Raw genomic sequence first — 72089 nt, 5'->3', positions numbered from 1 at the left:
ATCCATTTGCTAAAGGTTAAATTCTTTGTGAGATGCATTGGCTAATAACATTCTTATGGCTTCCATTCTTGCTACGGGAGCAAAAGTCTCATCATAGTCTATTCCTTTTGCTTGATTATATCCTTGAGCTACAAGTCTTGCCTTATTTCTTACTACAATACCATTTTCATTTCTAAATACCCAACTAGTTCCAATTATTGAATGATTATCGGGTCTAGGAACTAGTTTCCATACTCTATTTCTTTCAAACTGATTTAATTCTTCTTGCATTACTATTATCCATGAATCATCACTTAATGCTTCTTCAGTGTTCTTAGGTTCTTCTTGAGATAGAAATGCATAATGATTACATAGGTTTTTCAATTTGGATCTAGTTGATACTCCTCGTGATGGTTCTCCTATGATTTGATCTTTTGGATGATTTCTTACAAATTTATATTCTTTATGTAATATCTAAAACCAAAAATAGAACAAAAAAAATGATACCAAATAGACCCATAACTTTTCCTAAAGCATGCTAAAGAATGTTCGAGAATTGCGTGTTTCTTATGCTTATTTCCCAACAAATGCTTATGTGAAGCAATATATTTACTAATAAGGACACAAAATACACCTTTATAGGAAAGCCAAAATGTTAGGGGATAATTAAAGGTACCCTAAGACCCTTTATTAAGAGCCATAAAGGGAAGTTTGAGAGACTTAAAGCAATTATAAGTAAGCATTTGAAAATTGATCAAATTGATTAACTCAGCTAGTTAGACCAAGAACCAGGTGGCTTTCTGGTCCTAATTGAAGACTAAATATAAAATATTTTTGGTCCAGTGAGAACCAGCTAGAACTACTAGGCCAGTTTACCTAATTGACTCATATTGAATTGAAGTCAACATTCCTTGCCCAATTTTGAGTTTGTGTGTCTTATATCACCATTTAGGACCTTTATTTCCTTCAAGAATTGAGTGACACTATATAGGAGACAAAAGCGTTGTCACTAATGGCCATAAGGATACCTATAGGCCCAAACAACATTGCCTCTAATAAACTAAGAAGTTGTTGTTGTGACACTATCATTGCTAGTAGGTGCGAAATGGATAGATAATATTTCTTCTTCTTCCTCATGAACTGATAGCCCAATATGACTTTATTGTAGAAGAGATGGGGGCAGTTGGAATGGAGAAGATGGGGTAGTAACCCTACAAAATATCTATAACACAACTACAAAAATGCCTTGGTGTGTAAAAGGCAAAAAAAGAAAAAAAAAAAAAAGTGGTTATAAATAGTGGCAAGTTTTGAACCCATAGCTTGGAAGAAGAAACATTAAAGCCCAATAATTCAAGCCCAACATCACTAATCCACTAGATTGTTTATAAAAAATATTAATTCAAATATTATAAAAATTATTTCTTATATTTTAAAAATAAATTAAACCTAGTTTGACTAGTGGTCCAAATGATTCGACTAGAAGAACTTAAAATTGGATAGCCTTTTGGTTCAATCTAATTTTATATACATTAATTATAAGTTATAACTATAAAGGAATTCCTCCGAGAGGTCTTGTTTGAAAAAGGGAAGAAGAAACTTAGCCAAGTATGCAGACAATTCTTCACCACTTTACTATTGCTAATTTAAGATGCCTTCTATCATTTGAGTTAGGCATAAGAGTGTCACCCCAACCATGTCCTATAAGAATTTATTTTTTTTTTCTTTATAGGTTTTTGATCATGAAGTTCTTCAGTTTTTTTTATTGGCACCCATTATGAGGCAGATAAGATATTCTTTTAATTGAGAACACATATACTTCACATAGTAACCCAAACATTGTTGTTGTGACTTTTACACTTTACAGATGGTATTACAAAATCTTGATTATTAAGGAAAAAAAGGAGGAAAAGCATGAATCACACCTAAATTTATTCAAATAAAGATTTGAGAGAGTACTCTTTTAGGATTTGAGGACTATAGCAAGACTAGTTATGGTATTACAACTTTACAACACACGGTAGCAGTGATCTTACAAAATATTTTTATCTTGCAAATGTTATCATATGGTCATCGTATATACTATAAAATGTTCATAAAAACATATCACTAGATTGTATGCATTTTTGTGATGTTAGGTTTCATTGGTTTCAACACATTGATTTTGCACTAAAGAAAAAAAAAGTTCAAGATAATGGAAATGTAAATGAATTTTCAGCCCTATGTCTAAATAATGAATGATGAATGATACAACTATATTGGTTTTTTATACTTTGAAAACTCCCTATGTACATATTTTGTAGTTATGGATATGAACACCTATGATCCTCAAAATATCAATACACTTATTGGACTTTCTAATTGAATGGAAAGTACTGCTGGTATAGGACACGTAGTAGAATTCATATGTAGGGAGAGAATTAATAGAACTTGAGGAGAGAGCCAGAAGAAAAGTGTTGGAATTGGTGTATTCCCAAGAGGGGAGGTGAATTGGGGATTTAAAAAATTATCTCCTAGGTTCAACTAAACCAGCAACAGTAATACACAACCTAGCGTCTTTCTAAGAATATACCAATTGCACAGATAAAATTAATATGCGGAAATTAAATCATGCACATCATTCACAATATATCCAATATAACATACATGTGCAGGAATATAAAGTGCTGGAAATTAAAAGTAGACACACGATATGTTATCAGGGTTCGGCCAATATTGCCAACATCTCCGCCTCAAGCTCACAAGCAAGAGGATTCCACTATGATTGCTCACTTGCAGGTGGAGTAGCACCTAATACAACACCTTACAGGATGGTGCACCTAGTTCTCTTAACCAGGTCTAAACTAGTTTGGTGCTCTCCTAACCGGGTCTGAGCAAGTTCGAAACTATTCACAAGGTTGGTCTCACTCTTCCGAGCACACATCGAGAATACAAAAGATATTCAAATAAAATATTTTTGTACAACTAGAAAGCTTCTCAAAAAGAAGATGTGTTCAACACTATGCTCGAAATGCACTTATGTATGATAGGATTTTAAGCTCAAGTGAGATCTTGATAATACAGTATATCAACTCGCAATAGAATGTGTATCTATATGTTTATGTGTGAGTAAGTGAGATTTCTAATTCAAGATAATATATTCAAAATATGAACAATCAGAGAATCTTAATAACCCTAATCAAATGCCTCAACAATATTTGTCAAAAGTAAAGCACAATAGATATTGTTAGAATTGGGGTATTCCCAAGAGAGGGGGTGAATTGAAATTTTAAACTTTTCTCCTAGGTTGAACTAGATGTTGGCAAGATATTAAAACCTAGGGTCTTTCTATGTAGTTCCAAATATGCTGATAAATATAATATATGGAAATTTAAATCAAGCGCATCATCCACATAATAGCATACACATGCGGTAAATATATAGTGCAGAAATATAAATAAACACACGATATGTTATCGGGGTTCGGCCAACTGTGCCTACATCCCCGCCTCTAGCTCGCAAGCCCGAGGATTCCACTAATAACTCACTTACGGGTAGAGTGAAACCGATTACAACCAGGTCAATTAGCACAGGGCTGATCTCAACCTTAACTAGGTCAATTAGCGGGGCTAACCTCAACCTACACGCCTTAATAGGATGGCACACCTAGCTTCCCTAATCGGGTCTAAGCCAATCCGGGACTATTCCAGGGCTAGTCTCCCTCTTCAGGTCCTTGCCTAGAAATACAACAGATATGTATTACAATCAAATGGTACAATGATTGTGCTTTCATGTAAAGGAGATATGTACCCAAATACGCGCAATTACATACACCACAAATGACATAATATGTAAGCTCAGTGTGGTCCAATATTTTAACTCTCAGATATATATATATTTACTATCAGTGTAATAAGTGCGTGAGAGAATCAATTAGGCAATCTTTGTATCACAAGATGTTTAGCCAATAAGTTCACACAAAGATGTCAAGTTTCAAATATATCAATTAGCAAGATGTCTCAAGCATGTAAATATCAAATAATGTATATGCTTGGTTTACAAAAGATGTAATCTTTGTATTTAGTAGATAATATATAAGTGAATGAATATTGCAACATCACTATCTCATAAACAAATATCTTTTCAAGTATATTTTTCAATATAAAGCACAATAGATATTTTGAAAGTGATTATGAAAAGATTCTGCAACCAAAATACTATACGATCTTCTCAAGATATTGCAATGAATATACAACGTCAGAAGATCAAATAAAAGTCTTCTTAGGAGAAACTTATTAACAAAGTCCTCTAAGAATACTTAAGTTTAACTCTCAATAAAATCGAATCAACCAAGCGGAACAAGGAGAGTAAACCTTTCTAATCAAGCACTCAATCAACTTACAGAGAGTTTGAGCAATAGGAGAAGGTAAGCTTGAGTGGTTGGGGCTTAGGAATGAGTATTATAGGATTTGGAAATTTCAGAGAATTTCTCCTAATTAAAGTGGCTAATCTGCTCTAATTTGCACAAATGATCTCATATATATAGACATGGGAAGAGATATGACCGTTAGGGACCTATTGGGTATTATTAGGGAAGTTTAATGACATTTCAAATATTTTAACCCTGTTTAAAAAATGTTTAACTGCGGTAAAAATTAGGGCAACTCGAGAGGTCCGGTCGACCAGAACAAGTTCAGTCAACCAAAACTCATATGGTTTGGTCGATTAGGGGGTCAAATGTTTGAACATCTGGTCGACCGTGAAAAAAATGAGCTCAAACTACCTAGTTAACCAAGGGTCTATGGGAAAAATCTCAACGATCTGGTCGACTGAACTAGCCAGTTCAAAATGGCCCGGTCGACCGAACCTCGTAAAAATGGGAAATCGCCCACTTTCAATCGACTGACCACTCAGTTCAAAAATTCAGTCAACTGGAAGTTTTGAACTGCAATGGTTCGGTCGACCGGGACCTAGGTCAACTATTGGCCCAAGCCTGTTTCGGTCGACCAGGGCAAAATGAATTGCCTTGGCCGGTTAACAGAAAGTACACAATGTGTGCATTTTGGTCCTATTATGCATCACATAAACCCTAATCAAGTGCCTATCAAACATAGGTGCAAATGTGTGTGTCGTAGGGTCATTTATGTCCAATGTTGAAGAAACCAAAAAAGTTCGATGTCGGTCGACCGAAGGTTGATCGAAGGGTAAACCCTAAGGTCATTCCAAGGTCATTTTGCATTATGTTTGGTTTGAGCTTACGTATTATCATGCATGTGATGTGTATGAGCTTATTACAAACCAAAAATCCTAATTAACTATTATAGACCAATTCTACAAATGAATGTATTACAATTGAAAACAATAATTGGTCTTCAGGCTTTACTTGCTTTGTGCCCATCTTGATCTTATCAATCTTAGTTCCTACACAAAACCTCAAACACCCATTAGATACAATGAGTATTTGTCATAATCAAAACCGGGCGTGACCTATAAGGTCAACAGATATTTAGGGTTTTGTTTACCAAAAAATATTTTTCAAATAATGCACAATACAAGCCTTGGAATCTTGCAATTGAGTGTGCAAGATTCACAAGCTAAGAAGAGTTTCCCAACAAATATATATCGAAGAAATAATATGGGAATAATTCAAGAAATACTCTCCAAAATGATTTTCAATAAATAATGCTTAAATGAGAGTGAAAATACTTTGAATATTAAAATATATATGCCCAAACAGATGATACTTTAAACAATCCTCAATAGCAATGGATTTGCTAATGAAGAGAGTAAAAGAACAAATCAAAACTCTCAAAACAAATTTTCAAATGAATAAGGTAAGAGAGTATAAAGCCTTTTGTTTGATTTTGGAAATAAAGCTCAAAAATATTTTTGAGGATTTTCAATCTAATCTCATTGCTTAAAATAGAGTAATGGAGGGGTATATATAGAATTTGAGGGAAAATTGACTGTTAGGGACAAATTAGGGATTTTTAGATTTGTTTAATTAGAAATTTACCCTAATTACTACTATGAAAATATGGCAACCCAAGAGATTCGATAGCCCGGTACTTAGGGTCGGTCGCCCGAATAGACATATAGGGAAAAGGTATTTTTCAAGTTTGGGTGCCCGAGGAAAGGTTTGGGTGGCTGAGCCAAGGAGATTTTTTGAATGTTCGAGGTTTGGTCTCCTGGTGAATGGTTCGGTCTGCCAAACCTCACAATTCGGTTGCCCGAGCCTATTTTGAACTAAAAATTTGGGCTGTCGGGGACAATAAAAAGGTCAGCATTCATGGTTCGGTCGACCATGAACAGTGCATTCATTTTGGGCTGGTCACCCAAGCCAAGTCAACCTTTTTGACTTTTTACCTATTCGGTCGACCAAGGTGTTTTTAACACACTAGGTTCGATCACCAGAAGCCCTTTCCAACTTAAACATAGGTCCTATTTTTTAGTATAGTTTTCTCCTCTTTGCATAATTATGATTTGTAAGATTAAGGGGGTTTATCCAAGTGATGTGCAAGGACCTAGGGTTGATCTATGGCCTAGGCTTTTTAATTAGTCCCAAAAATCCAGCGTCAGTCGACCAAAGGGTGATCCCTAAGGTCCTGTGGTTCCCTATGGTCAAACTATGGTCATTTGAGCATTACAATCCTATCATGCATATGATGCAGTTATTATATACCATATAATATTACAAGCCCAAATAAATTGAATGCAAATACAATTTGAAAGATTTGTATTCATTCCTTTTGCACTTCGTATAGCCATGTCATGTGTCAGGTGATATTGAATTTCAGCTCCTGATGACTTCTATGAGATCCTTACCATCCGTTCATGCAAAGAGATAATCCTGCTCACGTACTCAATGCACAGGTAGGATACTTTGTATTTGTCATAATCAAAACGAGATAGGACTCAAAAAGTCAAAATCCCCCTTTTTTTTATGATGAAAGATACAAAATGCAAAAATGGGTAAAGCCAAAGAAGGCTCCCCCTAAGAATATATATAATTTTAAAATTTCAATGCAGATCAAGTATATCTAGAAAGGAAGACATTTCAAATGCAAAATGCATTCAAGTTTGTCATTTAAGCTCAAGTATCAAGAGTACCCAATTTTGAAAGTGTATTTCTCCCCCTTTCAACATCAGTTAAAAGAGTTAAGCCAAGTAAAAAAAATTGAGCATTTTGAAAAAAAAAAAAAATATTAGCTTAAGAGAACAACCCCTATTTAAAAGAATTTTGGGCATACAAAAAAAAATATAACTATTTTTTGAAAAGTATGGCAATTGATTATACAAAACAGTATAACTGGTCATTTGAATTTAAAATGTCATAACAAACCAGGTCAAACTAGAAGTATTCACAAATCATTGCAGTTGAACAATACATAAGACCCGCAAAGAGAATTGAGTACAGAACATGTGACATATGATAGCAAAGAGTAGATTTGCGAATAAATTTAGTCTAACAGATTTGTATATATTTTCATGTGAAATCACCAAACCAGTTATGCAGTTTAAAAACATATATGTATATAATAATAATAAGGCAAGAGATAAAGAGTTTTAGTTTTGAAATTAGTTCTTACCATAAAGTATTAAAATAAATTTCCCTTTTTGATATTATCAATGAAGTATTGATGGTGATGTTTGCCAAAAAAAATGTTAAAGATCATGCAAGCAAGCAAACTTTATTCTGGTTCAGCATTTAAGTACATTCCTTATATAACAAGAATAAAAAATGATATGGATCTAAAATATATCAGAAGACTAAAACAGGATCATATGGCAAAGTAAATGATTGTGCCTAATCAACATGTTTCAAAATTTGATTTTCAATCAAGTTAATACATTTTAAACTATATGCCACAAACAAACAAAAAAACTTGAAAACACAAATCTAAGTAAAAGGAATATTGGGTAGCATGCTATGATAGAAATTTTAATTTTGTACGCTCCCCCTTATCGTTTAGAATCCAAGCTTAGATTTTTTTAAGTGCTTATACCTATCAATTCTTTCTATGCCAAACAGTATAAGTCTTTTTCCAAAAGCACAACTATACTGAGTATGGATAGATGTTGTTTTTATCATCTGCCTAGTATAGTCTCCCTATAGACTATAGATGCATCAAAAAATGTATATTAAGGCATGCAATAATTGATGCTCCATGGTTTTCGGAAGAGCCTCAATATTCAAAAAGTGAAGTGATGCATATGGGTCCTTTATGTTCTTTCTATAGGGAAGGTGCTTACCTCTCTAAATACCTAATGATTATGCCAAGATGAAGTTTAATTTTCATTTAGTTTTCACTCATTCTTTAGAAAACATTTTAACATTTATTCCATCATAATAATCTTTGTAGAAGGTTTTATTTTGGGAAAATTCCTATCGAAATTTTGGCAGCATGCCGTCTGTAAATCGGATATTTTCCCAAAAAACATGTACTTGATAATTTGTTGTTTTCAACAAGATATTCATATAAATCATGCAACAACCTAAAATCCATTTCCAGCATGCAATTCACATCCACTGCATCCACCATGCAGAAGGCTTTCAATACAAGCATGCAATTCAATAGTTCCATCAACAAATGATATATAAAATAAACTATCCATTAGAAAATATAATCATTTAATCCATAATGAATAGTAGGAATTCAGTGCTTTTCTTATGAAAGCATATGGGCATATAAGATAAAATCATGAGAACACTTTATATAAATAGTCATGAAAGAGTAATGCTTCCCCTGAGTTATGCGCTAAACCATTTTATGCCTTTTCATAACTTTCTAATACCATTAGCCAATAATTTTAAGATTTTCGATGGTATAAGCTTGGCTTTGATCACTTTAGGCTTATCAGACCAAAAAGTTGCAATGAATATTTGTTAAGGTGATAAGCCTATGTCTAGCTCTTTTCTTATAAAACTCAATATGTGAGAGGCTCATGGTTGGATGACTTTAACTTTAATTGCATGTGAGGTCTCAGTTATTATAATTTCATATATGTTGAAACCTCTAACCATCATATTAGCCATTTCACTTAACTAAAAGAATATAAAGTTCTAAAGATTTTACTTGAAGGACTGAGAGCTTGTGAATCAAATTTAGATAAATACTCTTATCAATTTAAATTTTTGTTAGTTTCAGAAGAGTATTCATAAAGAAGCGGGACATTATTTATGATAAATAAGTAAAAGTTTATGTCCTGACAGTTTTTGCAAAGAGCATTTAGAAGTATGAATTCCTGGGACTATGCTATTTGGAGGATGGCAAGTACCCTTTGGATATGATCACAATATTGAGCAAGGATACGAACCAAGGAACAGGTAAAATCTTTACTGAATGTGATCAAGGTATGGTAAGGAGTTCTATAGATGGGATGGTGAACCAAAATAGAGGATTTACTAAATTTTCTTAAAGGGAATATTTTGAGAAGCTTGAATTCCTTAGTGGATGCCCTTTAATCTAATTATGATGGATGTCTTCTTAATAAGCACTTAGTGGAATGGACATTTATTATCATTAGTGCTTTAGGCTAGAGTGATGACTCAGTTTTGATTAATGAGTTTAGGGGGAAAAATGTGTAGGAATGGATTCCCTAAAGCTCAAGCTTGTTCAAAGGACAAAAATATGCTTAACTTTAGATTTTCATTTTTAAGCACGGATTAAGCATTAAGAATTATTTACTAGGTAAAATTACCTTTTTCCATTTGGAAGTGGATTTTATTCAACTTAAGCAAGCAACAACAAATATTTTCATATTATGATCAATTTAAATTTTCACATTGGCTTGATTCTTTAAGTATCTCAGTATAACAAAATAGTGTATAGTGAGTGCTTATACTAAGATTTAACATTTTAAGCACACGCCACTTCCCGAACCTTTAGTCATCACAACCCTTAAACCTAGGAACTAAAGAATGATTAATCATTTTATTTGATTCCAATTGGAATTAGTTCTTCCTTAGGTCCTACGGGTTTTGCTTTCATGATAAGCCATATCATTTTTTTATCCAAGTCTCGGGCATCTCCAGATGAACAATTATGTTTAGTGTGCCCTTTTCTTTTGCAGTGTAAACAAGTTATGTATGTGTGTGACAAAGTATGCTTTTTGATTTTATGTTTGCATGAAAAGGCATGATTGTGGGATTCACACGATGAACCCTTTTTGAAAGAATTATTTCTTTTAGCTCCAAAGGATTCATTTTTTTTATTCTTTTCACTTGCAACCTTTGATATTATATCAGGATAATAATTCATTGTTCTTTCCAAGCAAGGGATTTTCAACATCTTATTAACCTTTTTCTTTTCAAATGTGACAAGATAATTCTTTAGATCATTTAAAAGTTTTGCCAACCAATTGCTTTCATTTTTCAAATGTGTTTTCAGTTTAGACATCCTAACTAGAAGCTTATGTATTTTAAATGAATCTTTTTCTAGTTTTCTATTCAATGGCATGATTCTATCATTAAACTCATTGCATGATTCAATATAAGATTTATCATTATGACATTCATATGAATCAATGCATGTAGTATTATTATCACAAACAATAGATGATTCATCATACTATATATAGCAATATTTTTCACCAAAATCATTGCATGCATCATTAATAGAACTATCATTATATTCAATCGATGATTCAGCATATAATATATCATATAATTTAGCAACAGAATCATCTATAAAGGCTGAGATAGGATCATATACCTCTCTATTTATCAATGCACTTCCCTATTATTTACCACTTCCTAAGTGGTGGTCTCATTCTCCCGGGATTTTCCATATATTCTTTCAAGTTCATCCTAGATTTCTTTTACACTCATGCAAGGTATGATCTTATGAAAAATGTTAGATTCTAAAGCACAATATAAAATCTCCATGGCATATGAATTTGCATGCACTAAAGTAGTATCATTTTCATTCGTTTGCATACAAGTTCCCTTATCAATCACCTACCAGGCCCTCCAATTCATAGATTTTATAAAAACGCTCATTCTGATTTTCCAGATGGTGAAGTCGACACCACAAAATAACGGAGGACTAGAAGGTGATCGTCCCTCTCCAAATGGGGATACACCAATATGAGTCATTGCGATCTTTTACAAAAATGTTTAAGTCTAGTGCAACGAGGTTCTAATACCAATTGTTGGAATTGGTGTATCCCAAGAGGGGAGTGAATTTGGTATTTAAAAAATTATCTCTTAGGTTCAACTAAACCAGCAACATTAATACACAACCTAGGGTCTTTTTAAGCATATACCAATTGCGCATATAAAATTAATATGCAGAAATTAAATCTTGTGCAGCATTCACAATATATCGAATATAACATACATGTGCAAGAATATAAAGTGCTGGAAATTAAATGTAAATACACGATATGTTATCAGGGTTCGGTCAATACTACCTATGTCCCTACCTCAAGATTACAAGTAAGAGAATTCCACTATGATTGCTCACTAGCGGGTGGAGTGACACTTAATATAAAACCTTATAGGATGATGCACATAGTTCTCTTAACCGGGTCTAAACCAATCTGGTGCTCTCTTGACTGGGTCTGAGCAAGTCCGGGACTATTCACAAGCCTAGTCTCCCTCTTCTGACCACACGTCGAGAATACAACAAATATTCAAATAAAATATTTTTGTACAACCAGAAAGCTTCTCAAAAAGTAGATGTGTACAACACTATGCTCAAAATGCACTTACGTGTGATAGGATTTTAAGCTCAAGTGAGATCTTGATAATACAGTATATCAACTCATACTAGAATGTGTATCTATATGTTTATGTGTGAGTAAGTGAGATTTCTAAATCAAAATACTATATTCAAAATATGAACAATCAGAAAATCTTAAAAACCCTAATCAAATGCCTCAACAATATATGTTAAAAGTAAAGCACAACAGAAATTTAGGGTTTTGTTTGCCAAAAAATATTTTTCAAATAATGCACAATACAAGCCTTGGAATCTTGCAATTGAGTGTGCAAGATTCACAAGTTAAGAATAGTTTCCCAACAAATATATATCAAGGAAATAATATGGGAATAATTCAAGAAGCACTCTCCAAAATTATTTTCAATAAATAACACTTAAATGTGAGTGAAAGTACTTTGAATATTAAAATATATATGCCCAAACATATGATTCTTTAAATAATCCTCAATAGCAATGGATTTGATAATGAAGAGAGTAAAATAAAAAATCAAAACTCTCAAAACAAATTTTCAAATGAATAAAGCAAGAGAGTATAAAGCGTTTTGTTTGATTTTGAAAATAAAGCTCAAAATTATTTTGGTGGATTTTCAATGTAATCTCATTGCTTAAAATAGAGTAATGGAGGCATATGTATATATAGAGAGAGAGAGAGAGACTGAGGGAAAATTGATCATTAGGGACAAACTAGAGATTTTTAGATTTCTTTAATTAAAAATTTACCCTCATTGTTGTGGTTAAAATATGGCAACTCGAGAGATTTGGTCACTCGGTCCTTAGGGACGGTCTCTCGAACAGATATAGATGGAAAAGTTATTTTTCAAGTTTGGGTGCCCGAGGAAAGGTTTCAGTGGCTGAGCCAAGGCGATTTTCTGAATGTTTGAGGTTTGGTCACTCGGTGAATGGTTTGGTCTACTGAACCTCACAATTTGGTCGTCCGAGCCTATTTTGAATTTTGAACTGAAAGTTTAGGCGGCCAGGGACGGTAAAAAGGTCAGCATTCATGGTTCGGTCGACTGTGAACAATGTGTTCATTTTTGGCCGGTCGCCCGAGTCAAGTCAACCTTTTTTACTTTTTACCTATTTGGTCGACCGAGGTGTTTTTAATGCACTAGGTTTAGTCGCCCGAAGCCCTTTCCAACTTAAACTGTTGATTTAGGTGTAATCCCAAGAGGGGGGGGGTGAATTGGGTATTCTAAAATTCTTTAAACTTATTTACCACATAATCCTAATTTCTACGTTTAACAAATTGAATGCAAGAGTTTGAGACTGATTTAAATTAATTTTATTAATGAATTCGATTTACCCAATTAAGTGCGTGTGAGGTTATTCAAACATACACATGCAATATGAGTAATGAAATGCAGTGCAGAAAATAAAAAGATAAGGGAAGAAAGAAGGTAAATGCGATTTTACGAGATTCATCCAACCCCCCTACGTGAGGGCCTTAAGCAACCCACTCAAGGATTCCACTATAATCCTTGCTTCTTAAATTGGGACGGAGCTTCCCTTACATTCACTGCTTACAAGAGGTATAGCTTCCTCCTAATCCGCTATTTACAAGAGATACAACTCTCTCCTCAAACCTGGTTCACAACCCGAACCTTGATTACAATATAATATCAAATCTGCAAAACACTCAATGTTGCTTCTAACAAAGTTAGTGAGTACAATTGAAATTCCTAACACATAATCATATGATGAAACTTGAAGCTCAAAATGTATGTAACGATATAATCATTATATGCAAGAGTATGATTCACTAACTATCCCTTTTATCAAATCTCCCAAAAATATTTATATAATTCAATGCTTTTGAGAACTTAGATTAAATATTTGAATACATAAAAAGCTTTGAAGATTGCAAAGATTTGAAACACACTTTGTCACAACAATATTTTTCTCAAGTCTATATAAATAACCTTTAGACTTTTCAATCAAGTAGATTTTAGAATATTAAACATATCAAGTCTTTGAATGAAAATTCACTTTAATAAAAAATATCTAATCAATAACAAAAGCTTTTCTCAAGTGGTAATCTTATCAAAATGATTTAATATATACACACTCAAGATCAACCTCTTAACAAATATTCAAAAATGGATTTTGCAATGGCAAGCTCTATGAAAAATAGATATCAATCAGCAAATCAATTTAGATGATGAAACTCTATGAGAATAACTCTTAACAAGTAGTGTGATTTACCAAACCTCAAAATCAAAAAGTCTGTACAATAATCACAAGAAAACCTTTTGAGGATCAAAGTAGTTTTAGCTCAGATGTGTGGTGTAAGATTTGAAATTCCAATCACAACCTCAGTAGTGTGATCTCCCAAGTTGGGCTAATATGCTTAATTGTATTGCTAAGCTTTGATTTTCTTCTTCTTGTAGTTGAGTCTTGTCATTTTCTTGTTCTTGTTGATCTTAGCCCAATACTAGGGTTTAGATGTTCAATATATAGGTGTCTTATCCTTAGAATCCATCCTAACCATTGGATCAAAAAATATCTCACGTGTTCTTTCATTAAAAATTAAATTTTTTAAACTTTCTCGCAAGTTCAGATGACTGAGGTTAAAGGCCCAGACGATTGAAGTTCCTTTGAGCTTAAAAAATTAACCTGGACACAGGGTCAGACGACTGAAGTTGAGATTTAGTCTTATGAAGTGTCGGGTTCAGATGACTAAAGTCTGAGTTCAGTCTTCTGAGGTGCTTCTACCAGGTTCTGTGTTTCACCATAAATTCTTCAGATGACTGAACTTAATCTTTGGTCTTCTAAAGAAATTCTTCAAATGGCTGAACTTATCTTCAGTCTTTTGAAGTTGCAACTTCAGACGACTGAACGTTAGTTTGGTCTACCGAAGTTACCATTTCCTAAATTTTTTCTTTGTAGTTTAAAATTATGCTTTGCTCTCTTTCTTGGCTCTTTTATAAAAATATTTTCCTTGGTTTTGAAAATATATCTGAGTCCATAATCCCCTAATGATGTTCATGAAATGCATTAGTCCTAAGGTCATTCTAGGGTATATGTTGAGCCTCAAATTAAATCATATGAAATGTAAGTACATTTAGTTCTAAATACCCATCCCATGATGTTCTTGAACTTGTTGCTTGCATCTTCATTCTTGTACTATTTGAGTTCCATGGATTGTGCCAAGATATGTATGCTTTAATCTTCATGGCTTTCATGACTTGTAATCCTTCACAATCTCAATGCATAGATCAAATACTAAGTGATTTGTCATTATCAAAAGTGGATTGGACTCATAGAGTCAACAATCTCCCCCTTTTTGATGATGACAAATACACGAGTGAAAATATAGAATAAAATGGGCTACGCCTGACAAGGCTTCCTCTCAAATAATGCATCAAATATTCAGTAAGTGAAATATGCTTATGCCAAATGAAATATGCTCATGTTCATACATACGTTGTTTAGCCCGATTCCAAATGAAATATGCTCATGTTCATACACAATTTGTTTAGCCTGATTCTTCTCCTATAGCCTGATTTTTCTCCCCTGTTATACAACTAGTGTTGCCAACAATTTTTGCTATTATTCTTCTCCCCAGTTGCACAATTAGTTTTGCCTACAATTTTTACTACCTGATTTTTAACATTTTTTGCTCCTGATTTGTCTCCCCCTTTTGACATCAACAAAAAGGTGTATAATAATAATACATGAGTGGACATAACCTTATGTTCTTCTCCCCTTTGAATTCTTAAAGTTTTAAACTTGTTCAACCATCATATTTGAAAAATTTACTTCTCCCCCTTGGTAATGCATAAGGTTGTGTTGTTGAATGTAAATTACATTGTGACCATACACAATGTGGCAAATTTCAAAGATTATGTAAGGGACCAAATGTTAAATAATGTGATACCAATTGAAGACAAATGTGATATCAAATGAGAACAAATGAGTTGAAAGTAAATTTTTAACAAATTGTGAATATCAAGTGACATTGCTCTCCCTGAATTTTGTTATCTAATATAATTCTAGGAAACCTCTTGACTATGCATCAGACCTAATTCACGCCTACTTTGGATAAACCTATCCTCCGCAAGTGGTTTTGTGAATATGTATGCCCATTGTTCATCTGTGCATACAAACTCAAGTGTCACATCTCCTTTTTGCACATGATCATGAAGAAAGTGATGTCGTATTTCTATATGCTTAGTTCGTGAATGTAATATGAGATTCTTTAAGATGTTTATTGCACCGTATTGTTGCATCTTATAGGAATTGCTTCATAGCTTAACCCAAAATCCATTAGTTGTTGCTTTATGTATCCCGTTTGAGCACAACAACTACCTGCCACTATGTATTCTGCCTCAGCTGTGGGAAGAGCAACTAAATTTTGCTTCTTGGAAAACCAAGAGACTAACGAATGTCCTAAGAAATGACATGTACCACTCATGCTCTTCCTATCCACTTTGCTACCACAAAAATCAGCATCTGAATAGCTGATAATCTCAAAAGATGTATACTTAGGATACCATAATCCAAGTTCAATGGTTCTTATCAGGTATCTAAGTATTCGTTTGACAGCTAACAAATGTGACTCTTTTGGTGTAGCCTGAATCTTGCACACAAATATACACTAAACATTATGTGAGGTCTACTGGCGGTCAGATATAGTAAGCTACCAATCATTCCATGATAAAGCTTGACATCTACTGGTATACCTTGGTCATCTTTGTCTAATTTCAATGAAATGCTCATAGGTGTACCTAGTATTTTTCCATCTTCCATATTAAACTTTTTGAGTAGATCTCTAATATACTTTGATTGACTTACAAATATTCCATGTTTCTCTTGTTTGATCTGAAGTCCTAGGAAGAAATTTAGTTCACCCATCATGCTCATCTCAAATTCCTTGTTTATCTCAATTTCATCTTCATCAGTTCTTTTGGAGAAGGGATTTGACTCATCGAACACTACATGAATAGATTCTATAACCTTTAATGATCATTTTTTATATACTCTATAGGCTTTACTATCTAAGGCATGCCCTAGGAAGATACCTTCATTTGATTTCACATCAAATTTTCCTAAATGTTCATTGTCTCTAAGCACAAAACATTTATAGCCAAAGATATGAAAATATGCTATGTTTGGTCTATGGCCATTCCATAATTCATATGGAGACTTATTTAGAGATTGTCTAATCAAAACTCTATTTAGAACATGGCAGGCGGTGTTTACAGCCTCAGCCCAGAAGTACTTAGGTAGTTTATGTTCGTGAAGCATAGTTCTAGTCATTTCTTGTATAGACCTATTCTTCCTTTCAACTACACCATTATGTTGTGGTGTTATAGAAGCCAAAAAATTATGAGCTATTCCTAACGAATTGCAGTAATCTTCCATGCTTTGATTTTTAAATTCTCTACCCCTATCACTTCGGATTTTAGTGATAGTATATTCCTTTTCATTTTGGATTTTCTTGCACAAGTTTATGAATTGTTCACACCCTTCATCTTTGTGACCTAAGAATAGTACCCATGTATACCTAGAAAAATCGTCAACTATAACGAATGCGTATGATTTTCCTCCTAAACTCTGAATTGGGTTTGGACCAAATAAATCTAAGTGCAACATTTGAAGTGGCCTAGTAGTGAAGATTTCTTTCTTCTTCTTAAAGCTCGTTCTTGATTTTTTTTCCTAGTTGACAAGCCTCACAAATTTTATCTTTGATGAATTTTGTCTTAGACAATCCCTTAACTAAGTCTCCCTTAACTAGTTTAGATATTAGGTCCACGTTTGTATGTCCTAGTCTCCTATGCCAAATCCAACTAATTTCATTCATAGCAGAGAAGCATGTCACACTTTGTGAGGTTAAGTTATCACAACTGGTGGTATATATGTTTTCATGATGCTCAACAATGAACAATATCTTATTATCAGTTTTGTGTTCAACAATGCACTTGTCATGTTCAAAAGACACTTTGTAACCTTTATCACACAGTTAACTTATACTCAATAAGTTGTTCTTTAAACCATCAACCAGTAAAACATCATTGATAATTAGTGATGCATCATTACCAAATTTACCTACACCTGTGATCCTTCCCTTAGCATTATCTCCAAAAGTGACAAATCCTTCATCCTTGGGTGTGATGGACGTGAACTTCGCTTTATCCCCAGTCATGTGATGTGAACATCCGTTATCCATATACCATCTGTCTTTTGAGGATGATAATCTTAAGCATATCTGCAAGACATAATCAGACAACTAGCTTTGGTACTCACATTTTCTTGGGTCCATGGGGGTTAGTACTAGATTCTCCTTTGACTTTACATACTTTCTTAATTTTGATATCTTTATTTTTGAAAAGACAGTAAAATTTGATGTGGCCCAACCTTTTACATTTAAAACATGTAATATTTCTATGATAGTCTATAGTTGGAACATATGATTTTGACTCTCTTATAAAATGTCCCATGTAAATATGTCTCTATTTTAGATTTTCCTTCCTATTAAAACCAAGACCTTCATTTTCTAAGGAATTTCTTTGAGCACATAGGAGTTTTTCAAAATTATTTTGTCCTTTAGTAAATTTACAAATAATTTCAGATTTATCTTTCAAATTCTTTTCTAACTCCTCAATTTTTAGATCCTTGTCTTTCATGAGAAATGTATGAGATTCATTTTAACGTTTAACTAAACTTGAAAGTTCTTTGACTTTATTTTTCAAATCAGATATTTTCTTAGTTTTCTTCTCAAGCATTTTAGTAGTGTAAAAATATTCTTGTTTCAGTTCATCATATGAAAGCATGTCATTTTCATTTTCAGAATCACTAAAATAATAAGAAGATGATGAGAATGATGATTGTACCTCAAGGTCATCATATGTCATTAGATACAAATTTGCAATCTTGTCATCACTGGATTCTGATTTTGAACAACTTGTGTTAGGCGTATCCCAACCGACTTTTAGTGCCTTCTTCTTTTTCTTGGAGGCTTTTATTAGTTTGGGACACTCAGACTTGATGTGTCCAACCTCTCTGCAGTTGTAGCATGTTGGTGGATCTTCCTTCTTTTTCTTCATGCTTGACTCTCCTCTTTTTGATTTGGAGTTCCGGAATTTTCTGTTAAACTTCTTATTCTTCTTCAAGAACTTCCCAAACTTCTTTGTTAGCAAGGTTATATCGTCTTCTATTTCAAAATCACTTCCTTCACTAGAATTGTTTGACGATGCCTTAAGCGCAGTAATTTTCTTTGTCTTATTCTGCTCACTTTTCCTCTCATTTATTGCAAGCTCATAGGTGATGACCGATCCAATGAGTTCGTCAACAGACATCTCCTTGAGATTTCTCCCTTCTGCTATTGCCCGTAGCTTCGCTTCCCAAACTGGAGGTAGTCCCTTAAGTATTTTCCTGATCAACTCATAAGTAGGGTAAGTTTTTTTCAAGTGCATTTAAAGAATTTGTGATGTGTGTGAATCTAGTGTACATGGATTGTATGGATTCATCAGCAGTCATTTTAAATGCTTCATATTCACTGGTGAGCATGTCTATCCTATTATCTTTTACTTCCTTAGTGCCTTCATATGTAACTTCTAATTTTTTCAAATTTCTTTAGTAGAGTTACATGCCATTACCCTATTAAATTCATTTACATCTAGTGCACAGAAAAGCAAGTTCATCGCAGTAGCATTTATTTGTGCCGATTTCCAATCCTCTTCAGTATACTCATCTTCAGTTTTAGGTACATTTACCTTATCAATTACTTTCATGGGAACATGATTTCCCTTAGTAACTATTTTCCATACCTTCCAATCTACATTTAACAAGTATATGCTCATCCTATGTTTCCAATAGGTGTAATTCACACCATAGAAAATTGGGGGTCAAGTGGATGAGTGTCCCTCACCGAATGAAGTTACACCGATGTGTGTCATGTGATCTTTTTACAAATGAATTATTAAGTCTATGTACACCCGCTCTGATACCAAATGTTGATTTAGGTGTAATCCCAAGAGGGGGGTGAATTTGGTATTTTAAAATTCTTTAAACTTATTTACCACTTAATCCAAATTTCTATATTTAACAAATTAAATGCAAGAGTTTGAGATTGATTTAAATTTATTTTATCAATGAATTAGTTTTACCCAATTAAGTGCGTTTGAGGTTATTCAAACATACACATGCAATACAAGTAAGGAAATGCAGTGCGGACAATAAAAAGATAAGGAAAGAGAGAAGGTAAATGCGATTTTACGAGGTTCAGCCAACCCGCCCTACGTCCTCGCCTTGAGCAACCCACTTAAGGATTCCACTATAATCCTTGCTCCTTAAATTGGAATGGAGCTTCCCTTACATCCGCAGCTTACAAGAGGCACAACTTCCTCCTAATCCGCTTCTTACAAGAGATACAACTCTCTCCTCAAACCCAATTCACAACCCGAACCTTGATTACACTATAATATCAAATCTGCAAAACACTCAATGTTGCTTCTAATAAAGATAGTGAGTACAATTGAAATTCCTAACACATAATCATATGATGAAACTTAAAGCTCAAAATGTATGTAACGATATAATCGTTATATGCAAGAGTATGATTCACTAACTATCCCTTTTATCAAATCTCCCAAAAATATTTATATAATTCAATGCTTTTGAGAACTTAGATTAAATCTTTGAATACATAAAAAATTTTGAAGTTTGCAAAGATTTGAAACACACTTTGTCACAACAATATTTCTCTCAAATGTATATAAATAACCTTTAGACTTTTCAATCAAGCAGATTTTGGAATATTCAAAATATCAAGTCTTTGAATGAAAACTCACTTGAATAAAAAATATCTAATCAATAACAAAAGCTTTTCTTAAGTGATAATCTTATCAAAATGATTTAATATATGCACACTCAAGATCAACATCTTAACATGTATTCAAAAATGGATTTTGCAATGACAAGCTCTATGAAAAATAGATATCAATAGCAAATCAATTTAGATGAAGAAACTCTATGAGAATAACTTTTAACAAGTAGGGTGATTTACCAAACCTCAAAATCAAAAAGGTTGTACAATAATCACAAGAGAACCTTTTAAGAATCAAAGTAGCTTTAGCTCAGATGTGTAGTGTAAGATTTGAAATCCCAATCACAACCTCAGTAGTGTGATCTCCCAAGCTGTGCTAATGTGCTCAATCGTATTGCCAAGCTTTGATTTTCTTCTTCTTGTAGTTGAGTCTTATCGTTTTTCTTGTTCTTGTTGATCTTAGCTAAACACTAGGGTTTAGATGTTCAATATATAAGTGTCTTACCCTTAGAATCAATCCTAACCATTGGATAAAAAAAATATCTCACGTGTTCTTTCATTAAAAATTAGATTTTTAAACTTTCTCGCAAGTTTAGACGATTGAGGTTAAAGGTCCGGATGACTGAAGTTCCTTAGAGTTTCAAAAAATTAACTTGGACATAAGGTCAGATGACTGAAGTTGGAGTTCAGTCTTCTGAAGTGTCGGGTTCAGACGATTGAAGTCTGAGTTCAGTCTTCTGAGGTGCTTTTGCTAGGTGCTGTGTTTCATCATAAATTCTTCAGATGACTAAACTTAATCTTCGGTCTTCTGAAGAAATTCTTTAGACGACTGAACTTATCTTTGATCTTTTGAAGTTGCAACTTTAGATGACTGAACATTGAGTTTGGTCTACTAAAGTTACCATTTCCTAAATTTTTTCTCTCTAGTTTAAAATTCTTCTTTTCCCTCTTTCTTGGCTCTTTTATAAAAATATTTTCTGGGGTTTTGAAAATATATATGAGTCCATAGATATCCCCTAATGATGTTCATGAAATGCATGAGTCCTAAGGTCATTCTAGGGTATGTGTTGAGCCTCAAATTAAATCATATGAAATGCAAGTACATTTAGTTATAAATACCCATTCTTATGATGTTCTTGAACTTGCTGCTTGCATCTTTATTCTTGTACTCTTTGAGTTCCATGGATTGTGCCAAGATATGTATGCTTTAATCTTCATGGCTTCCATGACTTGTTATCCTTTCGTGCATGCTATATATTATTTGTGTTCACAATTTCAATGCACAGATCAAATACCAAGTGATTTGTCATTATGAAAAGCAGATTGGACTCATAGAGTCAACATAAACATATATGGGTCCTGTTTTGAGTACAATTTTCCCCTATTTGCATAATTATGATTTGTAATATTGATGGGATTTATCCAAGTGATGTGCAGGGACCTAGGGTCAATTTGTGGCTAGACTTTTTAATTAGTCCCAAAAATTTGGCATCGGTAGACCGAAGGGTGATCCCTAAGGTCTTGTGGTTCCCCATGGTCAAACTATGGTCATTTGATCATTACAATCCTATCATGCACGTGATACAATTATTATAGACCATATAATATTACAAGCCCAAATAAATTGAATACAAATACAATTTGAAAGATTTGTCTTCATTCTTTTTGCACTTCGTATAGTTATGCCATGCGTCAGGTGATGTTGAATTTCAGCTCCTCATGACTTCTATGAGATCCTTAGCATCTGTGCATGCAAAAAGATAATCTTGCTCACATACTCAATGCACAGGTAAGATACTTTGTATTTATCATAATCAAAACGAAATAGGACTCAAAAAGTCAACAAAAAGAAGGGAAGAAGAAGAACAAGTAGCAACAACCACAATAGGACATAACCAAAAAGCAAAAACAAAAATAAGAGAGAGAGAGGGAAAAGAGGGAAGAAGAAGTAGAAGGGGAACTCATAAGAGAGACAAAACAGAGAGGGGGAAATTGCAACAATCTCATTCAAAATGATAATTGTACAATAACTTACATGTCCAAGACTCATTCCCACTACTAACTAAAACACAAATTCATAAAAAAAGCCCCAATAAAACATGAAATTAAAATAACCCCAAAGTAGAAAAATACACAAAACAAACCTATTTTATTTGCTCTAATAGTCAAAGATTAGGCTAAATTTATACTTATAAATGTGAAATAAACTTGATCAATCAACTTTTAACCCACATCTTTAAAATATTAAGAGAAAATCCAAAATATCACAGTTGGAAGCAATATCTCATGGGTTTGGAAAATATAGAAGAAGTTTAGCAACTTCTTAACGCGTGTAGCCAATGTGTGTGTGTGGGGGGGGGGGGGGCGTGTGGGCCACTGGAAGGGCTTCTCTAGCTAGAAAATTTAAATTGGTTGCATATAAGGGGCTAATAAGCCAATTAGTGGTGGTGATGTGTTAAAATTACTCAAAAAAGGCTAGAGTTTAAGGGGGTTGGTGGTTGGGTAACCTTGTGATGGTACACAGGCAAGTACAAAAGGCAATAGGCCCACTTGGAAAAATTGTCCAAGTACCAATGACCAAAATTTACTTTGGGAAATAGTCTTGGAGAGTAGGCCACCTCCCCAGGTGGTAACAATAGGGAAATAATTGTAAAGAACAAGGCTGCTCAGGACGTTCCAAGGCAAAAGACTTTAAAAGGTAGGTCATTACTATCACTAGTGTAGTTAAGATATGTTATGGTATTTTAAGGAAATACCCTTGAAAGAGAAGACTACCTTGACCATAAGGTTTGTGTTTGTAACCTTGGAAAATACCTTTGTTGTCCTTAAGAGTAGGAGAAAAAGGAGGGGGGGGGGGGACCACCTTAGGAAATACCCTTGAAAGAGACCTTTAGGTAAGCTTGACCAAAACACCCAAGGATAATTCATTTCGAGACTTGGGGGTTCAAGGGTCACATTGACCCTAAAAGACCTTAGATCTCGCATTGGTTAGATCAAAATTAAGAGAGGGTCCAAGGATCACTTCGATCTAGAACCTAAGTATCACCTTGGAAAAATAAGGGTTTTGGGATCACCTCAGCTCTAGTTTCTGATTAATCATCTTGAGAAAAGGAAAAATGAAGGGTTTGGGGATCACATTAACCTTAGAACTCAAGGACTTACCTTGGAAAACTAGGGATTTAGGGATCACCTTGGCTTTAGAACCCTCACCTTCGAAAAGGAACAAATTCCTATTGAAGTCTCAAAAAAAAAGAAAGACAATAGATTGGAGACTTGAGGACCACCTTGTTATGGTGAAACAAGGACTAACCTTGGTATGAAACTAGTGATTCTATTAAAAAAGGACCTTTGATTGGAGACTTGAGGACCACCTTAGTATGGTTCGCCAAAGGCTCGCCTCACCATGAAGCAAGCAATGTACATAGCAAGCAATTCTCTACAAAAAAAAAAAAAAAAAAAAAAAAACGAAGGAAAAAATAAAAAAGGCAAAAAACATTGGCAAGTGCAACTAGAAAGTCACCTTAGGAGCCTAAGCCCAGGTCCCACCATGGGAGGCCCAACAAAGTTATCACTTCATATTCTTGGAGTGAAATCACCCAAAGTACATGTTCATTATTTTATTATTCATAATTAATTAGGAAATCTCACAATAATCAAATTTCAAGCTAGAAAATTAAACTCCTGTTTAAGTTCTTAGTCTAGGGCTATGGAAGGTTGAAATTCCCAATACACTCAAATGACTTTGGAGTAATAAAGTAAGCAAAAAATGTCCTCATTTTTAATTTTTTTACACACACACACACACACAAATGTTGAAATGAGGGCTCACCTCAAGAGTTTAATTGAAGATAGATGAAGTCTTCCTTATTCATACTCCCAAGTTTGAAAATATCTTTTAGAGTTAGGGAGTGTGGTGTATTTGATGATGACTAAAAATACACCTTTATGGGAAGTTCAAATAGTATAAGGATAATTAAAGCTACCATATCTATGTTAAAAGTAACCACGAGGGAAATTGGAGAGGCTTAAAGAAATTATGACAGGTGTAATATACTTTTACGTTGATGATAGCTTTTAATCGTTAGGAAGTTTGTTAAAGTACACAAACAATCTTTCACTACTTTACTACATATGAATGCATCATCTATATGATAACTTTCATCTTGAGGGCTATTTAACATTTTTATGTGGTATCCGAAATTTTTCTAAGTTTATAATTCAATTGATTTGTCAATATGAGATATCTTCTCTCCTTTGACCTCGGCATTGCAACGCTCTCACAGGGCATACATTAAATCTTCCAACTATTATTTTGTTTTTCTTTGTAGTATTCAATCAACGTGATCCTTTATTTTTTGTTAGCGGTATTTACCATGCTATAGTTATATATATATTATATATCATTCTAAAAATACTTATATATGTGTGTCCTTAACTTTGCATGTGGTAAGCCATAAAAGGATGAAAAAAAAATAGACAATCAATATAAAATGCAAAAAAAAATAGTGAGCAAGCTAAAGAAAAGGAAAAAAAAAAAAAGAATGATAAATAATAACAAGATAAAAACACGCAAAGAAATAATAATAGAAAAATAAAACTATTATAGCAAAATAGCTTGAAATATGCGGGGCCTTGGGGTGGATTCTGTGGGGGCGTGGGATTAGTCTTGGCTGAGTTGCATGCCAGGGTAATGTGGTAGAAGCCGGCTGAGAACACCGGACGTAATAAAAAAAAAAAAAAATTTAATAATTAAAATAAATATCTACCATATTATATTGATTATAATGATAGTCGTGTTTCACTCCGGAGTTTCCGTGGCTGTGAACGATAGAGCAGCTACCTAACAACTACCATTGTGACTCGACAGCGCCTCGTCATGAGCCGGGGACACGCTTTTCTTGAAACATTGTTGGTTGAGTCCCGGTAAATGTCGCTCTCTTCGATAAGCTTCCTTTTCTGTTACTTTTCCTATTCCCCTTTTCTTCCTTTCCTTCTGGCTTTTGGGCATATGTTAATGGACATTGCGCCATGCAGCCATCATTCCCACGCATCGGATTTTTATTTCTCATGATGGCATTCTTGATCCATCGATTTTTTTCTTGTGCGTATCGACTAAGCTAACCAACGAAGCAGATACTTGATCTGTACGTTGAGATTATCTGGGTTCGTGATTGATTTTGATTCTCGGGGAAAACTTTGAAAGTGGGCACGTTGATTTCTATTTTTCGGTGCGATTTTCATTGGGTATGGGATATTTTGATGAGCTTTGGAAGTTGGCATTGTAAATTTTGATTTTATGAGGCAAATTTTGGAAGTTTGTCGCGGGTTCTGAGGCTTAAGGGAAATCTGGAATTGAGTTGTGATCATTTTGATGTAAATAAAGGATTTTTTAAATGAAATTATCGCAGATTTTATAGTTCTGAACTTTATTGGATCTCTCGAAGAGGAGGAGAACTTTAATTTTTCAACAGTCAAAAATTGTGAATGAATTTTTGATTGCGACATCAATATGGGTTTTTAATGCTGAAAAGGGTCGCCATCTTTATTTTCTTGGGTTTATCGGATCACAGCGAGATCTTGACCGTTACAACTAACCTGGTGGATTTAATGCAATAGTTTGTTGCTAGGTTGTTTTCAGTTTCGGAACAAGAATGAATTCAGTGGGAAGAGAGGTTTGCCTTTTATTTTTCGTCTAATTTCTTTAGATATATTTCAGATTGTTTATTACGCGTAAGAAATTTTTGGATGCGGAATTTTGTGTCGACTCATTGTGAAGATCAAGTATTTCTAAAGCTAGGAAGTAATATAGGGTAAAAAAAACTTTTCCTGGGTGTAATAATTAAGAATTATGGGATTTCTAAGCATCGTGGGGAATTCTTTTGGATGTTCGGCATCTGGGGAGCGCTTGGTTTCGGCGGCAAGAGATGGGGATCTTCAAGAAGCCAAAGCTTTGTTGGAGTATAATCCTCGCCTCGTGAGATATTCCACTTTCGGGGTTCGCAATTCTCCCCTCCACTATTCTGCAGCTCAAGGTCACCATGAGGTGTTCCCTATTGCAGATTGCAAATTTTTCTTAGTAACTCATTTCTTCTGAATTTTGTAGTGTTATAGTTTTTCTGACAATGGTTGTACTGTAATTTGTGACATATATTCAGATTGTCTCTCTCTTGCTCGAGTCTGGAGTTGATATTAATCTCAGAAATTATCGCGGGCAGGTAAGTAATTTATTTTATCTCATTGAAAGAAGTTTTTTTGTTTTGTTTTGTTTTTGTTTTTGTTTTGTTTGTGATTTTTGGTTTTGGGTCAATTGCTTTTGATACTCTTTGTTGATCTCAACGGTTGAAAACCCAAGAAAGTGGTGTAATTGTTTTCAGTTTCTCTGGAAGTTAGTTTACCTTCTCACTAATCCCACCCATACCAGTGTTTTTGGGATTTCAAAATCAGCTGTAATTTATATCCAGTAAGAAGGCTTGTTTGATTTGTTTTGGCAAACAGACTGCTTTGATGCAAGCGTGTCAACATGGACACTGGGAGGTTGTTCAGACTCTGGTTCTTTTCAAAGCCAATGTATGGCATGTTATTGCAATTGCACTATACATATGTTTCCTTTATAATGTTAACGTTCTATTGGATTTTTTTGATAAAATTATTGCAATTCATGGGAAATTGGACGTTAGATTCACAGAGCAGATTATCTTAATGGGGGTACAGCCCTCCACTTGGCTGCTTTGAATGGGCATTCTCGATGCATAAGGCTTCTGCTTGCAGATTATATTCCTAGTATTTCAGATATCTGGAATATCTTAACTAAAAAGTCAAGCAACAAAGACTCTATTGCAGAATTTGATGAATGGTATTTTAAGTCCTTTCATATTATTTATTTATTTATTTCAATAAATTGATCCTTTCCAGCCTGCTAATTTGTTAGTTCTGTGTTTTATTTGTTGCACTTGCACCAGGGCTTTTCATAAGGTGATTAATAAACGTGCAGATGGGGGCATCACTTCCCTCCATATGGCGGCACTGAATGGACATGTTGAAAGTGTGCAGTTACTCTTGGACTTGGGGGCTTCTGTTTCTGAAATAACTGTGGATGATGGAACTACGATTGATTTAATAGGTAGGCCTTCTTGTACAATTCCTCTCTGATCATAATCTCTCAGTGTTTTTGAATAACTCTTGTATTACGTCAAATCATGCCTAAGATACATTTACACCTTGAGCAATGAATATAAAAAATAGGCGTAAATTATGAGAAATCAATCTTGATAAAAAAAAAACTGATTTCATTAATTGAATTGATAACTATACAACTGTATATATATACTCTCAGCTTAACAGCTATAACAGATTCATGTATGAATCTGGTGAAAAGAACTAATTAACTAACTAAAAAATACATGCTGTCAATATAACAGATTTTCTGTTCTAACTTGAAGCTTGCTGACTTGTCTGGGCTGCATGAACTAACTGCTGCTGCTGTTGTCTGGCTTTTCATACTCCCCCTCAAGATGGACTGATGAAGAACAAATGTTAAACAGTCCCATCTTGGATGGTAATTCTGAAAATTGTTGATAACCCAATGCCTTAGTTAACAAATCTGCCAATTGACAATGAGTTCTCACATGATTCAGTTTAATCACCTTAGCCAACACCTTGTCCCTTACAATGTGACAATCAATCTCTATATTTTTGGTCCTTTCATGGAAAACTAGACTGGACCCTATGTGCAAAGCTGATTGGCTGTCACAAAACAACATTGCTTCTCTATCATGCCTAATCTGCATGTCCCTTAGCAAATAAAGAATCCACATGATTTCACAAGTTGCTACAGCCATAGCTCTGTACTCTGCCTTAGCTGAAGACCTTGACACAGTAGCTTGTTTCTTTGATTTCCAAGAAATCAATTAATCTCCAAGAAAGATGCAATATCTTGTAACAGATCGTCTTGTGTCTAAGCATGATGCCCAATCTGCATCACTGAAACCTTAGTACTCTTTTCCCTGGTTCATTTTTAATATAATGAAGTACCTTAAGAGCAACTGCATAATGAGGCTTTCTAGGTTTTGCCATGAATTGACTGAGCTTGTGAACAGCAAATGTAATGTCAGGCCTAGTAATAATTAAGTATAATAACCTGCCAACTAGTCTTCTGTATTGACTTGGATCATTTAACACATCACCTTCATGTTTGCTAAGTTTCAAAGTAGGATCCATAGGAACTTTGGCTGGTTTGCATCCTACATCTTCCAAAATTTCTAGAGCATACTTCCTTTGACACAAGAAAATGCCCTTGGCTGTTCTTGCTACCTCCAAACTCCCTAAATCTTTCAACTTGAACTTCTGATTTAACAAAACTTTAAACTCCTCAACTCCCTTTTGATCATTGCTTGCAATTAGAACATCATTAACATAGACCATCAACACAATAAATGAATCTCCTTACTGCCTAGTGAACAAAGAGTAATCAGCCTTGGATTGAACAAAACCAAGATCAATTAAGGCAGTTGAGAACTTAGAAAACCACATTCTAGAAGCCTGTTTAAGACCATAGAGTGATTTATTGAGTTTACAAACCAATTGAGGCTGCTCCCCCTGGCTGTGAACAACCTGAGATTGCTCCCCCTTGCTGTGAAAACTTGGTGGAAAAGACATGTAAACCTCTTTATTCAAATCTCCATGAAGAAATGCATTATTTACATCAAGTTGGCTGAGAAACCAGCCTTTCACAGCAGCCACAGCAAGTATAGCTTTGGTGGAGACCATCTTAGCAACTGGTGAGAAAGTGTCATTGTAATCTAGTCCCTCCTTTTGGGATTGGCAACCAACCTGGCCTTATACCTCTCAATAGAACTATCTGATTTGTATTTCACTTTATATACCCACTTACAACCAATGGGCTTCTTACCAGGTGGCAAGGAAGTAACAGTCCAAGTGTTATTAGCTTCCAAAGCTGAAATCTCAGCATCCATGGCAGCCTGCCACTTGGGGTTACCAACAGCTTGGTGATAAAAAATGGGTTAAAAAATGGAAGAGATGGCACGACAAAAAAATTTATATGGAGGAGACAGGTTATTGTAAGACAAATGAGGTTGAATGGGATGAGAAGTGCCTGAAGCATGTATGGAAGATCTTGGAATGGCAGTTGATGTGACTTGATTACAGTGATAAGCCTCAAGGTAAGATGGTGGTTTAGTATGCCTGGTAGACCTTCTAAGAATAATAGGCTGGTCAGATGTATTAGAAACACCATGTGTATCAGGAAATTCATGAATATTGTCATCAAAATCTTGATGAATTTGAGCAATGGTGTCATTAGAAATTGGTAAAGAACAAGAAGAGACAGCCGGAGACTCAGAATAAGGAATAGAAGGAAAAATAGGTAAAGGAATAAGATTGTCACATTTAGAAGAGTTATTTGAAGCAAAAGGAAAACTTGACTCTTGAAACACAACATCCCTAGACAAAAAAATTGTATGAGAATCAAGATCAAAGAGTTTATAACCCTTGACATTGAAGGGATATCCTAGAAAAACACACTTTCTGGCTCTAGGAGTGAATTTGTGTTTATCAGGAGTGAGATTGGTAGCATAACACAAACAACCAAAAATCCTAAGATGTGAATAGGAAGGAGGTTTGTGAAATAGAAGTTCAAAAGGTGTTTTATGATTTAGAAAAGGGGATGGAAGTCTATTTATTAAATAGACTGCATTGAGGACACAATCACCCCAAAAAGAGAGGAACATTGGATTGAATTTGTAATGCCCTAGCAGTAGCAAGTATGTGTTGATGCTTTCTCTCCACAGCTGAATTTTGTTGTGGAGTGTAAACACAACTCAATTGATGAATAATTCCTTTAGAGCTGTAAAAATCATTAAAGCAAAATTCTAAGGCATTATCAGATCTAATGGATTTAATCTTGGTGCCAAATTGAGTGAGAATCATGTTATAGAAAGATACAATAAGTGGTCTAACTTCTAATTTATTTTTTAGCAAGAAAACCCAAGTTGCTCTAGAAGCATCATCAACAATAGTGAGAAAATATTTGTGACCATTAGAGGTTAAAACAGAAAAAGGACCTGAAACATCATATGAACAAGATCAAAAGGATAAGCACATTTATTATTATTGAAAGGAAAAGGAATTCTCTTCTGTTTTGCCAAAGGACAAATAGTACAAAGTTTATTACAACAATTCTTAAGAAAAGGCAAAACACTACCCAAAGAATGAATTCTTACATCAGAAGGGTGCCCAAGCCTTTAATGCCAAAGTGAAAACACATTTGAAGAAAGAGAAGAAGAGCAAACAGCAGAGAAAGCCTTGGGATTCTGCTTAGAAAAGAAACCAGAAAAAGATGCAGTGGCTTGAGAAAGACTCGAATCTTGTAATAAGTAACAAACAATCATGCATTTTGCCTATTCCAATCGTGCTCCAACATGTAAGGTCTTGTAGAAAACAAAATTGTGACAGAAAAACTAAACATATAGATTGAGATTTGGTTAATGCACTGACTAATAAAAGATTAAAAGCAAAAGAGGGTACAAAAAGAACATTGTGAAGGATTATGTGGGAAGAAAGTTGAATAGTGCCAATGTGTGTAACAATAGCTGCTTCCCCATTAGGCATTTTAACCATAGCATGTGAAATCTCGGTATAAGAAGTTAACATTTGAATGGAACACACTATATGATCACTTGCACCAGTATCAATAACCCATGTATGAGGATCATAAGCTTGTCTGTTAACAACTTTAGCAGAAAAAACAAAATGCTTGTAGTTACTTGCAACAACATTTGATGGACAAGACACAACATTGGCAACATGAAGTTCTTGATCTTTAGGCAATTGTGGAGTAGAACAAGAACCAATTAATGTCAGAAGTTGTTGGTATTGGTCATAAGTGAATAGCTTGAGATACAGACTTTGATGAAGCATAATTAGTAATTCCAGTAGAATTATTTCTTTGAATAAGTTCAATATTAGACGAAACTTGATGAGCAGTGACATTTTTATTGTTCTTAAACTTGAATCCTGGTGGGAAACCATGCAGCTTATAGCATTATAGTGTGGCCTAACTTTCCATAGTGAGTGCATAAAGGCCTTTCTTTGCCTTTAAAATTAGTTCCTGAGTTCTTGGTTGCTAGAGCAGTGGATTCAACTCTAACAACATTACGCACAGACCTCTGCATTTCTTCTTGAATGAACAAAGAATGAACCTTATTGACAGAAGGCAAAGGATCCATCAACAAAATTTGAGTTCTTACTTGAGAGAAAACATCATTCACTCCCATGAGAAATTTTTTGGTGGACTCCTTGGCTTGAAGATTCTGTAACTTTTGATTGATCCCACACACACACTGACCACAAGTACACTGAGGAAATGGATTCAAATTCTGCAATTGATCCCACAAGATCTTGAGCTGAGTGAAATAATTAGCGAGTGACTCCTCTCCCTGATGAATCTCAGCAATTTGCTTTTGTCTATTGAAGATCTTGGTCCCATTTCCTTGACTGAAAGTGTCTCGAAGATCAGTCCAAATTTCTAAAGCAGTATCTCTATAGATAATGCTTCCTTGAAGCTTTGGTGATACATAATTATCGATCCATGTATCTACCATATAGTCAGCACGAACCCATGCTTGAACAGCATTTGGAGAATTCACCAATGGTGAAGATATGGTTAAAGATCCATCAATAAATCCTAACTTGTTTTTGGCAATTAGAGATTTCCTCACTGATCTTGCCCAAGCAGGATAATTTTCTCCCCCAATCAATGGTTGAGAAGTGAGAATTGCTCCTGGATTTTCTCCAGGATGCAAGAACAGAGGATCACTAAGATTATATGAATCTTGTAAAGAAGATGAAGCCTCTGTATTGGAATTATTAGTTGCTACTGTTTCCGTCATTGAAGAAGCTTGAGAAAAACTCGAAGAAGAAGATGATAATGGAGAATACTGAGCTTTGATACCATATGAGAAATCAATCTTGATAAAAAAAAACTGATTTCATTAATTGAATTGAGAACTATACAACTGTATATATATATATATATATACTCTCTGCTTAACAGCTATAACAGATTCATGTATGAATCTGGTGAAAAGAACTAATTAACTAACTAAAAAATACATGCTGTCTGTTCTAACTTGAAGCTTGCTGACTTGTCTGGGCTGCATGAACTAACTGCTGCTGCTGTTGTCTGGCTTTTCATATAAATTTTATAGAACACAGACACACTCACCCCTACAGAGCAAAAATGATGCATAAAGCAATGTAATGAATGTACGTACCAATAATAAGGGTCAGAGGCAAATAGAAACCTCAAATGAAATCACTGCAAGTGTGTCATGTAGGATTTCCTCTAACGTTGGTATGAAGTCTTACTTTTTCAGGAAGAAACAAAATAGAAATATTCTTATGAAATAAGCAGGAACAACATTTTGAACTGTCCAACAAACAGAAAAGAAAATTGTTTAGTTGCAATTTTGTTTTTATTTTAACCACAATATCTTGGCAGAATGATCTTCAAAAAAAAATAGATGGTGGGCAATGTATGTGTACACCTCTTCAAATCCATGAAGCATCACGCAACATTACTCAAAACATCACACCAAAAACAAAAAAGAAAAAAAAAATGCAAAAAATAAAAAAGTAAAGAGGCTGTTATTTTTTACCTTTTAGAAAATTTATTTAAAAAAATAGATTATTTTTTTATTTCCCCGTTCTTCAATATTGGAAACCATTTTCTGATTTAAGCTTGGTGCCCAAGTTTGAGCATTTTTTTTTCGGCTTAATTATTTTTATAAAACTTAGACAATTCTTACACTCCATAAATATGTTCTTAAACTTGGAGCAAAGTCCTATGATTTCATGTCTGAATCATGTCTCTTCAATATAATGACAGAATTTGCAAGGGTGGAGTGAATAAGTTGGATGCTTAGATTCTTAATTTTTTTTATTATGTTATTTTAAATAGAATTTGTGTGGATGTTGAATGGAATCTTTTAGGCACCTCTTGCTAGTTCTTAGTCATGTGGTTCTATAAACAAGCAAATATGCATGCTGTCACTTGTGAGCATACATTATTATCATGCATCACTTTTACTATTTTAATTCATGCCTTTCCTCACTAATTCATACAGAAAAAGTGCTTGTATTTATTCAAAAGATCCCTAGTTCACAATACATCTATCTTCAATTCCTTAATATGCTCCTAGTTTTGGGTGTATAAGCTTCCAAAGTACCATATTAACTGTGCGTCTCAACAAGACCTTCATATTCCAAGTATTTCTGTGCATTTTAAAATTCTTATTAAATTTTCTGTTTAGATCCAGCTTGAACAAAACATTGGAACACTGTATAGTATAATATGATATATGTAATGAAATTGACGACCAAAATATGTAAAATTTCCCTTGGCTTTTAAGGTATGGCATCTCTACGTGGTGTTATTCTTGAGACTATTAAATAATGTGGTTCTCTCTATTATTCATTTCTTTTGTTCCTTGTCTCTTTGTTAGCATCGATTCTAAAGTTGCATATATTTGGGAAAAGAAAACTAGATGCTTTAAGGAACTAAAGATTACATTTGGTCCGTGGAATGTCTATTCCTAATAATAGAATGGTTGTAATAGAAGAACATACTAGTTTATTCCAAAAATGTGTTATTTCTATAATCAAATAACAATGCAAAGATTTTATTTATTCATAACAAGGAATAATCAAGGAATAACTATCTCAAATTTTACCGTGGGAATGCCTATTCCATTTCTATTTCATGTTGCATGGAATAACATAAACTTTTGCATGAGTGACTTCTTTCTAATTATTATATCCTCGTACAATTTTTTCATTACATTCTTAGGTTATGTTTGGTTTGCAGAATGTCTATCCCTAGGAATAGATTAGTTTTAGTAGGTTAATTACAATTAATTATATAGGAAATTATGTTGTTACTATAAAGCAAATAGCAATGTGAAACATTTTATGAGTCCATAATAAGGAATAGGCAAGGATTAACTATTCCTGTATTTCATCATGTGGATGTCTATTCCTTTCTTAAATATATTAATTAGGTATATAAGGAATAACTATTCCTTTGATTCCCAAAATTTAAACTATGTTCCATCTTATTCCAAGGAGTAGCTATTCCACCAAACTAAATGAGCCAATAGTATTCCATCCTATTCCTAGGAATAGGTTTTCCGTGAATCAAATGTAACCTAAGCTGATGTTGGAGAAACAACCATCATGAAGTTTGGGTTGATTGTGGAAGTGCTGAAGTGGGTTAGGAATTTTGTCAGCATATTGAATTTTAAGTGGGCAATGGGATATCGGTGCTTTTCAGGCATGGCTAGTGGTGTGGGGAGTTCTGTTGAATTTCCAATTCCCCTTGTTCAATTGGCAAGGTATAGGAATGCATAGCTAAATTCCTGTCTATTTTCACATAATAATGATATTTGGAATGTAAATTTTGAGAGGCATGCCCAGATTGGAAAATCTCCGATTTACCCAATCAGGTATATGAAAAAGGGATTGGTAGCTGATAGGAGGCAAGGTAAGATGGTAGCTTTAATGTGAAATTGTACCACAAGGAGATTTAAAGGAAGACATGGGTGATAACAGAACAATATTCCTTGGGAAGCTTTTTGGATCTAGAGGACCTATAAAAGTTGCCTTCTTCACATGGGAAGTGATTTGGAAAATGGTTTGAACCAATGATAACCTACAAAGGAGAGTTTGTTGCCTAAAAGACATTGCCTTTGCAAGGAGGCAGCTGATATAATCTGTAATCTTCTGCATCATTGTAGGTAGTCCAGGGAGCTATGTGATGCGGCCCTCTCATTTCCTCTCTTGGCCAGTGTGGACTCAATTGCCTAGGAGCTTTAGGCTTGGCTGAGGATAAAAACTTGTGCAGAGGAGAAAAAAATTATTTTGCCATTGCCTTTCATGATTTTTTGGGTTGTCCATACCAAAACTCCAGGATTGTTTGGTAAAGAGTGCCAGCTTTTGGTATACTGGGAAATATGATGTGAATCTAAGTTATAGTTTAGAATTTAGACTGTGACCTCTTGTTGGCTTGACTCGTGTTTAATTCATATGCTTATCTTTATTCTTTACTGAAAAGAAAAAGTAACAGATACTTTAGCAAGGGGACATTTTAGCTAAAAAGGCATAGAACACAAATAATTTTCATGAGCTTAATGACTAGGATTCAGGAGAGGGTTATAGCTTCCTCTTTTCCCATTTTGTTTACTTTTTTTCTTTCTTTTTTTTTTTCCTTCCTTTTTACCTGAACTTATTTGTTCATTATAATATGGGTGAAGGAGCAATGTAGTCAAAAGACTGTAATGACTCATGAATGTAAAGCAATAAATTACAAAAATGGCTATTTAGGAGCTGCTGAGATTTATGGTGCCAAACTGCGAAAATAAATCTTTTCCTGCCCTTCTTTTTGCAACAGAATGAGCTACATGGCAAGTCTATTAAAGATGTACTTGAACAGATGAACAAGAAGCACCCTGCCTTCCCTTATTCATACATGAGTTTACTGCTTTACAATTATTTCTTTTTAAGAAAAATGATAATTTATTGTCATTTTTCAGGTGCAGGAAGCACACCACTTCATTACGCTGCATGTGGTGGAAATGCACAATGTTGTCAGGTCTGATTTTGTCTTAGTTTGAAAGTCATGCCTTTAATTTGATGTCTGTACTGAGAGAGTAATTCTTTTGCGGTGCAGGTTTTGATTGCCAGGGGTGCCAGTCTAACAGCTGAAAATGCAAATGGGTATGCATCTCATTTCCTTGCCGCTGCTTTTTATTTTTATGCTAAAATTCTCAGCTTTCATCCAGTTTACTTTATTTTTTTTTGTTTCTTTTTTACTGTATGTTTTACTTTTATGCTAATTCAGGCAGTGCTTAAGGGAACGAAACCAACTCGTATAATTTACCTAATTTTTTGGTTAATCAGGATTTTTCATTTTCTTTTCCATGCCTTTTTATGCGTTTGAAGCATCTTTTCACTAATATATAGTTTATCCTCAAATTTGAACATTGAAAGTAACCATGTAATCCCAAGAGGGGGTTGAATTGGGTATTTTATAATTATTATGCGGAATCTCAGTTTATTTTAACCCTTTTAAAGTTTACCAATTTCAATATCTCACAAACATCAAACACAAACAACTAATCAGCAACGGTACTATACCAATACACAATCCTAGGTATATATGAGACTGAAAAATACATTCTGAAATATTACCTTCAACAATTTCAATAATCAGTCCTGAATTTCAACAATGAACAATTATATTCACAAACCAATATTCAATTATATATCTCAAGCAAGTAATCCTTTTATGCTTGAATAATTAGCCCACAAAAGTTTTACCTCAACCAATCCACAAACTGAATTTAAGTTTCACCAATTGCCTGAATTTTTGGTCAAAACCATAAATCATTCAAACCATTAACAATCCAATAAACTTATTTAAAGTAATCCAAAACTGAAATCAGCGTTTAACAGAATTTTCCCAATAAATTCAGAACATACACAACAGATTATAAAGTGCAGAATTTAAAGAGATTGGGAAAGAAGATTGAACACCGGATTTTTTATAAGGTTCAGCTTACTGCTTATGTCCTTGCCTCAAGCAACTTGCTGTGGGAATTTCCTTTACTCACTCCGTTCATTAGGTGGAGTACGCCTCTCTCTGTTGGAAGGTGGAGATCCCTCTCTAACGAGAACACCCTCTCGCTAGGCAACGATTCTAACCCCAAACCGTCAAATTGCAAAACCAGCAATATAAATTTGTTTGTACAAGAAAAACACTCTCACAGCAGAGCAGAATTTGTACAATTTAAAGCACTATATACTTTAAAAATCAATATGCAATAGAAGCTCACAGAGATTTCAAAGGTATTTTGATTGTAGGATGAAATATTTAGAAATCAAAATCAGAATTCGTTTAGGGTTTTCAGCAAAAACGCACAGCTGCTTTTCAGAGTTTGAATCAAGAGTATAGCAAGAAATTCAATGTGTATGTGCGAGTATTGGTTGCCCTAATTGCGTAAAAATCATCTTTATATAGAGTAGGAAAAATTCTTACTGTTTTCCCCAAGACTAGAAACCAAATCATTTGATTTAGGAAAGAAATTAGCGCTGTTAGAAAGTTTAAAACATAGACTTCAGTCGCCTGAACCATAAGGTCAGTCGCCTGAACTATTTAAAAATAGCGCTCCAGAATAGGTAGTAGTAGTTCACTTGCCTGACCTCGAGAGTTCAGTCGCCTGACTTTGTTTTGATTTTTTGTTTACACTAGCAGTAGCATATTAGTCGCCTGAGTGGAAAACCTCAGTCTCCTAATCACTATGCAACTTAGTGTTTTTCTCATTTTGGTTCCAAAACTTGTTTAGACAAACTTTGAAAAGTATTTTGGACCTCATAAAAATATTTCCCAGATTCTAAATCAGGTCTCTAAGTCCAAAGTTAAATCCTAAGAGCTTCAGTCACAATATTGAAGTTTAGAAGTACTTACATGAGACTCTAAAATGATAAATACACTTTAATCCTAAGTCTTCATATCATTTAGCTTTGACATTGTCAAATCTTAATCAACACTTCAGTATGTTCATATTCTTCATGGCTTGTAGCTTTAAGTTAGGCTCTATTCAATCTTTTCCAAGTAGAACCATTGTACTTTGTACCACTTGATTTCTGAAACTTAACTTGAGTGAACAATTAGTAACCTTAATTTGTTATCATCGAAATAAGATTAAGCCTTGTTAGGCAAACAAACATAACCTTTTTGTTTTTGTTTTTTGTTTTTTTCCTAATGTTGGTTCTGTCGTGGTTCTCAACGTTGCTTTTGCAACAGACGTCACAAAATTGGAATTAGCATGTTGCTTAAATCTGTTGTTGGAATGAGATTCATAGTATTGGGATAATCCGACAATAATCTAAAGAGCTATTGGTTTTAGTATTACTAACATTCTTCAAGCGAAGATTGTAAGCTGGGGCTTTTTTTAAGACCAAACACCCCCCCCCCCCCCAAGAATGAGTCATAATCCTCTTGACATAAGGTATTGTAGCCTAAAATATTTGGTTTGATATTTAAGAAATAATTGTAAATTAAGAATAATAAGTGTCTTAAACAACTAACTATGAACTGTTTCATAATTCTTGAACATTTTACATGTTTTTTCTTGACAGAACATTTTGTAGATATAATGGGAGCATTTATAATTGGTAAATAGAAAAAATGGCCATATAGTTTTATGTTGCTTGCTTTTGGGACAAATTCTAATCATTATAAATGGAAAGGAAGAAGAGAAAAGTTGCTATAGCAATCTATAATTTGTTTGAATGACAAGCTAAGATGGACTGTTGCCTTTACACATATAAAACTCATGTAGTGTCTAGATTTTGATGGATTAACACTTAAACTTGTTTTGGCCGATATAATCAATTATGTTTTTAATATTTCTTAAGTTTTCATTTTTGAAACTGTTAAAACTTGATATACATTGTTGGCCAACAACCTAACAACTTAAGCTTTTAGGGAAAGTGGTATTGTAACATGGTATCAGAGCTTATTGCCAAGAGATCCTGGGTTCTAGTCTTGTTGTTCATGTTTACTATGTGATGTTTAAAATTATTGTGTTCTCTGTAATGGCCATTATTTATCGTGTGTTTATCTTTATGTGTTCTATTGGGTTGTGCTTTGGGGGGGGGGGGGGGGGAGGGGGGGGATTTTTAAAGCTTGATATATATTTTTGGCCCACAATCTAATGGCTTAAGCTTTTAGGTGAAGTGATATTCTAACAAAATCTTTTACTCCCTCCTTTTCAATCACTACCAGCTTATCATATGTATTCATATTGAGCTTCTAGGGGTGTTGGAAGGTGATCTGTGATGCAAGGCAAACATCCAACACAAAAATTCAAATTCCAATTTAGTTATAAAGAAAATCAATAAAAAGGGTAGGGCCCTACTGCATCAGGTTGGAGACTAAGAGCATGAGAAAGTGGATCAGGTTGGAATCTATGAGCATTGGATGGTGGTTTGGGATGGGCCTTGCAAGGGACTCCTGCATTATGTATGGAAAAATGTCTTCTCGTTGGTGAATAGGAATATATCAATACATGAAGATGCATTTCTATTTCTAGGCGCTATGCAGATGAAACAACCAATGTTAAGAGGTTTATACTAGAACTCCCCAGTCTATCTTTGGAGTTTCTAGTAACATTGAAGTCATCTCGACCACCCAACATGGACTAGATAGACCAAAGCCACTAGATAACTCTTTGGAAAAGGTATTCCACAAGGATGAAGAGTTTGGACCATAGATAAGATGTGAACCACCATTCCCTGTAACCTTTAAGAGCAAGAAAAATTGACAAAGAAAAGGACCCCACAAGAGACACTCCTTAAGAGAAGCATCCCTTATATCCTATATCACCATTTGACCCCTCGATGCACCCAAAGAGGGAAGTACCACCAAATCACTCCTTTAGAGTTCCAAAGGATTTTAAGGTATCAACCACTTCTAGTATTGTGGACAAAATATTAGTAGTATCATTGGGAAGTTCCTTAACTATTTTCCTTTTGCAGCCCCTTCAGAGACCTAGATATTTCAAAATAGAATCGTTATTTAGTACTTTTAGGAGCTCTCTAGGTATTGTCCAAAAATTACCAATGCGGAGCAGAAAATCAAATCGAATCAAATCGTGCAATGCAGAAACCAACGATGAATAATATACGATATACGGAAACACAATCACACACAGGTAATTATCAAAGCAATAAAACACACGACACAAGAATTTACGTGGTTCGGCAATGTGCCTATGTCCACGGGAGCAAACGACTGAATTTTCACTCTCAATCTCAAACAAGGGTTACAATAATGTTTATATGCTAACCGTATGTGTACAAAAGGCTTAGGAAGTTCCCCAAGTACCCCTGTAACAATCCCCAAAGGAAAATCCTCCGAAATCCCCAATCTATTGATCTTCTTAATTCAAAATTCGAAATTAGCTCCGAAAAAGACCATCGACGGTTTCAGGCAAACCGTTAATGGTTCTCTCTTAAGGGTAAACTATCGACCAAACTGTCGATGGTTTCTTCTTGCTGACCAGCTTCCTTGTTCTTGCTTCACCATGCTTTCCCTGTGCATGTATTTCACTTAATATGAGCCACATACTCCAACAATCTCCACCTTGGCGAATGTTCACTTCTTAGGAGAAATACAAAAGCGTAACCTATAGCTCCACCTGGGACAGTAGATTGGGACGCCTCCCGTCTAGCACCTGGAGATGTTAATCAAGTCCAAGCAATGCTTGAACTTGTCCGTTGTAACAAGCTTTGTCAACATATATGCTGCATTCTCAAACGTGTGAACTTTCTCAAGTAGTAGTTCACCAGAAGCAACCAATTTCTTGATCCTATGAAACCGCACATCTATGTGCTTAGTCCTCACATGATACACTTGGTTTGTCGCCAAATAGATGACATTCTGATTATCACAATGCAGTTGAACTCTGCCTTGTTGGATACCCAGCTCCTTGACTAATCCTATAAACCACAACGCTTCCTTGGCAGCCTCAACCACTGCCATGTACTCCGATTCAGTAGTAGATAAAGCAACAAGTGACTGCACCATGGACTTCAAACAAATAGGCCCTCCCACAAAGGTGAATACGTATCCTGTGGTAGACCTCCTGTCATCCAAGTGCCCTACATAGTCTGCATTCACATAACCTACCACTGAAGGATCACCTTATTGTCTACTAAACATAATGCCATAGCCTGTTGTACCCCTCAGGCCTCAAGTATTTGAGAATCCACTTGACTGCATCCCAATGCTGTTGACTCGGATTCGAAAAGAACTTGCTCAGTACACTGGAAGCTTGTGTTAGGATTGGTTAGGTACATACCATAGTATACATCAGACACCTCACTGTACTGGCATAGGGGACCTTTGACATGACACAAATGTCATCATCTGTCTTTGGGCACTGGGCAGTAGACAGTCTAAAATGATTTGCTAATGGTGTACTCACTGATTTAGCATTAACCATGCTAAATCTATCCAACACCTTCTAAACATAGCTATCCTGAGATAACCACAATCTCCCTACAACTCAATCCCGCGAATCTCCATCCCAAGAATCTTTTTGGATGCACCCAAGTCTTTCATGTCAAACTCTTTACTCAACAAAGTCTTAAGCTGATTCACCTCAGTCATATTCCTCACAGCAATCAACATGTCGTCAACATAAAGCAAAAAAAAAAATAGGTGAACCATCCTCAAGACTCTTCACATAGACACAACAATCATACTCACACCTCCTGTAGCCAATACAGATCATATAGGAGTGAAACCGTTTGTACCACTATCTCGGAGATTGCTTCAGCCCGTATAGTGATTTCTTCAGTTTACAAACCAAGTGCTCCTGTCCAGGTTGACTAAACCCTTCTGGTTGTACCATGGAAATCAACTCCTCCAAATCACCATGGAGAAATGCTGTCTTTACGTCCATTTTCTCCAAATGCATGTCGTAATGTGCCACCAATCCCAACACTACCCTGATGGAAGTGTGTCTGACCACAGGAGAGAAGATCTCATCATAATCAACTCATTTCCTCTATGAGTAACCTTTTGTTACTAACCGAGTCTTGAACCTCTCTTTTTCCTTTTCTGATACCGCTTCTTTCTTTCTATACACTCACTTGCATCCTATCACCCTCTTCCTTGCTGGAAGCTCCACCAATTCTCATGTATGGTTCTTATGTAGTGATTCCATCTCCTTCACCATAGCACCCATCCATCTACTTTTAGCTTGCCTGTGCCACCTCTTGAAAAGTAGTAGGATCCTCGCTACTAGTAATAAGTGTATAAGACACTAGTTTATAAAATCCATACCTGGGCGGTGGCCTAATAGTGCGTTTGGGTCTGTCTATAGCTATACTGCGTTGCTGCTGGTCTCTTGAGCTAGAACTCCTTGCGTTCTGCACATTGTCATCTCCACCTTGAATGTCTAACTCCACCTGCACCACACGCTCATTGCTGTTGTAGTTTTCTAGCACTTGTTTCTCTTCTTCTTCTTGAGTATGCTGCAACATGGCTTTCTCATCGAAAACCACGTCTCTACTGATCACCATCTTGTTTGCTTTCGGATCCCACAACTTGAACCCTTTGACCCCTTTCTGATACCCTAGAAATATGCACCATCTAAACTTTGCCTCAAGGTTTGATCTCTCCTCAATAGGAATGTGCACATAGGCTAGACACCAAAATACTCTCAAACTAGAGTAGTCTATCCCGATGCCTATCTACACCTCCTCTGCAACTTTCCCATCTAGTGCTGCCCTTGGTGATCTGTCAATCAGGAAACACGCCATATTTACTGCCTCTGCCCAAAAGTTCTTCGCGAGCTCTGCATTCAACCTGAGACACCGAGCCCTTTCATCTATGGTTCGGTTTATCCTTTTCGCCACACAATTTTATGTTGGTTTCTTGCATACTGTGAAGTGTCTCCTTATGCCATACTGCTCGCACAACTTCATGAACCTCAAATCAGTGTACTCTGTTCTATTGTTTGTCCTGAGGTATTTGATCTTCCTCTCAGTCTGATTTTCCACCTCATCTTTCCACAATTTAAACTTGGCAAACGTCTCTGACTTGTGCTGCATGAAGTACAACTAGACCTTTCGTGAGTAATCATCAATGAAACTCACAAAGTACATATGCCCCCCTCGTGATGTTACTCTCACCGGCTCCCAAAAATCTGAATGAATGTAGTCAAGGATTCCCTTTGTCTTGTGCGTGGCTGCCATGAACTGTACTCTATTTTGTTTCCCAAGCGCATAATACCTACAAAATTTTAGCTTGAATGATTTGACCCCCTTCAAAAGATTTCTCTTATGAAGCTCCATCATTCCACGCTCACCCATATGCTCTAACCGCATATGCCACAAGACAGTACTATCCTATTCAGAGTCTATAGTTGCAACTCTACCTACAACTGTGGTGCCTAGCAGTGTATAAAATATTCCCTGGTACTTTCTACCCCTTCATCACGGTTAGAACACCCTTACTCACCTTGATTACCCCACTTTCATACTTGTAACTAAACCCGTTACAATCTAAAGTGCCCAATGAAGTCAAATTCTTTCTTAACTCTGTTATATGCCTAACTTCACATAACGTCCTCACCACACCATCATGCATCATACATTTTGATTTTGATGTTCCCTATTTCGACAATTTTGCATGAAACATCATTCCCCATTAGAATAAAACCAGAATTTACCAACCTGTAAGTGGTGAACTAGTCTTTGTTGGGCGTATGATAAGAGCACGCCAAATTTAAGATCCAAGAATCTGTGAGACCATCTAAACCGGATGAGACCGAAAGCATATCACCATCATTGCTCTCTGAGTCTCCTTCCCATTACATTCGCCGAGTTTGATGAACCTTTTTTATTTTCTGCATTCCCTTCTTCCTCTCTAGACAATCCGGTTTTATGTGCCCCCTTTTCCCACACTTAAAACTCTGTACGTGTTTACTCTTCTTGGAATTGAACCGAGCCTTATTGTTAGTTGGTCCACTCTGGAACTTGCTTCTCCTACGATCCTGATTACCTTTCACTAGAAGCCCTTCACCTTGAGAATTATCATCGCTTGCTTTCTTCCTCTGATTGAAACCCAACAGAGCACTCGTGATATCCTCTAACTCTAGAGTTTCTTTTCCCCATGTCTGAGTCATAATCAGATTCTCATACGTAAGAGACGTAGGTAGGGAGTTCAGTAGCATCAACACCTTGTCTTCGTCCACTAACTTCACATCAACCCGCTTCAGATCATTGATGATCTGATTGAATATGTTGATGTGTTGATTCATATCCGAACTCTCTGACATCTTAAACCCATGAAATTTCTGCTTAAGATACAACTTGTTCGTCAATGATTTGGACATATACTGACTCTCCAATTTTAGCCAAATTGCCGCTGGCGATTCCTCATCTATGATGTGATACATCACATCATTAGCCATACAAATCCTGATTGTCGCCACAACCTTCGCTTCCAATTCCTTCCAATTCATGTTGTCCATGCTTTCTGGCTGCCTCCTCTATAATGCCTTTACCATACCTTGCTACACCAACAAGTCCTTAACCCTCCTCTGCCAAAGTGTGAAATTTTCTGATCCATCAAACTTGATATTGTCGAACTTTGCAAAAGAAATCCCAGCCATTGTAACCAATAACTCTGATACCAATTTGTTGTGCAAAAATTACCAATGTGTAGCGGAAACACAAATCGAATCAGGTAGTGCAATGCAGCAACCAACGATGAATAATATACGGAAACACAATCACACAAAGGTAATTATCAAAGCAATAAAACACCCGACACAAAGAATTTGCATGGTTTGGCAATGTGCCTACGTCCACGGGAGCAAGCTGCTAAATTTTCACTATCAATCTCAAACAAGGGTTACAATAATGTTTATATGCTAACCCTATATGTGTACAAAAGGCTTAGGAAGTTCCCTAAGTACCCCTGTAGCAATCCTCGGAGGAAAATCCTCCGAAATCCCTAATATACTGATCTTCCCAATTCAAAATTGGAAATCAGTGTCGAACAAGACTGTTGACGGTTTTAGGCAAACCATCGACTATTTAATACTGAAACTGAAACATGAAGACTGAAACCGTCAACGGTTATCTCCCGAGGGTAAACCATCAACCAAACCATCGACCAAACTTTTGACGGTTTCTTCCTGTCGCCTAGCTTCCTTGTTCTTGTTTCACCATGCTTTCCCCATGCATGTATTCCACTCAATATGAGCCACATACTCCAACACTAGGGTCTTCTTTCCTTGTCATAACTAATTGATGAGGCTAACCTCACTAGTCCTTTGCTTAACTTCTTAGCTTTTTCCTTAAGCGTAGGCTCCTTTACACTTATCCTTACTCTATCACCACTATAGTTCACCAAAGACCAACCAAATTCATTTAGGAGATTCTAAGCATCTTGGTTATCCCTCTCATCTTCTAAATGGTCCACAGTTTTGGAAAACTCTACATTAATTAACTTCTTATGTCACAGTGTCACAGAAAGACACCATCAATTTTGGGAGAACATTATCAGAGTACTTGGTGGGCTTTTGGTTGTTCATTTTCAAGGTGCCTTGTCAACAAATATGGATTGGAATTAAGGACAATGGAATGATGAATGGACTACAAAATGTGTTTTGAGTTGTCTCGGTTTGGGACAACATCTAAAATTATCTCTCTTAGTTGCATTGCCACTGCCTTTGTCAGATTCCACATCCCCACCAGACTCCTGCCATTTGGTTTTCCTTTAGATGCACCTCCATTCTTTGCAAGTGCTCTAGGTAGCCCCTCATTCTCCTCATACAAAATGAGGAATCTTCATCATTGAAACCTTACGTTTATGCAACTCCTTTGAACTCCATGATCTGTTTCCCTTTGTTCATCATTTTTTTGTTCTCCTGCCGCCAGCTTTTATTTTACCCACTTGTAGACCTTATGAGTGTGATTCAAGGTTCTGTCTGGCAGTTGAGCATCTCCAGCCTGCATAATCTCCAACCTTTGCAAGCCTTGCTTCTTGCTGCTAATTGGTTTATCTGCTCTTGAACATCTAATGACTTTTCCCTCTTTTTGTGAATTATTCAAGCCCCAGTGGTCTGGGCCTTAAGAGAAATGGCAGGTTTGGCCTTAGGAACACCCTGTATGAGTGCCTCCTTGTAGCTAAGATGGCCCTTCATTTGGGCTTCTATTACTTGCTCACCTAACCTCTTTGACGAGCCTCCTTGAAGCCACTCTTCTCATTGGGCCTGTTGGTTTCTCATTGGGCCAGTCTTCTTGACCATATTATATCGTTCCAGTGCAAGTTTGTTTGGTTGGTTAGTTCTTCATCCCTCAAATATTTTGGATTTGAGGTTGAATTTTTTCCAAGTGAGGGAGAATGATGCAATAAGAGCTTCAAGATCATGTTTGGCATTTTCAGGAATTTTTTGGCTATCTTGTAGTTTTTTTTTTTTTGGGATTTTCCCTACTTTGCAGCATTTTTATTGCAGGATTTTATTAGATCATTATCTAGTAGATTATCTAGGGTCTTTATGATTATATAGGTTTTTACGATTTAAATATTTTACACTTACACGTTGATCTAATTTTTAGGGATTTGATATTATGTTTCATAAATTGGATTTGATATTATTTCCTAGAGGTTGTGTACTTATTTCATATCAGGAGGAAGCTGATGTAAAGGCTTAATCTGTAACCATGAGATTCAGTGCTAATTTAGTTTAATGGGATTCAGTGCTAATTTAGTTTTGTCTTCATTTTTATTCTCTTCCTCTTCTAATTTCCTGTTTATTTTCCCATTATTTTCTTGCATCTATCTCTTGTGTCAATCAATCCTACATCAATCCAGGCCTGGGTGCGCGTTTCCCCCCTCACTGGAAAAAAAAAGAATGCCCCTATCCTTATAAATTTCCCAAAACCTGCTTCATTTGGCACAGATTTCTATGGGAGATTGGAGAAGTTAGGGCAAATGGTTATCTCTGGGTCTTCTCTCTTGTTCTTCTTCTTCCTCATTTTTATATTATTATTTGTATTTTTTTGGGTTAAGCAAATGATTGTTTTTTTTTAAAACATAATGATCAAAAGCACAAAGATATTAAGTAGGACAGATTATAATCCTTAAACAAGCAAAAAATGACATGGAAAACTAGACAAATGCCTGATGAAGCAACCTCCTGCACCAAAGCAAAGCCAATAAAGTGAATCCAATCCATAGACAGGTGAAGTAATAATTACATGCCCTTTGAAAATCTTAGCATATCATCGTCAGAGAGCCTCTTCTTTTTCTTCTTCACTCTTGACAACTCCAGCACCATATGTGGCTCAATCTTAGTTATCAATATCTGGTCTTTCTCCAGCTTTGTACTTGCTACCCATTGCCCAAACCAATCAATAGTCAAACCCATTGTCATGCTCATAAATTCAGCTCTCCCCACCCAGATCCATCATTACCCATTTTTGCCTTCATCATGTTATCTGTATAGTTAAATCTTCTATACGTTCCACACTAAGTCTCTGCAAAACCGGCCCTAACTTGTGGTCAGAGTGGAAAGATTTTCTCGTACGATAAAACATTATAGAATCAGCCTTCAGAAAATGGTGTCATTTTATTGTGTTTGTTATTAAATTCATAATTTTTTCAACATGATGTTGTTTCAAGCCTCAGTATCTCCTAAGGGCAAAATTGGCATTGAACTACCGGTACCATTTAGCTGACAGCACAAAGTAGTTACTATATTTGTAGTTGGACCAAAATGTTGGTCATTCCAATCATGGTTTTGAAAACCGGACCGATGACCAACCCGGTAAAGTCACTGGGTTGGTCAAACCGGTTGGACCGCAGTGGTTGAACTGGTGACATCAGCATGATGGCATATATATAATTATGTATTTAAAAGTAAAGCTTATTATAGATATTTTTATTAGTTATTAAAACATTAATGTATAAAATGAATTTAGGACTTCTAAAAATGTAATAATTCTGCATAATAAATTTAAAATAAAAATTTTATCATTAATTATTATAGTTAAAATTTAAAATTAAATGAATCTTAAGAGAAAAAGGAAACTCATTGTTTTAAAAAAAGAAAACTCAATTCATTGCCTTAATAGAAGGAATATGCTCTCTTTTACAACTCCACTAAACAAGTAGAAATTTAAAAAAATTTCTAAACCATTAATGATCATTAAGGGGTAGATGGAGTCTTTCTCCAAGGAAATCTTCCCATCTCCCATGCACAAAAGCACCTCTACCCTTTTCCATTGTGATAGGCTTCTCTTTCCTCCCCCCTTTCCATCCTCTCTCTCCTGCTTCCCTTTCCAGTTTGACTCCTCTCTCACTCTCTCACTCTCTCTCTCTCTCTCTCTATTGTATGGTTCTGTCATCTATGTATTAACTTTAAAAATTTTGCCATGCCAAGGCAAAAAGCTTCCGTCCTGCAAGCTGATTGGAAATTGTCGTGGGGAGTAGTGGAAATTTTTGGCTTTAAAAAAAAAATGTGCTGGATAAGCAGGCACTGTTTGAGATTGGGAGTGAGAGGAATGGAGGATTAGTTTGATTCATCATTCAAGACTTTCAAGTCCTTAAGGTGTTTTATTTATTTATTTATTGCATTCCCCTTTGGCCCTTTAACTCTTTACTCTTCTAATAGAAAAAATAAAAAAATATATATTGAAAAATAAAATAAATCATACCAGTCTGACCCAGCAGTGAACCTGAGTCAGACCGGTTCAGATACGTTTGGACAGAGTCAGCCGGTTCTATCCCAGGTTGCTTCATTTCTGGGTTTGCTGCTTTGTCTGGACTGGACAGGTGACTGGTTCCGTTTGTACCGGGTTGCTCGAGCTGGTCTGGTCTGTTTTTTTAAACCATGCTTCCAATATTTATTATTGATTCGTTTTTCATCAAATATTTGTGAGGATGAATTTTGCCTTCCAGTTTTATATAGATCATGCTAGATTGACTCTTTTGGGATCGACCTGCATTTTTCTTTGTTTTAGGTCTTTGTAGCAATTACTTTCTCTGGATTGTTTTAAAATTATCAACTTATCCAGTTTTATGTTTATTTTTATAAAGATGGACACCCTTGATGGTTGCTCGATCCTGGCATAGGGATTGGCTTGAGGAAATTCTGAGGACACGATCACAAGGCCAGTTGCAATTTCTTCAATCACCTTACTTATCTCTTCCTCTCATGAGCATTGTCAAAATTGCCAGGTAAATGAAATTTGAACTGCCCTATTCTTATGCTTTTATCGACCGTCTTTTCTAATGGCTTATGAATGGCATTATTCTATTCACATCATTCATTATAATGGATCACACCATGTGCATTGAATTTTTCGTCTATGGTGCTGCTAGTGCCAATTTTAGTCCATGATCTAAAAAATTAAAGGGATTAAAAATCATGTAATATTTTCAAGAAGTAGAAACCTCTAAAATGAGGTTCTCCTTTGCATGCAAAGGCCATTGAGTGTTTAGAAATCTGGAAAGTCATTTTTTTTTCTCAGTACGTGAAATTAAAGTTGCACAAATTCTTAGGTCTCTAAGATTACTCCAGTTGTATCACTCTCATCTTCCTTGTCTGCGTAAGCAATCTTTCCCTTCGATATTATGTGGGAGAAGGTGCCTATAGGAGGTTGTCTGTGTGATAGAAAAGAATGGGATCTGGAATAGGTTGATGAGTGTTTCTTTGGTAGCAGCTTGTTGGCCTATTTAGAAACCCAAGAGGGGGGAGGGGTGAATTTGTGTTGGTTTTTAAAATTATTTAAAATCCACTTTAAATTAATTAATTCTCCAGAAGTAGACAAACACAGAGATAAAAATAGTGCATGAAGATAAACAGGGAGATGAGAGAGAGAGAGCCAATTATAGGCCCAAACTTGGCAGTTACATCCACTTCCAAGATATCTCCTTGAGAATGCACTGATCACAACCTTGTCGTCTTTGAAGATCAACCAATCACAGAATTGGTTCTTCCCTGAACCAGTGAGGGACATTTCTCCAAAGGCATCCTATCTTTGCCACACCAAGGACCACCTATCCTAATTTTGTCTCTCATTCAAGTGAGAAGGGGTTCTCACATTCAAGTTAAAAGGAAATAATTTAGATCGTGGACTAGCGTCTAGTTAGAAGGAAAAACCTTCGGCTGCTCTCAGTCATCCTGAAGGTTGAACAATAATTGAAGAACTAGGTTGAGCAGCAACGATGAGCTTGCTTAAGGGCAGTGCATTGTTGTCTATTCTCAAGGTTGATTCAAGTTGTATTCAATCATCCTCATATATATAGTGTTCAAAAACTAGCCAGCTGGGCTCCAAAATTCTGAATTTTTGGGTTATTAAACTCCTGCCTTTTTGGTCTTCTACTTGATTCAATTTCCAAGACAAATGCCTTCTCCCAAATGTCCAATTTAATTAGCTTCATGTAATTTTCGAGCAGTATGCATCATTTTGGGTAGAGCTCAAGCCTTAAATGTTCATGTTTAATCCTTGAATGGAAATATTTTTGCTGACTTACATAAAAATATTTTTGCTTTTGTTGTTGAATTGTAATAAGTAGTGCGCCCACATTGTAATTAGGTCTATACTATCTATGATAAATTCAATGTACAATAAATGTCAATGATACCCTTACTAAAACTCTAAACCTGTGACACCCTCTTCCAAGATGGTGCACATATCACCCCTAGCATGTTACAATTGAGCTTAACCTAGGCACTCGAAGGACCTGGTAGACAAATTGGCCAATTGATATTTAGATGAGAAGTGCAAGGAGCTTTTTGACAAGCTTTTCTTGAACAAAAATCAGAGTCAACTTCAACTGCTTGATTATCACATATCAACTCCATAGGTTGTGAGTAATGAGGCCCAATAGGTCGTCCTTGATAGAGTTGGCCATGTTCCTATATGATGGCTTCTCCGTAGCTCTCTATTTTGTTGCGTACCCCATAATCTATCCAATGCCGTAAGTAGAGAATTCGCCTTTACTAACTCTCCCGAATCACTAAAGTTAAGTCCATGTGTTTTGTTTATAAAATTGGTCTTTTTTGGCAACAGGAGTCATGATATTTGAGTTCATTATTGCTATTCCTGTAATAAACAGAGTCGCTGTTTTTTTATTTTTTATCAAGTCTCCCTAGAACTTCTCATGGTAAAGAAAATCAACGGTGCCGTCAGAGCATATTGAATAGTAGCGTAAAGTTTATAAAAACAAATAGAAACAAAAGTAATAAAAAATAAGGAGGAAAAGGATGATCCTAATTCCGGTGCATTTTGGTCTCTGTTATTAGACAATCTTCAATTTTCATTAACAACACTAGGGCAAAGTTGATAATCCTAATGCTGTTTTCGAAGTACATCAGCTTACCTCGTTTGCTGCCTCTCGATCTAGTATTTCAAGACTAAGTCTTTTCTATTTAGAGAGCTAGCCTAGTATGGTACTCAGTCTTCTTTGAGTTAGCTTATAGAGAGCTCGAAGATTCAGTAAATTGACTGAATTCGTATTTACGTTTGATAGTTTCCGTATAATCATATTATGAGAGTAGCAGGGTTCATATAATTTTTAGATCGATTTTTATCATTTTCCTAGTCCACTACTTGTCTTGCTTTGAACGATTTCTCGTTATTTTTTAATAACTAATGTTTATTTTTGCCCGTCCCCAATTCTCAGTATAGTGGTTAGTTTTTATACTGGTAGGAGAAGAGGTCTAGTCTGATAGGGCCCTCCCGTTTGCATTGAAGTCTTTCACAATTTTTTTTCCTATATTTACGTAGTATTTTCGACTTTTTTTTTAGGATATGCTTATTTTTGTTGATATGGCATATTGATTATATTTCTATAGTTAATTAGACGGGTATATGATGCTGTATGTTCTAATGTTGGCTTTATTCGTTGGCTGGTGCTTGTGTGTTATAATGTAAACGTTCCAGTCGACTCCTAGAGGGTTTTCTTTAGAGGGGTCCAGTATTGAATCATGACCCTTTTAGTAGGAGCCCCATTCAAAATTTCGTTATTTCGGGCTATGTTTTATTTTAGTCTTTATTTGACCGGTTCCTTGATCCTAGTTTATTCAATGTTGGCAACCTCGCGAAGAGGTGGAGTTTTAACTCTGTTTTTCTAGCTTTTATTTACTGCATCCTTTACGGCTTTCTAGTTTATAGATCATACGAGTGTTTGTTTGAAATGTGTCATCGCTCTTTTAATTTATGAGGAGACTTTATCGTGTATCATTTATCGAGATTACAGAAAGTAGGTTAGTTCATAATCTTTTACATCATTCTTTCTTTTTTCACCTGTGGTCTAGTGTTATCTTTTAAATAGATTACTATTATGGCTTAATATTTTTCTTGTTAGAAGTAGGAATCTCAATCTTCAACATTTAGGTACGGATATGTAGAGGGTAGAAACTGTTGTTTCGCAGAAGTTTTTCTTTCTTGGTTCTCTGGTATTTTTTGTCTTCTCTTCCTGTTTTTTTCGCTTTGTTTCCTCGTCGTTTTTTTTGCCCTCTTCTATTCTCTTCCCGTCTTTTTGTTTTTTGCCTAGTCTTTTTGTGCCTGACTGTGCCTTCTTTTGCCGCTCGTCCTTTTCTTGTTTCCCTTTCGTTTTCTTCTCTATTTTTTCCTTCTTTTTTGTTCACTCCAGTTGATTTTTATTTTATTTATGTTATATCTCTTATTCTTCGCATCTTGCTTAAATTGAATTTATGTTTACTCTGGCTTCCTTATTCGACCTACCAGACCCCTTTTTATTCGATTGTAAAGATTAAACCCCATTGTGCTTATTATTTGCGAATCTCACTCCGCTGTTTTTTTCAGCAGTACAGAGAAGGTTTCTAACGTATCCCGATTACTATTTAAGTAAGAGGGGGGTCATTCCTGTATAGGCCTGTTCAGCCAAGTTGCTAAGAGGGTTTTGAGAGTATAGACTTCTTTTTTTTTCATCTAGCACTAATTCCAAATTTATGCTTTGGAGTGCTTATTTTTTTCCGCAGCTCTTTTGTTTTATTATGTTATCTTTATTCATGGAGCGTATTTATTTCTTGGTACCATCATTTTAAGTAAGAGTATGAACAGAGAATTTGGTTACATATATTTTAAAGATTATCCCCTTTGTTTGGGCATAGGAGTATGAGTGGATTTTACTGCATTTTAGTCATATATTTTCCATAGCCTTATATGTGTAGGTGGATCATTTTCTACTAATCGTATATAGATAGAAGCCAATATGTATCTGTTTTCTGATTCATCTCATTTGTTTTCCATTTACAACTTCTAACATTCAGCGGAGGTCAGGGTTTACTTAGGAGATTTATCCATTCGTATTAGATCAGTTCATTTGTTGGTTAGAGTTTGTAGATCGTATAATAGTTAGCCCCCCAACTTCTCCTTTTTTAGTATACGCCTCTCTGCTTTTAATTACAACTGTCTCGTAAAGCTAAATGCTTTTTTTTCAGCGATTGGACGAACGATTTGTGGTTGCCATGATAGTAGTCTATCAGGGTGTAGCTTTTTATTCCCCCTTTGGTACAATTCACATTACTTGGGGTTGTAAGGTTATTTAAGATCTTTAGGGGGATATTCTTGTTGATAGTAAGAGCAATTTTCCTGTTTATTATCTAATTTGTCAAGTCTTAGTTGATTTGAGTTATTAGAGTCTAACTTTAGCTTTTTTACGATTTCCCATCATTTTTACTTATATCCGTCTTCCATTTAACATTTGCTTTTTGCAGTGATGTTCTTTTTTCAGTTATTAGAACTTTCTTTACGTTTTTGAGTTCTTTGTTTTCTACCTTCTTTTATAAATGCCTTTGCATCCTATATAGTCTTATAAGTTTTTATTACCTAGCATGTACATCAGCCATCTCATGATTCAGAGGTTCCAGTTTAATTACTGATACACTCCATATCCTTATTCTTTAGTTTTAAGATAGAGTTAGTCTATATTAATTATCCTTTTTGATTTACATTGGTCGCTTTCTTTTCATGTTTCTTTGAAGCCCTTAAATTATTTAATTTATTACATAAAAAAAAAAAGATTCATCAAGCCACAATATAAGTTATCTAAGTCCTACACTCACATAACAGAAAGAGAAAATAGCAATAAAACAGCTAAAGCTAAAGAAAGGAGGGGGGCAAAAAAAAAAAAGGTGGGGGCACTGGGTGGGGCAAAGGGGCAAAACAAAAAAAAAAAAGCCAAAAAAAAAGCAGGGGGGGGGCAAAACAACAAACGGGCCAAAAAGGGGGGGGGGGCCACAAAAAAAAAAACAAAAAAAAAAAAGGCAACAAAAAAAGGTGGGGAGGGCAAAAAGATAAAAAAATATAAAAAAAATCATAATGGCGGGGAAAAAACAACAAAAAGAAAAAAACACAAAAGGTTTAAATTGTCAGAGGGGTCTGCCAAGGGTCGTTCGTTAATATATTGTTGAGAGAGTTTTTTAGGATGCTGCATGCCTATTGTCACCTATACCGCTATTACAGAGGTCACAATATAATCAGATCTTTTAGGACGTAATTTTTGAAATGATGATACTTTTTTTATCCTTATTGTTTGATGACTTAGAGAAGCAAAGCCAAGAAGAGTTCACCCTGCCTCAACTCTTTCTCCCTCTTTCTACTTTACAATTATCTAAAGCTTAAATAAAAGAGAGAAAAGAAAGCAAAAAAGCGGCACGGCAGAAAGATACGGGGTGGGGGGGTGGGGGGCTGGGGTCGGAAAAAAAAAGGGGGGGCTGCCGGGCAGGTGGTGGGGTGAAAAAGGGAGTGTCGGGAAAAGTTGTGGGAAAAGCGAAAAAAAAGATCGAACATAAGACTTGATAGAGAAAAGAGGGGGAATAATTTTTTCTTTGTCATCAGAACTATTAGTAGTGGTCTCTTTAAGTTTCTTGAACAAAAATCAGAGTCAACTTCAACTGCTTGATTATCACATATCAACTCCATAGGTTGTGAGTAATGAGGCCCAATATTTTCCAAAATATTGTTTTTAACCATATCAAGTAATAGGTAGTAAGGCCATGGCTCTATTCTCAAATTTTGCTCTTGATCTTGCAACTATAGTTTGTTTCTTACTCTTGAGAGACCATGTTGCCACCATGAAACAAACACACAATATCAAATGATGGTTCTGGCAAAAGAGTGATTTACTCCATTATTGATTTGTGTATCCCTAAGGAGTATGACCTTGATCGTAATACATAAAGTCTTGAGATATCTTAATCTATTGATAGTAGTGTCCCAATGATCCTAATGACTGTTTGAGGAGAGTCAAAGAACTAAATTACAACATTGGTTGTGATGGAGATATGTGACAGAGTGACTGCAAGATAATTAAAATTTCTTAAAAGTCTCTAGTATCGTCCTATATCAACTAACAATTCACTCCTATATGGCATTAGTTTGCTAATAGGACCCATGGGTGCATTTGTAGGCTTAAATTCTAAAAGCCCTACCTCATCCAACATTTGAAGATCATATTTCCTTCTGACAAGATGATTGCAATATGAGATCTAGATAGCTCCATTCCCCAGATGTGCCTTAATTGTCCTAGATCTTGGTATGTAACATTTGCTTCAAATGTTGTTTGCTAACTATCATTCATGATGACAATATGATCCACAAAAACAATAAGAAGAATCTTATCAGTAGTTGTATAAATGATCCCTGGTGACTAAAATCAATTACCCCTGCCCTGAATCTACCAAACCCCATTCCGAGTGACTGCTTCAATCAATACACATACTTCTTCGGACATGCCTACCTCGATTTCCACACCTGGGAGGTTGTTCTATTGAAACCTCCTCTTGGAAATTGCCATGTATGAAGACATTCTTCTTATCTAGTAGGTGTAAAGGTCAACAAAACGTAGCAATAAAAAAGTGAGCAGACAAATGAATGAAAGTGAGTTTTGGCCACACAAGAGAACGTCTTTAAATAATGAAAACAAGCCTAAGTGATGCAGGATATAATAGCAAGAGAAACATAATAGAAAGAATTATGGGAGAGAGAGAAATAGCAAGGGAGGAGAAGAAAGAAGTGAGGAGGAAGAAGAAGAATAAGAGAGAAAGCTGGGAGGGGGGGGGGGGGGACATAGAAACTAGACTGCAATTTAAATTTGATATCTATCGCAAATAGTGGTCGGTTTACTTATGCACCCGACATTATAACTAAAACATATAGTTACAAAATAACCCCAATGTACTTAAAATACCCAAAATAACCCTAAATTAACTAAACTTCTAAATTAACCAAAGTTTTCTAAACTAACATAAAAATACTAATTTGTAAATCTATAGCTACAATAAAGCCTCTAAAGTTGTCCATTGGTGGTTGGTCCTCCATTACTAAGTGTACATAGCCACTAGTGAAAAGAACCTGCTAAAGAACCTTCTGATGATAAGGGAGGGAGGGGCGACTCAAATGGTTTAGGCATCTGCAATGTAAGCCAAATAATGTACTAGTGAGGAGTGAGCTAGTTATTGTTAGTAGCGGTAGAAAAGGCAGGGGTTGACCTAAAATATATTGAAATGCGATGGTAAGGATTTAATAGCCCTTAATTTGTTGGAGGAAATTGCTCATGATTTTGTAAATTGGCGAAAAAGGATTCATGTAGCCAACCTCACTTAATGGGACTTAAGGCTTGGTTTGTTGTTATTGTTGTTTGTTTGTTTAGTACCATGCTTTTGTTTTTTGTTGCTAAATTTTGGCACCCTATTTTATCCGAGGTCAGTTTTGCCAAAATCTTGGTTAATTTGTAGTTTAATTAGAAATTAAGGGTGAATTTGAGTTCAACAATTAATTGAAATCTAGTTCTCTCCCCTTGCATTTTACTATGCAAATCTTGCATTCAAAGTACTATGAAGCCTTAATTTCATGTTTTGAGACTCATTTAATCAAAAATAGGGGCTTATCCTCATTTTAATTTAAAATTGGACAATAATAGGGTAAAGAGAAGTCCCAAACACCCCCATTGGACATGCAAGGGAACTTCTTTTAAATTTAGGGGTATTTTTGGAAAAAGAGAAAGAAGAGTAGGAAGCCTTAGCCTTGTTCTATTTAAAGGAGCTTAAGGCTGAAGGCAAGGAAGGAGGTTGGAGGCAAGACAAATTCAACACAAAGGGAGTTGCTCGTCCAAGTTAGAGGGAGAGAGAGAGAGAAGTAGAACGACTTGATTTCTCAAAGAATCGAAGTGCCAAAATACAAGGTGTGTTCTGTAATCTCATTCTTCATTAAAATCCAGCATATTGAATGCTCAAATTTTGTTTTACAGCTGAAGGAGATGCTTTGATATGCATGTGAAACCAACTTGCATTGAATTTTAGGGTTTTGGTCATATTAATATACAAGGATTGGGTTTTTATGGCTTAAACCCATTGTTTTCCTTGTTTTGAGGTCATAGTTATGTAAAATAAGTGATCTTTGGGTGTTTTAGAGAGAGAAGGGCATAGGAGAGGTCATTGGAGCTTCACCAGCTAAAAAGAGAAAGGAGAGAGGAGAGTTGGAAAACGTAGGGTTTTTACATGCATGGGGGGTCAAAATAGTAGAAAATAGGTGAAACAAGGTTCATAGAGTCAAAATAGGCAAAAAAAAAAAAAAAAAAAAAAGAGAAAAGGGAGGGGCTTCAAAAAGCTTGGAATCCAATTGTCGCCATGGTCGTTGGCAACGGTTGACCAAGGGAATTGTAGGTTATTTTTCAGGGATTTTAGGGGGGGTGGGGTTGGTTGGAACAGATTTTTGGGGTTGAAAGGAGTGGGAAGGAGGTGATAATGCCCAATTTGGAGGTCAAAAGAAGCCGAAACAAAGAAAAGAAGTTTTTAGGGTTTTAGCATAGTCATTGGAGACAACACCAGAACATTGTTTTCTAATGGCTTCTCTCCTCTCACATGCCGCATGTCGTACGCGTGCCAAACCACTTGGACCAGTCTACCTAATTTATTTATTTTATTTTATTTAATAAATATATTTAATTTTAAAAAAAATTCATAAAAATACTTTTTAATTGCATAAAATTATGAAAAAAATAGGAGGTTAATTTATTTCATATATTTATTATTTTATTTTAATTTTCCTTTAATTAGCCGTTTCTAATTTAAAAAATATTTTCTTTAAGGTTTTTTAATTCAAGTTTTTGTTGGGTAATTTTTAGGGACTGCTTTTGCAACATTTAGAGATTTTTAGATGGGTCTTTATGCTTCTTAAGTGTTTTTTTATTACTTTTTTTTTTTCTAATTTCTTGTATTTTTAACCTTATAAATTATTAAAAAATCATATAAGTTGCAGAAAACCCCTAAAAAATACAAAAAAAAAATTGCATGCTATTATTTATGTGTGAATGTTAGAATTATGGATTTAAGCCAAAATGTAGTGGAATGGTATTCTTTGAATGTTTGTTTTGAAGGTTATGTTGGTTTAAAGTGCATGCAAGCTTTCAGTGACGTGAGTGGTTGTTTTTCTATGATGCGATTGGACTCATGGAATGATGATTGATTTCTTATATTATGAGTTTGGTAATGGATTGAATGCTTGGAAACCTAAAGACATTAAACCTTAATTAATGAATCTGACTGTGGATCCCCGAAGAAGATATTATTTTTCTTCGTATGGTTCTTGAAGTGAGGGAAGCCTCACAACACTGGCAGGTTATCCAATGGTTGTGAGGTGGAACAATACTTAAAGGAAAGGTAACTTGACTTAATAAAGTTTCGAAGACTAATTTCGGTTAATGTTTGAATATCTCGAACTTATTGTTGTACCATTTGAAAGGATGGGTGTGTAGGGGGGGTGTTAGTTCCTTCTTCTTGTATAACTGAACTCCCAAACATGACTCTAGGACGTAAACTAGAGACTATTGGTTCCTTGGAGTTTAGGGTTAGTTAGAGACCAATTAATTAGTAGTAAGTAGGTGAACTTAACGATACTAAGACAAAAAAGGTTAGTGGCAACTCCATGAACCTACATAGTGTAAAATAAATGACATAAACACATTTATAGATAGGCATCCCTGTCGAGGCGTGTCAATTCTTGGTCCACACGTGTTGACAATTTGGCGACTTTGTGGGGACTTTAAAGAGTTGAGCCAAAAAATAAGTTCGGGATTGTTCAAACATTAAATCAACGTGGTCTTTGAGTCTTATATGTCTTCATTGATTGGTTGCTTTCCATGAATGGGTGTATATGGTATTGTTTATGGGGTTGTGACACGCACACACTTACAAACTCTATACTTGGGCTTGTTCTCTTAGGGTTTAGATAGGGATGGAATAGCGTTCGCTCTCATGAGACAATAGTATCCGTATTTGCCCACGAAACATCCCACCCAAGTTGTATCCTTCCCAAACCTCCAAGGTAAAGATTGGAGCCACTGCTAGCCTACGTGTGGGCGACGATAGAAACTATTTATTGACTTTGTATCCTTAAGATGTAGAGCCAAACCACACATAAAGGCCCTAGGTTGTCTACCCTAGGATAAGGCCTTAGAAGCATGCCCTAGAGCCCCATTCCTTGGGGGACAAAGGCCTCTTCCTTCTCCATGTGGATGTCAACTTATGATTCTTGATGTTTTGTCTAGTGTATGTTTAAACATGTGAACCTACGTAGTTGTTACCTTTAAAGTGCAGCATGTTTCATCCCTTTGCATGGGGCAAAGGTTTAGGGAAGTTAGTCATAACAATATGGGGCATGGTGCACTCTATCTAATCTAACCTTAAACTCAACTTAGGGTATCAATGTCATCACTATAAGCCCAATTTAGGGGCATCCATCAATTCATACGTAAGGTATGAGAATCCAAGCATCACCCTAAGCCCAATTCAGGGGCATCCATCCATCCATCTAAGCTCAAAGCATAAGTATAAAGTCAAAACGTTCATTTTATCTTTCTTAGTGAAGCTTTCTCAAGCATCCATCCTTACGAATGCATTCTCAATTTGAAAGCACCTATTTGTTCATGTTTGATACCCTTCATTTGCATTTTATATGCTTAGAATGCAAACACCCATCATCATGCTTAATCCCATAGCACTTATCCATCCATGCATGCTCCATTTGGAAGCATCCATTTATCGATGCTCGATTTGTGGACGTCTATTATCCATCCTCAATTTGAGTCATGGTTTCATTCATGCTCGATCTATGGGCACCTATAATATGAGAGCATCCTTCCATTATGCTCAATTTAGGGCATTTGCTAATCATTCTCAGTTTAGGGGCACCCCCTTTTCATTTATGCTTCCTTAAGGTAGGGCCATTCCTTCCTCTATGCTTAATTTGTGAGTAACTTGTAGACATGGTCTTAAATTTCCACGAAATTGTCGAAATTTCCGTCGAAATTTTCGATTTCCGTCACCCTCGAAATCGAAATGGCAGTCGATTTCTGTCTTGCATAATTTCCGTCGAAATCTCAATGAATCATCCAAAATTTATCGAAACCTCGAAATTTTAGCGAAATTTGTCAAAATTTTAACTACACAATGAAATTTCGTCGAAATTAAACGAGAGATTCAAGAGTGAAGTGAAATTTCTCTTTTAATTTATTTTATTGAAACAAAAGGTTACCACAAGTGCTTTTGAAATTATATGAAAAAATAAACTTATAGTAATATTTTATTTAACCATTCATGTCCAAATTATTAATATTTGTATAATAAATAATATTTAAATGAATTATGAATTTCATTTGCATTAACTGAATCTGTTTAATGTACATTATCTTACAAACATGTTTGATACACATACTATTTTACAACTTCTCCACCCTGTACAAAATATAGATGTATTTAATTTGTAATATATTAGTCTTAAAACTTATATTATTATATTTGTTAACCATTTCTAAAGTTTCACAAAGAATTCCATGCTTTACTACTAGTTTCCGTTATTTTTTCAAATTGAAATCGAAATTGACATCGAAATCGAAATTTCCATTGAAATTTCCGTTCCTTTGGAGCTTCAAAATTTGAGTTGAAATCGAAATTTAAGACCTTGCTCGTAGACCATGCTTAATTTGAGAGCATTTCCTTTCCATGATTAATAGGTGAGCTTATATTAAAACATAAGCAATCTGCCAAGAATTTGCTATTCATGCTCAATATGAAAGCATCACATCCTTGGTCAATATGTGAACATATTTCTTTCTATCCTTGACCCAGGGGCACCCATCCATCCGTGCTTAGTTTAGGAGTACCACTCTCACCATCTAGAGTGTCATTTGCAATGCTCGATTTATGAGCAGCCATTTCACTTAGGAGCACCCATATGTGCTCAATCCACCTCCACTTAGCCACAATCCTGAAGTATTGAGTTACCATTCAAACTTTGAGCATCCATTCAGGCTTCGTCTAGAGCATCATTCTATAATCTCATCATTTTCCTACATGTTAAATCTGGAGGATCCATTTATCCTACATTGGTGAGTATCTGCTTGTGATCACCTTGGAATACCCTTCTATGTATGCTCAATTTGTGAGCAACTCTCTGACATACTCAATCTAAAAGCATCCCCTTCCATGGTCAATGTGTAAGCATTCACTAAATCATGCTGAATTTGTGTAGCATCTACTATTTGTGTTCTATTTAGGAAGCGTCACACTTTCGATCAATTTGTGAGCATTCTACCATCCATGTTTGTTCCATCCATGCTCAAATTTGCGCATCCTTATGTCCATGCAATGTGATTAATCTACAAGCATTCACCAATCTATTGTCAACCTTTAAAGGCAAAGCCCCTTTTATTTCTCTATGCTCTCATTCATTCACATATGCTTAATTTGAAGTATCTTTCACTAGCTCATCAAAACATATATAAACATTTACCCATTTATCCTAGTTGTATGCGAGTTTCCTTTGTGAGCACTTATTCCTTGCTCAATCATCTGTGTTCCACTTGGGGACATTAATTCTTCTATTCATCAATCCCTTAGTGCTCAACTCATAAGCATACCGCCTTATTTACCTTTCAATGCTCAACTACTGAGTATCATTCATCAGCCATGCTCAATGGATGAGCATGTGCACATAGACCTATATGTGATCAACCTGTGAGTATCAACCCATTCATCCATCTTTCTATGCTCTATCTGTGAGCCTAAATCCTCACTTATTCCTCTATGATCAGCCCATGAGCATCCCTCAGTTCATACTCAACAGGTAGGCACATGTCATCATTTCTATTTGCTCTCAACTAAGGAGTTTCACCTCATCAAGGCATGCTTAGTTAGTTAGCATGTGCTAGACACTCATCCTAGCTTAAACCATGAGCATCAATTCATCATTAGTCCATCTCCATCCAAGATGCTAGCTTTAATAATTGAATATGATCATGTGCCATACGAGTTGATTCCTTTAGTCATTCTTCTCATTCTTGCAATTGATTCACATAGTAACATCCACCTATCCATGGTTTTGTGCATTCATGTTTACATGTGTTTATCCTTAGGAGCTTCGGTCCATTCACTCATACATTCATGCACTCCATTCATTGGCTTGGTCAAAACATATGTTCATTCTTTAGAGCTTAGGCATACATTAGAAAAAGTGAGATTCATAGGCTTAGCCTAAAGGAATGGTAGGATACCCATTAGAGGATTTGATGTATGCATAATCTTTGCATTAGAAGTGTTTCCATTTAGTCAAGAGGTATGGACGTTTCTTGTTTTGCATCTCATCCTCTTTGCATGTTCTGTCCACAAAAGGTGGAAAAATGTTTTTGCATTTCCAATTGATCCCCATGAAATTGATTAGATCTTATCAGGCGATTTTTAGTTCAACAACCTTAAGTAGTTGACTAGGTCCTACTGACGATCATTCTTTAAGCTCTGTGATATTGATTAGATCTTATCGGGTGCTTTTTAGCCCCTTTTCTTAGGAAGTTGATTAGGTTCTACTAGTGCACCAACATGGTTGGGTGGATCCTATCACTTGCATCTTTGATTGCATAGAGCCTATGTCATTCCTAAGGGAAAGAAAAAAAAAGATCTTCATCAGACGTCTCATAATAGGATTTTCATTTGCATCAAACTCAACATATGCATGACATTTTCGAAAGTGGAAAAGAACAAAAGCAACATTTGCATTCAATATTGAGTCTAGTTAAAAGAGTAGTTTTTTTTCCACCAAGTCTAGAATCAACATGTTGTTCACTAGAGCATTTAGCATAGCTAGTTGCATGGTGCATTCCTCTACAAGGAAACATCTCACGGGGTGGTGTTCATTCTTAGCCAAGCCATTTCTATCAAGAGTTTTTAGAAATTTAACAACAAGCAATTCAACCCAAGGATAGTGGCACATTCCACCTTGGTGGTTCCCTTTATTTGACCTTGGTAAGGTGGCGAACTCTCCATTGATGGTTCATTGTCAATTCAACCTCGAAATAGTGACGCATTCCCCACTGGTGGTTACCTTCACTCCAACCCTAGGATGGTGGTGCATTCTCCATTAGTGGTTCCTTGAATATGACCTTGGGTAGGTGGCATATTCCCCATCGATGGTTCCTTTTTCATTCATCTCCAAAATGGTGGCGCATTCCCCACCAGTGGTTACCTTCACTCCAAACCCTAGGATGGTGGCATATTCCCTATTGGTGGTTCCCTTCATTCGACCCTGGGAAGGCAGTGCATTCCACCGATGGTTCCTTTTTTTCATTCAAATCCCAAAATGGTTGCACATTCTCTGCCTGTGGTTACCTTTACTCCAAGCCTAAGACGGTGGCCATTTCCCATAGTGGTTCCCCTTATTCGACCTTGGGCAGATGGCACATTCCCCACTAATGGTTTATCATCAATTCAACCTTGGAATGGTAGCACATTCACCACCGGTGGTTACCTTCACTTCGAGAGACTCTTGATAATTAGCTAGGCTCTTACTAGATGGCTCCTGCACCCCGTTTGCAAACATAATTGGTAGTCATCCAATCACTACATCCCTTTGAGCATAAAGATGGTTAGTAGTCATCTACCACTGCGTCTTTTGATCCCTTCATAGAGATGATTGGTAGTCATCCAATCATTGCATCCCTTCAAGCTTAGAGATGGTTAGTAGTCATCTGCCATTGTGTTTTTTAATCCCTTTGTAGAAAATATTGGTAGTCATCCAATCACTGCATCCTTTCAAGAGTAGTGATGGTCAGTAGTCGTCTATTATTGTGTCTTTTTGTCCCTTTGCAAAGATGATTGGTAGTCATCCAATCATTGCATCTTGCTAAGCATCAAAGATCCCTATGTAACTAGTTAGGTTCTTATTAGGTGACTCCTTCAGCGTTCTAACTCAGGATACCCTTGTGTAATTGACTTGGTACTTACTAGGCGGCCCCATTAAGTTTTCATGCATAGTTGATCCCTGTGCAACTAGCTAGGTTTTTACTAGGCGACTTATCTTTTTGAATCATGATACTTTGTGTAATTGATTTGGTACTTACCAGGAGATAGGTGATTCCTATGTAACTAGTTAGGTTATTCCCAGGTGACTTTTCAGCTTTCTAACCTGGGATACGCTTGTGCAATTGACTTGGTACTTATTAGGAAGCCTTATTAACTTTTCAAGTATAGGTGATCCCTGTGTAACTACTTAGGTTCTTATTAGGTGACTCCTTTAGCTTTTTCTAACTCGGGTTACCCCTGTGTAATTGACTCTGTACTTACCAGGCAGCCTCATCATTTTCTCAAGCGTTAGTGATCCTTATGTAACTAGTTAGATTCTTACCAGGTGACTCCTTCAGCATTTCTAACTCAGATTACTCCTGTGTAATTTACTTGATACATACTAAGTAGATCCATTAACTTTTCAAGCGTAGGTGATCCTTGTGCAACTGGCTAGGTTTTTACTAGGTGACTCTTTCAGCTTCCTAATTCGGGATACTTTGTAATTGATTTGGTACTTACTTGGAGGTCCCATATCCTTTTTGCAGACATGATTAGTAGTCATCTAACCATTACATACTTTCAAATGCAGAGATGGCTAGTAGTCATCCAATGACTACATCAATTGATTTGATAACAATCCTTTTCCATTGCATTATCACATCTCTTGTTTGTTTTCCATTCTTGCCAAGCCTTTCAGTTCTAGGAATCCCACGATAATCATGTGCAGCTTAATAGTCGACCTTTCTTAGCATGATTGATTAAATTGTCCTTATAACAAAAATAGTCGTCATTGTCTTTAAATGTCTTCTACTTCGTGTGTTAGGAAGGAAACATCCTAAGTACTCATGGTAGAAAACATATAAAAAGGGGCAGATGTTGACACATTATTTTGTCCGCGATCAATTTAGCCAATTCTGGGTCAACTTGGAGTTTAAAGAGCAATTAAAGGTGAATTTGAGTTAAAAAACAATTAATTAAAATTAAGTTCTCTTCTTGCATTTAGTGTGCAAATCTTGCATTCAGAGTTGTCTAGATCCTTAATTTCATGTTTTGAGACTCATTTAATAAAGAATAGGGGTTTATCCTTATATAAATTTAAAATTGGACAAGAATAGGGTAAAAAGAAGACCCAAACACCCCCATTGGATTTGCAAGGGAGCTTTTATAAGTTTAGGGGCATTTTTGGAAAAAGAGAAAAAAGAGCAAGAAGCCATAGCCTTGCTCTATTTAAAGGAGCTTAAGACTCAAGGCAATGAAGGAAGTTGGAGGTAAAGAACTTTCAACATAAGGGGAGCTACCCGTCCGAGCTAGAGAGAGAGAGAGAGTGAGAAGGAGAAATACATGATTTCTCAAAGAATCAAAGCACCAAAATACAAGGTTCAATCTTTAATCTCATTCTTCATTAAAATACACCGTATTGCATGCTCAAATTATGTGTTATTGCCTAAGGAGATGCTTCGATATGCGCGTGGAACAAGCTTTCGTTGAGATTATGGTTATATTAATATACAAAGATTAGTTTTTTATGGCTTAAACCTAGTGTTTTTCTTGCTGTGAGGTCATGGTTATGTAAAATAAGTGATCTTTGGATGTTTTAGAGAGAGAAAGGCAGAGGAGAGATGTCGCTGAAGCTTTGCCGGCTGGAAAGAGAAAGGAGAGAGGAGAGTTGGAAAACGTCGGGTTTTTATGTGTATTGGGGGCAGAAGAGTAGAAAATAAGTGAAACAAGGTTTATAGGGCCAAAATAGGCAAAATATAGGGAGGAGGGGCTTCAAAAAGCCCAAAATCCGGATGCCGCCATGGTCGCCGGTGATGGCTGGTCAATGGAGATGCTGGTCATTTTTCGGAGGGTTTTAGGGGAATTTTTTTGGTTGGAACAGATTCATGGAGTTGAAAGGAGTTGAATGGAGGTGACGACGCTCAACTTGGAGGCTAAACAAAGTTAGAACAAAGAGAAAAAGCTTATAGGGCTTCGGCATTGTTGCTGGCGAGTCACCATAGACGATGCCAGAATAGTTTTTCCAGCGGCACCTCTCCTCCCATGTGTCATGTGCCATGCGTATGCCGAACCACGTCAACTAGTCCGCCCATTTTATTTATTTATTTATTTATTTTGTTGTAATTAAAAAAAATTCATAAAAATACTTTGCAGCCTATAAAAATTTCTTTTTTTTAAAAAATGTTTTCTTAATTTATTTCATTTATTGGTATTTATTTTTAATTTTCCTTAAAGTTGGCTATTTCTAATTTGAAAATACTTTTTTTACAATTTTTTATTTAAATGTATATTGAGTAATTTTAGGGAAACCTTTTGTAACATTTAGGGATTTTTAGATCGGTTTTTATTCTTCTTAAATATTTTATTAATTTTTATTATTTCTTTTTTTTGGTATTTTTAACCTTCATAAATTATTAAAAAATCATAAAAATTATAGAAAATTCTTGAAAAACGCAAAAAATTTCCAGAGGGGTTTTTATTCTATTTTTAATATTTTCCAAGTGTTTCGAGTTGCTTCACACCTTGATTTGAGTGTGAGAGTCAGAGAATGTCAAATCCCGAGCCCCAATGGCACTTGATTCGTTAATTTGCGTGCTATCATGGATGTGTGAATGCTGGAATGATGGATTAAGGTCAAAATGCAGTGGAATGGTATTCTTTGAATGTTTACTTTGAAGCTCATGTTGGTTTAAAGTGCATGCATGCTTTTAGTGATGTGTGTGGTTTTTTTATATGGTGCAATTAGACTCCTTGTGGAATGATGCTTGATTTCTTATGTGAGTTTGGGAATGGATGGAATGTTTGGAAACATAAAGACATTAAATCTTAATTAATGAATTTGACAATTGATCCTTGAAGAGCAATGTTACTGTTCTTTGTGTGATTCTTAAGAGGTGAGGGAAGCCTTACTTGAAGGAAAGGCAATCTAACTTAATTAAGATTCAAAGATCAGATTTGATATTGAGCATCCCAAACTTATTATGATACTATTTGAAAGGATGAGTGTGTAGGGGGTGTTAGTATCTTCCCCTCACATAACCGAACTCCCGAACACAACTTTGGAATGTAGACTAAAGACTATTGGTTCCTTGGACCCCTAGGGTTAGTTAGAAACCAATTAATTGGTAGTGTAATTAAGTGAATTTAACCACACCTAGACCAAAAAAGTTAGTGGAGACTACAAAGTGTAAGATAGGACATAAATACATTTTTGGATAGTCATCCCCATTGAAGTGTTGGATCCCGGTCCGCATGTGTTGTCACTAAACAATGAAGAAAAATGTTAATGACACTAGGTTGATTATGTTGCTTGTTTTTTGTTTATGTTGTCAATTTTCACAAAAACTGAGAACTATTTTAGTTGTTCTAGCAACTAGCTACTATACTTTGAGATCCAAAGTTGACTTTTGCTAATTAAATCTTTCATTCTATATTTTAATTTAAATTAAAAATTAAATAACCATGTGAATTTAAAATAAAATAAAATAAAAAATATTGATAAAATTTCCAAATTTTTTAAAAAATTATTTCATTAGAAAAATCATTTGTATCATTTTTCAGTTGTCATACACAATAGGATTGTTTTTGGATAACTAAAAGTGAGATTAGAAATGTAATAATTATCATTAATTTCTATTTTTTCCTTGATTGTTTAAATTGGTGAAGGATTCATGTTGCCTAACCCACCTAGCGGGACTTAAGGCTTGATTTTTTTTTTTGTTAAAATTAATCCTTATTTTTATTATAATATTTTTCTATTTTGTATTTTTTTTTATTTTTTACACTTCTGTTATTTTATCATATTTTTCAGTTGTCATTTGATTTAGGACCAAAATGAACATGAGTTCAATTTGATTTTTAATTTATTTAATTCTAGAAATATTAACAACACAGGTTTTTAGTTATGACTATTTACATCTGTTTCTAATTTTTTGTTTTTTTGTTTTTGTTTTTGTTTCCATAATTTTTTATAGTAGAATTAATGTGTTTGCTGTTTGAATCAATGAATGTCACCTTTATATGGTAGAAGAGGCTTTAATGCTTTCCGAAACTGGTTAGTTTTTTTAGTGGCGTTTCTATGAGATGGAGGGTTTTGCTTCATTAGCACTGTAGTGCTGGTTTTGCTTCATTAGTATCATCATGATGTCATTATTTTCTTCTCTTTGTTTTTGTTCTCTTAGTTTTTCCCTCTTTGTTCTTTTTGTCTTTTTTGTTTACTTGTGCTTCTTAGTGATTTCATTGTTTACTAAAAGAAAGAGAGAAAAAAAAAAAAACGTATACTTTTCTCTCATTTCTCTTTTTTTATCATTTGCAGAGATTGTGGGTGGAGGAACAATGATTCCATACTGACATGCGTAGACCCATGTGTTGTTTGTTTGGAAAGGAAGTGCACAGTAGCTGCAGAAGGTATGTCCACATCATTATTGACAGAAAATTCTACTTTCATGAATGAAAACTAGTGCATTTCCATTGAATAGTTGAGACAAATCTGACGTGAAGCTTCAGAACCTCAAGTAGTTTTTAGGGAAATGCTTAACGATTGACAATTTACGAAAAAGAAAGGTTTGGATATTGGATTGGTGCTACATGTGCAAGTGTAATAATGAGACGGTTGATCATCTTTTTATTTATTGTCCGGTTGCAATGGACTTGTGGGTTATGGTGTTGGATTTGTTTGGAGTGAGCTGGGTTATGCCGTAATCTGTAGTGGGACTTCTAGCATGTTGGCAAGGCAGATTTGGTTGTTATCGAAATGGGTTTATTTGGTTGATAGTTCCTCATTGTTTATTGTGGTGTCTTTGGAGGGAGAGAAATAGTAGGTGTTTTGAAGATGAGGAAAGATCCGTTTCAGACCTGAAGCTATTTTTCTTTACAACTTTGATGGATTGGTTGGCTGCGTTGCGAAACCAATCATTTTCTTCTGTTTTTGAGTTACTAAATTCTTGTAATTTCTGTTACGCCATGTACACTCCTTGTGTATTTGGTGTTCATTTTGATATCAATACACTTATCAGAAAAAAAAAATAAAAAATTTCTTGGTACCAAGTGCTAAATTCCTCAATTTGAACTCATTATTCATATATGTATTTTTCCTTAATCACACATTAAAGTGCTAAACTTGTAAAATATTTATACTATATAGTTGCTGTAACAACAGTAGTGGCTTTTATACTTTGTGATCATCACCTACTTTGTTCTATCACTTCTATGCGAGTAAGTTAGGTTTAGTACTGTAAAATATAAGGAAAATTCTATTTAGATGGTTTAGGCACTTGCAATGTAGGCAAAATAATGCAATCATGAGGAGAGGTGAGTTGTTGTTAGTGACAGTAGATGCAGTAAGGGGAGGCCGGTCGACCTAGAATCATTGGGATGAAGACAATGACTTAGGATTTGACAGCACTTCAATTTTCAGAGGATATTGCTTCAAGATCTTGCAGAATAATGGAAGAGGATTCATATAGCTGACTGCATCAAGTGAGACTTTAGGCTCGGTGGCGGTGCTTGTAATTTATGAATTTTTTTATGAACACAAACTCTGAGTTGTGAATTGCTTGTTGATTACGCAAGAAATTCTTGGTAATTCCAGAATGATACCTTTCTGTATTTTATGCTTTACCGCTCCCCAATGTCCCCATATTCAGTTTTTATTCCTTTGAGTTATCAGTCAAATAGTCATTTTCTCCTTTTTTTTTTAAAAAAATTGTGCGAACTGGCATTCCAAGAAATCTTGGTAATGTCCCAGTTGTTATGACATAAAAAAATCTGGATCCTGAATGTCTTTGTGACTCCTAAGCGTCTTTCAAAAATTTATACGTACAAATTATCCATCTTATTTATGACTTCCATTATAAACCAATGCTTAACATCATAAGATTTCTCATCGTGCAGGCTGTGATCATGAGTTCTGCACAAGGTGTGCCTTATATCTCTGCTCCATGAATAGCACCCCCACTGTTGCTCAAGGTCCCCTGGGCTCAATTGCCTGCCCACTTTGTCGGCATGGCATAGTTTCATTTGTAAAACTTCCTGGCACAAGACCGATGGGTAAGGAAGTTGCAAGAACAAGTTTGTCCTTGTCATTTTGCACGTGTTCAGGTGAGGGGCCAGTGCCCAATTCACTGAGAACCCCACTCTGCAAGCCTGAATTCCATTGTGCTCCAATATCCCCTCTTGGAGCTTCTTTCCGCACCCTGAGCTGCCAGAGGTTTCCATCTGTAAAAATAAACTCTAGCTTTTGTATGGGTGCTCCAGACACCAGTCCTTCCATGGTTCCTTGCACTGTTGGACGAAACTTGCACAATCACTTGGCTAGGTGTTCAAGATCCAGTTTAAGACGATCTAATTCGCATACAGAGAGTAGAAGATCGCGGTTTTCAGCACTCAATCATTATGTAGCTGCACGAAGTTGATGTTAAAAAAAGTTGTTACCTCTCTCTCGCTCTCTCTCTCTCTCTCTCTCGTTTTCTTTAGTATTATACTTTCTTTTTTCTCATTTATTTTTCAGGAAATGTGTCTTGCTTTCCTGTGGTTCAGTCCTCTTGTCTATTTAAGCTTGTTGATAATTTTACTGCGTATGTAAATAACGGACATTCTCTGATGGCTATTCAATGATTTCACAGGATTTCGTCTTTCCCTTATTATTGAACATATGCATTTACTGTGGGTGTCTTTTTAATTGTCGCCAAGCACAGGACAATGAATATAGCTTTTAAATCTTCTGATTATTTAGCTGTAAAATCTACCACTTGGACCACAAGCATACTTTTGGAGAAAATAGAGTAACCCATTTGGAGAAATTCAGGATTCTTCTTCTTCTTCTTCTTCTCAAACGTTTGAAAATTTGAATCAGGGCTGCCAGAATTGATGCCTAGTGATTTTGAAAATCTGAATATGTCAATGGCAACCCGGGAGGAGGAAGGGAGTGAATGGGTCTTAAAAGATTTACCAATTAATAGTAAAATATGTAACCAATTGAGAATTTAAACAATTCAAGTAAATAAAATAATATAGCACAAACTAATAAAATTAAAAAGGAGAAGATGGTATTGCGAACTCTTTATAGTGGCTATCGTAAATTTACATTCACTTGAGGGCCTGACCACCTTAGATTCGATATCCTACAAGTCTTCATTGTATGGAAAGAAGGCAGCCGGCTGTACAGCGTTTACAACAAAGAATAGACTGGGGGCCAAAATGCCTAGCACATGGGTGATCTGATCTATCAAGGGGTAGCTAAACAACCAACATAGAACTTGCTAAAAAGAAAAAGACCTACAAGGTGATGCATAAATTGAAGCTCGAGAATTTTATGAGCAAAATAATCACTGTGGCACAAAGAATTTTGAGATGATCTCTTGAAAGAGTTAAACGAGGATTAAGAGTAGAGTGAAATGATCAGTTAGTCCTTGTGTTTTTAGTTAAAATATATTTTAGTCCCTATGCTTTCAATTTGTATAATTAAGGATTTGTATTTGTTACTTTATTCAATTAAAATTATCATCTAATCTAATTTAATGGTTATGAATCGAAGAATTCAAGTTAATGGAAAACCCTTCTAAGTTTTGCCATTGGATCGACTAATTTTGAGGCCTTTATATTATTAGTTAGGATGCTAATATGCAAGTTGACAATAGTTGTTTCTTTAGGTTTTGAAGGTTTGGTTTACAGTTTGTC

General features: G+C 35.5%; 1 protein-coding gene across 4 annotated transcripts; it reads left to right on the top strand.

Annotated features, from left to right (window-relative positions):
- The first annotated feature begins 25243 nt into the window (after positions 1-25243).
- On the top strand, positions 25244-71053 carry LOC131158080 (probable E3 ubiquitin-protein ligase XBOS32). Of its 4 annotated transcripts, none has more exons than XM_058112652.1 (10): positions 25244-26491; positions 26604-26663; positions 26944-27015; positions 27126-27301; positions 27408-27568; positions 36054-36112; positions 36191-36237; positions 49148-49288; positions 68728-68819; positions 70305-71053. In XM_058112652.1, exons 1-10 carry the CDS (start codon positions 26297-26299, stop codon positions 70823-70825), a joined length of 1524 nt encoding a protein of 507 aa, XP_057968635.1. In that variant the 5' UTR covers positions 25244-26296; the 3' UTR covers positions 70826-71053. The 4 variants fall into 4 exon arrangements, with proteins under 4 accessions (XP_057968635.1, XP_057968638.1, XP_057968637.1 ...); XM_058112655.1 differs by having other exon boundaries at positions 25269-26443; positions 49184-49288; XM_058112654.1 differs by having other exon boundaries at positions 25269-26443.
- The last annotated feature ends 1036 nt before the right edge of the window (positions 71054-72089 follow it).

Source organism: Malania oleifera, chromosome 6, assembly GCF_029873635.1.
Source record: "Malania oleifera isolate guangnan ecotype guangnan chromosome 6, ASM2987363v1, whole genome shotgun sequence".
NCBI classification, from domain to species: domain Eukaryota; kingdom Viridiplantae; phylum Streptophyta; class Magnoliopsida; order Santalales; family Ximeniaceae; genus Malania; species Malania oleifera.
The sequence above is the reverse complement of the archived record's forward strand: the minus strand, read 5'-3'. Positions and strand labels throughout refer to the sequence as shown.

Bases quoted from the DNA above. Each gene is read 5' to 3' on its own strand.
- LOC131158080 (XM_058112652.1), top strand. From the start codon at position 26,297: ATGGGATTTCTAAGCATCGTGGGGAATTCTTTTGGATGTTCGGCATCT. The intron at 49,289-68,727 runs GTAAATGAAATT...TATCATTTGCAG, and splicing joins AGCATTGTCAAAATTGCCAG to AGATTGTGGGTGGAGGAACA. The intron at 68,820-70,304 runs GTATGTCCACAT...CTCATCGTGCAG, and splicing joins GTGCACAGTAGCTGCAGAAG to GCTGTGATCATGAGTTCTGC.